At 53.6% G+C, this 69,607-nt stretch overlaps 1 protein-coding gene and 1 long non-coding RNA gene across 10 annotated transcripts; one reads left to right on the forward strand and one right to left on the reverse strand.

Moving 5' to 3' along the window:
* Window positions 1-1,173: 1,173 nt before the first annotated feature.
* On the reverse strand, window positions 1,174-12,824 carry LOC123612920 (uncharacterized). 5 transcript variants are annotated; one of them, XR_012503545.1, is made up of 3 exons: window positions 12,516-12,824; window positions 2,103-9,156; window positions 1,174-1,529 (listed from the first exon to the last, which is right to left on the reverse strand). It is a non-coding gene; the product is annotated as an uncharacterized LOC123612920 (long non-coding RNA). The 5 variants fall into 5 exon arrangements; XR_012503544.1 differs by having other exon boundaries at window positions 2,103-9,153; window positions 12,516-12,823; XR_012503547.1 differs by lacking the exon at window positions 12,516-12,824 and having other exon boundaries at window positions 2,103-3,336; window positions 7,683-9,819.
* A 183-nt stretch (window positions 12,825-13,007) lies between these two features.
* Window positions 13,008-56,839, forward strand: IRX1 (iroquois homeobox 1). Of its 5 annotated transcripts, none has more exons than XR_012503535.1 (5): window positions 13,008-13,455; window positions 16,306-17,326; window positions 17,699-17,771; window positions 48,948-52,294; window positions 52,887-56,838. XR_012503535.1 is itself a non-coding variant. In XM_074355950.1 (4 exons), the coding sequence occupies exons 1-4, from the start codon at window positions 13,183-13,185 to the stop codon at window positions 49,027-49,029; spliced, it is 1,449 nt and encodes a 482-aa protein (XP_074212051.1). In that variant the 5' UTR covers window positions 13,008-13,182; the 3' UTR covers window positions 49,030-56,839. The 5 variants fall into 5 exon arrangements, 3 of the variants coding, with proteins under 3 accessions (XP_074212051.1, XP_074212058.1, XP_074212054.1); XR_012503537.1 differs by lacking the exons at window positions 48,948-52,294; window positions 52,887-56,838 and adding exons at window positions 30,178-30,349; window positions 30,514-32,619 and having other exon boundaries at window positions 13,011-13,455; XM_074355950.1 differs by having other exon boundaries at window positions 48,948-56,839.
* The last annotated feature ends 12,768 nt before the right edge of the window (window positions 56,840-69,607 follow it).

Genomic DNA, 69,607 nt, shown 5'->3' on the forward strand with positions numbered 1-69,607 from the left:
GATGACGACCCAAGAGGCCATCTGTGAGCTGGGCTCGGGGTGGGATGAGACTAGATCGGAAAGACCCTTTGGAGGCAGAAGTGACGGGTCTTAGTCAGTGGAGGTATATGGCCACAGAAAGGCCGAGCTAAAAATAAGCATCCCTGTGGATGATAGTCGGGTATCGGAGGAAGAAACAGGTTTGGAGGCGGACAGACTGATGGCTGGGAGGGAGGGACTACCGGATGATTCTTCCGGGCAGAAAATTCAGTGTTGATCTTAATAAGGCTCTGGGAGACCCGCAGGTTTGTTCTTCAGGTGGGAGACACTAAGGCTCGGAGAGGTGGTTTCTCCTCGGATCGCTTGGCTTGATGAAAAAAGGAAACCAATAATTCAAGGGGCAGGGAAGAATTTGCAGGAAGTCAACACAATCACACTTTTGAAGCAAACATATGTCATGGCAGGGCTGCTGTGTTCCAGCCCCGCGCGGAAAGAGCCTTGAGAAGCAGGAGCTTCCATCCTTGTGCGACGAGGGGACCTCCACGTGTGGCCGGGCAGATTTACACACACACAGCGCCCCACAAAGGCACATCTCTTCTGATAAGACTAACCTTCCTCGGGGGAAGAGTGTTAACACGAGGGTTTTAATGGAGCTTCTTCTAGTTAACTTCGCACCCAACCTGGTTGTTACACCGCGATATAATTAAGTGAGGTGCGAGCTCCCCAGAAATTACCTATGGACTTGACGAGCCTGTGGACTACCCAGCTGTTAACAAGCTTGCAGCGGCAGCTTTTTCCCCTCCTTCCTCCCTCCAGATAAAGCCAAGTCAACCACTGGAAGCAGGACAGGGCTTATCCCCAGTGAGGACGCCACGGGTGCTGATAAGGTATTAATTGACACTGAGCTTCTCCATGGCTGATGGGAATCAATGATCTGTTTTGCACACACGTGCGCATTACGGCGTTAGCAAGGGAAGCGTGTGGACAGAAGCCCAGCGCTCCTGTCCTGTGATCCCGCGCAGCTCCACCCCCACGTGGCCGTAGGGAGCTTTGTGCCGCAACACACGGAAGGGTGGCTACCTGCTTGACGGCTGCTGACTTCCTCTTCCCTCATGATGCAGCTGTTAACTCGGTCTTTGGGTAACAGCCAACATTTTGATGCTGGGGGAGGCTTGCAAGGAAATGACTGTCGTCTGTGTTAGTCATGATAATAACGGTATTTGCCTTTATCTGACAGCGTTATTTTTCCCATACATCGGTGTCGTTCCAGATTTGTTTAATTTAACACTTTATACATCGTAAAGAATCAACTAAATACTTAAATACCGTGTCATAAAAGACACGACTGCACCTTCCTGACGTGGGGAGAACCCCGCGGAGTCTGACCAGGGTGAGGAGGTGGGTCAGCGAGCCGTGGTTCGCAAACAGTCAGCGGCTCCCCGGAAGACAAGCGAGTCAGGATCCTGAAAACCGGGCAAGTCAGCGATTCTTCAGCTTCACAAGAAGGCGCAGAACCCTGTGTTCAGGCCAAACGTACCTGGAAACTCAAGCTGCAAAACCGGGAGGCAGAGCTGTCCTGTCTGGAGGACAAGGGGGAAGCCCCCAGGCTGTCCCAGGCCCGCCTCCTCTTACCTGCCCCGGGTGTGCCTGAGCGGACTGCCCGGGACAGCCAGGGGGGTGGGGACCAGCCTCCTCACCCACCCACAGGAGCACCGAGGACAGAGCGGTCCGGGCACAGGGGCCGCGGACCCGGCTCGCCCTTCCCTCCCTGGGACACCCAGGCACCCGGGCTGAGATGTTCCCAGCCCTGCAGCTTGGACCCACACAGCCTCCTGATGCTCCTCTGACGCAGCTAGTGGTGTCCTGCACGCCCGCCCAACACCTGCTGTATCTCCTCGTGGCCCAGAATAGAGCCCAAACAGCCCCTGTGCTCCGGAAGCTCGCTCTGGTTTGGCCTCGGGCTCCCGCTGCCTCCTGGCCAGCGCCAGCTGCAGCCTGGCCGACCTGCTTGCGGCCTCCGAGCCCGCGGACGTGGGGACACCCTCTGCTCACACGCTGCCCATCCCACCCAAGTCCCCTCCAAGCCCTGCTGCAGGTGGCAGGTCGCTGCACCCTGTCCTCACCGACACAGCGAATCTCTTCCTCTTCTGATTCCTCGGGTCTGAGTCCCTGGGGCATCAGTTCAGGTCTGGTCTGGGGCAGAAACTACGGAGTGATGTGGCCAGTGAATGGTTCATAGGACCAGTTCTTGATTAGGCATTGTTGTGGGTTGAATCCTGTCCCTTCGCAATTCACAGGTTGAATTCCTAGCCCCCACTGCCTCAGAATGTGACCTTCTCTGGAAGTGGGGTCCTTGCTGATGTGATTAGCTCAAAAGAGGTCACACTGGAGTAGTAGGCCAGGCCCTAATCCGATGTGACTGGTGTCCTTGTGAAGAAGGGGACATGTGGACCCGTGCAAGCACAGGGACGACGTCATGTGAGATGAAGACAGAGATGGGGGTGAGGCGCCAGCAAGCCGAGGAACCCCGAAGATGACCGGGAACCCCCAGAAGGGGAGACAGAGGCCCAGAGGGGACCCTCCCTCACAACCCCAGCGGGAGCCCGCCCTGCCCACACCGCGATCTCGGACTTCTAACCTCCAGGCTGCGAGAGGACACATTTAAGCTGCCCCGACTGGACACTTTGCTGCAGTCGCCCTGGTAAACACAGTGTGTAGAGTTTTCCAAGTAGTTAATTGAAAAGTCGAAAGGAGAACAGAAGACGGCTCAGACGCAGGAGCGGGAAGCAGCTGCTGCCCCAGGGCCAGGAAACAGGAGAAAGAGGGCAGACCTTGTAGACAGCGTGCGGAGCTGGAGCCCCGACCTCTGAGGCCAGAACGCTGCTCGCTGGCTCTGGCTCCCTAGGGAACACGGTGGACAGGCTCTGTGGGCGCCGGAAACCCGCAGATGGACTCAGCTGTGCTCCCAGGAGGAAGGGCTGCTCCCGGGGTGGAGTGCTCCTGCCGGGAGGATGCTGAGCATCAGGGAAGTGATCCAGTCGGCTCCTCCCATCCTGCAGCCTCTAACGGAGAGAAACTGGCAACGCAGAAGCGGGGTTCGCAGGTCTCAGCATCGCAGCATCGCAGCATCTCAGGATAAAGGTAGAAGGGGCGTGAGAAGCTCAAAGCTAAAGAACTAGCACGTCCCTCCTTGCACGTACTTCTGCCTCATGGAGTGATGAGGTGTCTGTGTGTGCTTCACTGAACTGTCTAACTTACCTTAGACACCTCCATGTTTCAACCACTGTCTTGCTTTGCTTAGCATCCCCCACGGCACACGACACTGGTCATTTCTTAAAGCGGTTCCTCCACAAGTGTCTGTTATAGGAATAAATGAAAAAAGAGGTAACAGGGAAAAGGAGTCAGGAGCTTCTAATAGCTGCTTTCAGGGGTAGGGTGGATTGCAGGATCAGCTGGATCCAGGAGCACTGGGGGCAGGGGGCTCACACAGGGTTGGAGAGGAGAGGGTGGGAAGGGGGCTAAATCATGGGATGCACAAGTTGGCCCTTGTCACACTGTGGAGCTGGGTGCCAAGGTTCTAATCCTGGATTTATTACACACTTGCTAAGTGACCTTAGACAAACCACTTCACTCAACCCTAGAGATAATGTCACACAGTCTTCAGCTTGTAAAATGATCACGGGGCCCTTCCGCACCTTGCCACCGCGGCGATAACGCGCCTGCAGGCAGTGCGGTGCGGCCGCTGAGGAAAGGCAGAATCCGGCGCAAATTTCCCATTTCTCCTGCAATTCCCTGACCACGGACTTATGTGCACACACCGGCCCTCCCCCTCGGGACGTGGGTAGATTCCAGGCAGGGGCCGAGGTACTACTGTCTTTTCCTTTTTCGTGAAACCTGGGAAACAGAGTTTAACTGGCACCTTTGAAATTTTCCTGCGTTAAATGACATGGAGAGTGCGGGGCAGCGTCCGTGGTGTGGGGCCTCCGGGGCCAGAGCCATCAGCTGCCGGCCTGGGAGGAACCGGGACAGAGTGGGAGTCATCTGGGGCTCCGGATAAAACTCATTTTCTCTGACACGCTTGCTTCCAAACTAAGGCCCTTCTTGCCCAGGGAGTTTACTAACCGCGCAGACTTGCCGGTCCTCTTAGACCTGAACAAACAGGGCGGCCGAACCTAACCTTTGAGAGCGGCCAGCGCTGAAGAGGGTCCATGCTGAGAACACAGCGCCTGCTGGACAGCCCACCGTTTCGTTCTGGTTTTAATGAAGGTGCCCGTGTTTTCTACAAACTTAAAGAGGCGGAAATGCTAGAGCTTCTTCTAAGATCTTCTGCCCCAAACTAAAGGATGTACTGCAGGCCCTGAAATGACTGTAACTCCAGCTAACAGACCCTGGTGCTGTTTGGAGTGGGACGCGGTAGGTGGCCACGGAAGGTGTTCTGGGCTGAACTGTGCCCCCCAAAATGTGCATGTTGAAGGCCTAACCTCAGGCACCTGAGTGTGACTATTTGGAGACGGGCTTTTAAAGATGTGGTTCTGTTAAAACGAGCTCATTAAGGTCAGTGCTAATCCAATCTGACTGCTGCTTCTACAGGAGAGCAGTCTGGACACACAGAGGACCCCAGGAATACACCGGCTCAGAGAAAAGGCCAGGTGAGGACACGAGAAAGGAGGCCCTGTGCAGCCCAGGCAGGGAGAAACCAGCCCTGCCCACACCTGGTCTCCACCTTTCAGCCCCAGAACTGGGGGAAAATGCATTTCCCTTGTTGAAACCACTCAGTCGATGGTATTTTGTTACTGCAGCCAGAGCCGCCTCAGACAGACGGCAGAGCTCTGGAGGCCTCTTCTAAACTTGGTTCTGCCCTCCGCTGCAACTGAGAAGCAGCAGTCATTGACCAAGAGGGTGTTAATCCTTCTTTCCTCCAAAGAGTGATTGGAAAGGACGCTCCTCCCACCCCAGCGCCTCAGCCAGGCTCCCGTCCAGAGTGTGGACCTGGCCGAGGAGCGTCGGGTCAATGCACTGACGGTTCCCCGAGAAAATGTAATATTCCCCGTGCCGGAGATTAAGGGCACCTATCTCTGTCCATTCACATCCATCCGAGGTCGAATTAGGAGCTGTGATTAGCCTGTCAGTCACTGAGCTTTCTGCGGAGAGTGGACCGCAGGCCGGGTGGGTTTCTGTGGAGGAGGGGGGAGCCCCAGACCCTGAGCAGGTGGCGTGGAAGGAGTGTCTCAGCAGCCGCCATCAGCGGGACAGCAAAGGAAGGGCCCCCAGACACAGACAGAGGGCAGGCAAGGGAAGCCTCCAGGCCCGGGGCTCTGCTCAGCGCGGCCGCCTCCTTGGCCGTGGGTACGTCATGTTCTCTGGTCAAAGAACCCTCTGGAAGTGTGTCTGGGGAAGAAGGCAGCCCCTCCTCCTCTCCTTCCTTCTCTCTGAACATCATTCAACACACACTCAACACCCCAAAGGTGGCGTCAGTCTGGAGGCCTGAGGGACCCTGTGCCGTCTGTCTTGCACGAAGCTGGTGGAGCTTCGGTCCAACACCCGTGACCCTGGAGCAGCTCTGGGGACAGCTGTGGGTGACCTTAAAGTGAGAAGTGGCACCTGAGCAAAAGCAGACTCGGGACCCCTAGGTGTGGGCATGCTTCGCTTCTCCCGTAGACCATCCCATACCCCCAGCTTTGCTCTTCTGTGGGCATGGGCCTGGAAGATGCTGGTGGACTCTGTGCATCTTCAGAACATCTGATAAACTGTCAGCACCCGAGCCCCCAAAGTGTCCTCTGTGGGCGTTTTTGTTGAATGGATGTCCCTTAAATGAGCAGATTTTAACCTGTCACCAGTGACGTCCAGTCCACACGCTGTGCGTGAAAGATGGAGCCTTCTACCTCCGATGCTGTGTGGGCTGATTTTTGTCAACTGGTATTTTAAAAAGGTATTTCGAGTGGTAGGCTTTATCTTTAATAATATAAGCGATTGAGGGCTGAGAGGAAGGCAGAGGAGATAGGACACTGTTTGGTCTCCATTTCAAACATTTTGGGAAGCGCCCGACATAAATATGCCATTTAGTCTTCCCCTTCCTCCGTCCCTCACATATCGTTTCCTTTGAGGGTTTTACTAGCAAATCGTCTTTGGATTCGCTCAGATCTGAGAAAAGCATTATCGTTCCTGAGCTCTTATCTCGTGTCCTTTCTGGTTGTTATTGTCAGTTGCTGTTTGGAAGAGTATGTGCAGTAAATTCATAAATAAGTTTAAAAATGTGTACTCATGTCGATCTGCTCCTTAGGAAGGAAGGTGCTACTGTAATCATAATTTAATAAGAATAAGTTTATATTACAATTTAACCACTATCGGTTGTTAAAGCATCAATTTTAAAATGCACAGCTATGATAAAAATCAGGGGCCCTAAAAAAACAGAATAATTCTGGTCAAAGTGTTGTACTTTTCTTATAGGCCTATTCCTCCTTAGTTGAACACTATATTGATAATATTCAGTATTTATGTGATTATACTGTCCAAACCTGCAACTGGAGTAAATTATTTGATTAATGAACCATTAATGAAAATAACAGTGGAAATCAAAAAAGTGGATTTGATGTGTCCTTATTTCCTATTCTGTCTTTAGTGAGAGGGTGAAACATCCCCCCCGCCCAATCCCAGACATACGTTTCACTGCTGAAATTCCACGACGCAGGGATAGAAAATTCTGTCCATCATACAGGGCAGGGGAGGGAATGAAGCAGTCTGCGTCTGCAGCAACTTGACCACAGAAAACACAGCCATCGCGTTAGACTTCTAGCAGGTCACACTCCTCCCCGAGGACCCCAGCTATGAACTTGGCACAAATGGCACTGAGTATTGAGTCACCAGGAGACAAGTCATCTTCAGAACCCATCAGAAAAGATGGCAGGGCTTGGAATTATTTGCTCTTGCTTTTGTAAAACAAGAGGAACTGAAATCCTTCCCTCATTTAGGACTCAAGGGTTAAGATCGAAGTCTGGGCGATCATAACTTCCTTTCCTCTAAAGGCTGGTAACCTCAGAAAGCCTCCCTGCTGCTGGTGAGGGTGCCTCAGGGGCCCAGAGGAGCTGGGCTGGGGTTTCCCTGAAGGATGCACCACCTCACTGCAAATACTCATCATGCAGTGGGTCTTCTAATAGGCAGCTGTCATCTGGCACTAGGAAAAAAAATGCTACGGAAGGCAAAATGAAATAAGTTTAAAAACAGACTTATATGAGAAAACGTTAGAAGATATTAATTTCAAAAGGGGCATGTGCACCAAAGAGAACAAAACCTCTGCTGACAGGATGCTGCCTTCCCCACGTCTTCCCGCGATGCTCGCAGTCCGTGTGTGAGCACTGCAGTAACAGTCACATTCTCAAGGAGTTAAAATATAAAGCTTAATACATGACTGCTTTTAAACTGGAATGTCCTTATAACACAAGTTCTTATCAGAGGTCTGCACCGCACTTGGCAAACAAGACGTTCTACCTTTTAAGCAAATAATTCATTAGGTAATTAAATTCAAGTGAGATTATTCTAATTAAATACACACTGCTGTGGAATCATAATTTCTATGTGGTCTAGTTAAACATGAACAATCTCTTACTCCTAACCAAAAAAAAAAAAAAAAAGAAAGAAAAAGAAAAAAAAAGAGAAAAAGCTTTGAAAGAATCCCCTGGTGGCTGGAAGAATAGATTTACACGCACCGCACAGAGGTCATTTCAAGAAGAGAAACCAACACCCACGCGATCTGGGGCTGAGGAGGGGTTCTCCAGTCTGGGGATTCCGGAAGTTCGGGCTGCTTGCTCTGGGTTCTACTAAAAGGCTGGAACCCGGCAGGAAGGAAGTCGCAATGACCTTTCTTGGGAGCTTGGTGGTTGCGTGCGCGCGCGCACAGCCTGGACCCCCGGGCGCGAGCCTGGCGCGGCGTCTGCCCAGCGCCCACTAGGCCCTGCGCCCCGGGCGCTCGGGAGGGAGGCCAGTGCTGGCCCAAGGACCCCAGGACTCGAGTAAAATGAAAAGTCACTTTGTCCCCCACACCGTGCTCGGCCCGTTTCCCTCTAATGGCATTAGGAGCAGCGGCCACGGAGGGAGGCGCTGCGGGGGCGCAGGAGTCCCAGATGGCTTTGACCTGCGCCTCCGGGCTGCGCAGGGCTGGCGGTCGGCTGCGCGGCCGCCCGGCTTTCATCTGCTCGACACGCGCTCGCCCGCGTCCCAGAGCAGGCAGCGACACCTGTACTGCGAGAATTTACAGCGCCGTGCTCCGGGACGGCGCTGACTTGGGACGGGTGAAGTACAAACACAAACTAATTAAAAACTGCATAATGGCGCCCTACAGGAACACGGTGGAAAAACAAATAAATACAAGTTGCAGCTGGCGCGGCGATGGCACCTCTGCCCCCGAGCAACCGTCTGGTGACATCAAATTACAAACCTGAAAACCCTCGCACCGTTGCCGTTGATCATATTGGAGACAGAATGGAAATGATCTGGTTAATTAAGGGAAGGTTTATAAAATATTTACGTGTGTGCACAGGCATGTAATTCACTTCCTCCGACACTCGGGGACGGCGGCATCGCGGCACTCCAGACCAGGCCACTGTAGTCCATTTTTCTACCCTGGGGAACTCAGACCGGTTTTGGAGGCTCTGGGCGCCCGGGAGCGCACTTCGCGCCCCCGCCGCGCTCGGGTCCCAAGCGCCTAACCCATCCAGACACTCCTGCTTTGCCCCAAGTGCGAAGTGCGCATACTGCCCCAAGCATTTGACAGTCCTGCCTCTCGCTTCTGGGCGGCTTTCTCCCGGGGTTTTCCTGGAGTCCGTGGGTGTCTCCTCCGACAACCCCACTGGGTCCTTCCTGACAAGGCGCGCACGTCTCGCCGCGGGGTCTCCGCAATCCCGCGCGCTCAGAACGTTGCTTGGGTGATACTCTTGGAGGCAGCAGGGGTGTCCCTGGTCACCCGCATGAGGCCCGAGCTTGGAATGGCAGGAGCGCGCAGGCTGGGACCCAGGGATCTGGGCTGAGAGGGCCCGGTGATCACCGCCGCCGCCCGCCCGGCTCCTGGCCTGGCGCCCCTGTGCGTGCGGGTTACAGCTGGGCGCTCCCGCAAGGGTCTCCACCGCCTGGGACTGTTTGACACTCGTCTCGTTGTCGCCAAGCAGGGTGGCTTCCTAGATCCTGCTAGAGAAAGGTGCTAAGTCTTAATGAGTATTTAACAAGACTCATAAATCAGGGCGCGAGCCTGGGGGCGGGGAAGGAACTGGCTGGGGCGAGGGGTGGGGAGGGGTGGAGAGGGGGCCAGGGTCAGGCTGCCCCTCCTGGCCACAGAGCTTCCGCCCAGCGCTGTAGCCTTGCCATCTGCAAAGCAAATAATGCATTTTGAAAGGCAAACGAGGAGGCCAAAACCCAGCTCGCTGCATCCCGGAGTCAGGTGTGCGGAGCCAAACGCAGGTCCCCTTAAGGGCTCCAAGGATGGGCTGGTTCCCCAGGAGCTGCCTCCTCTTTTTCAGAGACCTAGGTCACCAAGGCTTCAAAATAAGCAGGAAATTATTTCAGAAGAAGTAAAATTGTAAATGAAGGTGATGTTCGGATTGTTTAATCTCATCCTGATATAAGTATGCAGGCGTGGGAGTAGGGAGGGCAGCTGGACACACCTTTACTGAGGAGCTGGGGAAAGACAAGGGACAAGATTCTTCTCAGATTGGCGGTAACAATTTCCTCCCCTTAGAAAATTAGTACCCCCACACCCATAATGAAAGTAGGCAAGCAAACTTCCATCAGCTTGGTTGGAAGGCCCATTGTTCACCTGCTCCCCCTCCCCAGCTCACTCCATGGCCTCAGGGCCTTCCCGCCCCCCCCACCCCCCCACCCCCTGGGCCCACAGGAGTCCCCGCCCTCCGGAGCGGAGTCCGCACATGGGCAACCTGCACACACACCAGTGCACCCAGAGGCCCTGTTCTAGCCAGGGCGTGCTGAGGGTCCGGGCTCTCCACCCAGGGGGTCCCTGGCAACTGCCCCTGTGGAAGCCCCATGTGGTCCTGCTTGAGATCAAGGCCAACTGTCACGGGCCCCTGAGAAGGGGTCGTTAGGGAACTCAGGGGCACTTAGACCAGGTGGAGCTCTGATTCAGCTGCGCAGCGACCCCTAGGTCTGGCTTTGCTCCTCTGAGTCCCTGCCTCTGGCTCAGTAAGGAGCCGGAGGCTACAAGGAGGGGTGTGCTCTGGCCAGCACAGCTTACTGACCAACGATCAGGCCTGCATGATCCATCCCCTTGTGAGGTGGAGACTGCGGCTCAGGGTCTGGGAAGCAGGTCTCTCCCCACTCTGGACCCAGAGAAGTGGGGCTGGGGGCCACTGGTTTTTGATGGTGGGGCACTTGAAATACACCCTTCCAGTGGTCTGAGGCCGGGGTAGGACCTTACTTGTCCTTTGTCTTGGCCCTCTGCCTCCCGGACCACCAGAGCAGTGGCCCCAGATGGCAGAAGGGCTAAGCTGGTGAGCTGGGGCTGCCTCTTTGGGGGAAGCTCCGGATCCCTTAAGCGGTAATTCAGGTCAGCCTTCAGGTTCCAGCACAGGGCCGCTCTCTTGGCCCAGGCCTTCCCCGGCCCTACTTAACCACTGGGTGCTAAAGGTGAGTAGAGGGCTAGTGGGCAGACCCCCCCCCCAAGCCTGGAGAAGTTCCTGATCCTTTTCGGCCCCTCCCCCTCTCCAACAGGCTAATTTGGAGGCAGTTTTCTTCCTTTTTGGGTCTTCATTGCTTCCTAGTCTTCCACATGCACGTTTTTAGGTAAAAGTCCAAGGAGAGAGAAGGGTAGAGGTGGGGGAGGGGTGGTTGCCAGGCTCCACTAGGATTCCAGCCCCTGGGCCTGGGCAGAGAACAGCCACAGTTGCCCTCAGGGACATTTCCAGGGTGGGTGGGGGGCAAGTTGACTGGCCTTCCTAGTGCCAGTTCCCCCATCACTGCCTTTACTCAGGTACAAAAACCAGTGGGCACTTCCGCTTGCCTCCCTGGTGTTTTCAGGAACCTACGATCATTTCATGACCAGAATGGAGCTGCTACAGACAGGACATGGTGGGCTGTGGCGGGAGAGATGGTGGGCTGCTGCTGGCAGGCTGTGGGAAGGTGATTCATCCATGTGCCTGAGTCTTGACCCTGAGCAGCTTCTCTGGGCTTACATTCCACCTGGCTCTCCAGGTCACACAAGAGGGCTTATCTCACTTGTATTTACCTGCCACCCTGAAATGTGACACTGGAGTTTGCTAAACAGGACAGTGGTGGGGCTGGCCCATTAGTTTGCTTTGGGTGTTGGGGAGAGGAGAGGGGGTTGGGGAGTGTGGGGTGGTGGGCTGGGGAGCCGGAGGAAGCTGCAGTTGGGGACTCCCCCAAGCAGCAGTCGCCCCCGCCCTGCCCCCACCAGAAGCTGTATAGGTGGGAAAGGCGCCCAGGCGAAATTGTAGGGGGTTTCTGGAGTGAGCAGAGGCAGGTGGGGAGGGGAGGGACAGCATGAACAGGGAGAAGAGCTGACTTTGAGCACAGAAAATAAAGCCTGATTACACAGCTGGTAATTAGTAATGACTATTATGGGCGTTCTCCTTGCTAATTATAGGCAGTGGCTCTGTGTCTGTCCTCAGGCCCCAAAACTGGGAAATGAGAGTCTTCCTGAACCCGCGGGAGTCCATGGCACAGCATGCTGGGTGCCTGTACTCCATTCTGTTGCCCCAAATGGGCCCAAACCGAGGCCAACACCCAAGTCCCTGGATGAGATGCCAACAGGGTCCGCGTTCCTGAACGGCCGCAGCAGGGGGTACTTTCCTGGCCCAGGCTGCCGCTTAGGAGATGGGGTGCAAAGTGGCCAAGGGAGCTCAGGCGGGTACGCTGGGCGCGTTCCCCACCGGGCCTCCAGGATCGAGCCAGCGAGTGCAGCTCAGAAGTGGCCTATCCAAGCTGTCCAGGGAGGCAAGGAGGACAGTGCACCCGGTCTAAGCCCTAGCCCCATCAGGTCCCAGGCGACCCGGAGCCATCCCTGAGCGCGTCTTGCCTGGCTGCGTCCCCTCTCTCTTCCGGAGGCGGAAGATAGAAACGGAGAGGGACGGAGAAGACGCCTGGTCCTGGTCCTGGGCCCGGTTGCGGCGCCGCCTCGGGCCGGCGCGCCCCGCACAAGTTTACTTCCTGCGTTTTCACACCTCCTGGACACACGAGGGGTGTCCAGGCCATGCTGGCTTCTCCCAGCTCCGGGGTCGGGGCAGACTGTTTCCCTCCCGCCGAAATGGTGTTTTCTCCGCAAAGAAAAGGTCCGCTCACTCACAAGAACCGACCATCAGCTTCCCCCAAGCCAGTGGCTTCCCTGCTGGGTTGCCCTTTTTCAAAGTTTTCACAACTGGAAAAGCCTGCAGCGCTCGGCCGCTTCCTGCTTCTCCAAGGGCAGCGAGGCCGGTCACTGCCAGGTGACCTGCTAATACCTAGTGGGGGCCAGGGGATGCCACGCCGGTTGAGTGGCACTTCTGCCAAAGATGTCCCGGGGAGGTAAAGGCAGCACCGACCTCGGAGGAGAGGCCGATCCCCGCCGGCTGTCACCGCTCTCCGCCGGGCCCCGTCTTCGCCACCCCAGCGGTGGAAGAGCAGGCGCCGAGGTGTTTTGGTGAGAGAGCAGACACACCTCGGCTGCGAAAAGGCACACTCCAGTGTCCGACAGCTGTAAACCGGCGTCGACAGGTTGTCAGACAGCTGCGGGGGCCGGTCGGGAAGGGGCCCGCGGCCGCCAGACCCGCACCCGCCGCCCGGCAGCTCGCGCGGCCACGGAGGGCGGAGGTGGCCCGGCCAGCGCGGGGCACCACGTGCTCGCCAGGAGGGGCGGGAGAGGCCGGCGAGGGCGGGCGGGAGGCAGGGAGGGGGCGGGAGGGGAGCCGGGGGCGGGGCCAGCGCTCAAGGGGATGCCAATCAAAGCATCAACTTCAAATTGTGTCTGAAAGCCCCGCCGCCGAGCGAAGGGCGGCCGCCGCAGTCGGCGCGCGATCGCGGATCCGGGCGCAGTCGGGAGCCGGGCGCCAGCGAGCACCGGGCCGAGGAGCAGCCACCGGCCCCCGCCTCCGGGCCGGCCCGAGCGCGCCCGGCCGGCCGCCGGCTCCCCGTGCGGCGGCTCCCCCACTCTCTGCCTCCGTCCCCCGCCCGTTTTAATACTTGCCCGCCGCCGCCGCCGAGTCCGCGGACATGTCCTTCCCGCAGCTGGGCTACCCGCAGTACCTGAGCGCCGCGGGGCCCGGCGCCTACGGCGGCGAGCGCCCGGGAGTGCTGGCGGCGGCCGCCGCCGCCGCCGCCGCCTCGTCGGGCCGGCCCGGGGCCGCGGAGCTGGGCGCGGGCGCGGGCGCGGCCGCCGTCACCTCGGTGCTGGGCATGTACGCGGCGGCCGGGCCGTACGCGGGCGCGCCCAACTACAGCGCCTTCCTGCCCTACGCCGCCGACCTCAGCCTCTTCTCGCAGATGGTGAGTGCGCCCGGCCGGCTTCGCTCCCTGTTCGCCGCGGGCAGCCCTTCCCCGCCCGCCCGGCGCCCCGGGCGAGGGCGGCCGGGGCGGCGGGGCGCGCGGGCGGGAGAGCGGGCGGGCGGAGCCGGCCCGGGCGAGGCGCCCGGGCGGCCCTGTTGGCGGGTCCGAGGCGGCGAGGGCCGCAGGAGCGCGGAGAGGCCGGCCGGTAACGGCCCCGCCATCTCGGCTCGGGGAGGCGGGGAGGCAGGAGGCCCGGGCCGCGCAGGGGGTCTCAGTGGGAGTCGGGAGGCCGCAGGAGCAGGCCCGGGGCGCGCGGCCCGCGCTGGAGGTCGGGGCCAAACTCGTCCAGCGCCCGCGGCTCGGTGGCGGCGGCGGGGCGGGCGGGCAGGGTTCCGGCTGGGCAGCTCGGCCTGGTTTATCCAGACGCTCCTTCTCGGCCCGCGGCTGGCGCGACCTTTTCAGCTTTGGGGCTGGGCCGGGGAGACTGGATTCTCTCCCTCTTTGGCAGAGCTCACGCAGCTGTATCCGAGTCTGCCAGAGGAAACTCTTCAAAGCTTAGTAGAGTCGGTCAAAATAAGCCTAACAATGGAGGTCTGACGGGCCGAGGGGTCTCTTACGGGCTGAGTGCAAATTTGAAATAAAAAAAAAATCGAAACAATTTTTGGCGTCTGAAACGGTGTTTGCTCTGACTTTCGTTAAGTTGCCGAAGTTTTGATTTCATTTGTACCGAAAGAAAAGCACTTTTCTCCCCGCGTTACGTAATGGAGGATTAAAGAGAAGTGTCCCTGCGCTTAAAATAAATGCTGTCCTCTTAGACTCCTGTCCCAGCGGGTGTCAGATGGGGGGGGGGGGCTGCAAATTTAATGCTCCGTGGGGCTGTTGGCCCGTCTGTCGGCCCAAAGGATCCATTTCCTTACGTCTGACTACAAAGTTCGGCTTAAACTTTGGGCTGCTGGGAATTATGCGCCTGGCGCGGGGGGCCGGGCAGGCAGCCCCCGCCCGCAGTGCTGCGGGCGGGATCACGCAATTTTCATGCTCCCAGGTCTCCCCAGTCCCCGAAGGAAGAGATAGGAAATAAATACCCGACAACCGTACACCAGCAAAGCGGCCGCTGTGTTTTCCTGTAACTTTTCTTGTAGTTTTGAAAAGAAAGCCTATTTCTCTGAAAGCGGCCCCAGAGGCCTTTCAGATCGGTTGCTATCGAAAAAGATCAGCTCCCATTTTGTTCCGGCGGCCGGGATGCAGGGGAAGCGATGAGAGATTTACAAGGTATCCTTTCAAAAAGAATTCCCAGCAGAGACGAGGCCGAAATGTCTTCCTTACAGTTACAACCAAAATAATTAGAAAAGTGCAAAGGACTTTTTTGCAAAGATTAGGCAAAAACGAAATCTAGCCAGAGAAACCCTGTCTCTGTGGCCTCGCCCACCAAATTAATTAGTCAAAGAAATCTGCTGTTTTTTGCAACTTTCTCAGAGTCCCGGGTCCTCCTCTGCTAACACAGCAACTCGACAATTTTTACATAGAAGATTCTAATTTTTTTAACAGTGATTTTGAATACAGATGTGTACCATTTGGGAAAGCGGCTGGCGTGTGTTTGTGGGGGAGGGAGGGAGCTGTGAGATGAGGATCTGCTCCCATTGTGGCGGAGTAGGGAAGGGAGATGCTTGATTTTTTTTTCAGAGAGGAAGCTATATTGAAATTCTACCCCCCACCCCCTCCCAAGGCTTGTGTGAATGTCCCCGCGTTTCCTTGTGGTCTCCTGCGGGTTCTGGGAAAGGAAGCCTAGACCTAAACCAAATCCTAGGCCTTGGTCTCTAAGCCATTAGGGTTGGGGATTTGGAAGTCAGAAGATAAAATTGTGAGTGAATGTCTGTCTGGGCAATTTATGGTAATAATGAGGCCTAATGAGGTTGTTAGAAAGATAAAATGTTATTTACCAAAAAACCTGATGGGATAATTTGACTTGCTGTGTTTTACTACCAATGATAAAAAGAATATTGATTGCAAATAAATCACGGCCTTTAAATGCCTGCAAACAGTTTGTGCTCCCTCGCTCCCTCGCTCCTGATCAAAGTCAAACTTGAGCGATAAAGTCACTGAGGAGAGAGGCCTCGGAAATGTTCTGCTCTGTGCAGCCTGTGCTCTGGGTCCCCGCGTTAATATTTTACCGGATAAAACCTCCTTTTGTATTTAAAAAGAACAAATGGTGTTTGTGTTGTTCTTGATGATGGTCAGGATTAAAATTGTAAATTACCTGTCACCCACTACAGACCTTTAAGTGTGGGCGAGCCATTATATGCAGATTAATTTGGGAGCTAAAAGGAAAGGGCTTTCATTTTACACTGCTGATGGATTCGGACTAGAAGAAAACCCGAGACGGTTTATTTTGTTTGACCCCCTCAGGGTCGAAGGGAGGGGGGCGTCAGCTCTAGATTCTCTGCGCTTAGAGAAGCTGTTTTATCAGCCTGGTTAAAAGGTTTTCCCCTCTGGCGAGTGTGAGATAAACTTGGGAATCTGGCTTCTGGAGGTGTTATGGGAGGTGGGGGAGGCGGCTCTGAGGGAGGCCTAGAGAGGTTCCAGGGGCTGAGGCTCCACTGTGGCCTTCTAGAGGTGGACGGAGTCTGGAACTTTTCTTGAGTGACAACGCTCTCCATGATGGGTGGAAGGGCAGCTGCTGGAGGAGGCTTGCGGTCTGTCCCCTCTCCCTCCCAGGCGGGAGATGTGTTAGGGCTAGATTCCCTGCAGGGGGGAGCGCCTTCCCAGTTGTAGGGACTCATCTATCTCTCTCCCTCCCTTCCTCTCTCTCTCTGCATCCCTACTCTCCTCCCTCGCTGGGCCTGGTGGCTGCAGGGTTCTCAGTATGAACTCAAGGACAACCCGGGAGTGCACCCCGCCACCTTCGCAGCCCACACGGCCCCAGCGTATTACCCCTACGGCCAGTTCCAGTACGGGGATCCCGGGCGGCCCAAGAACGCCACGCGGGAGAGCACCAGCACGCTCAAGGCCTGGCTCAACGAGCACCGCAAGAACCCCTACCCCACCAAGGGCGAGAAGATCATGCTGGCCATCATCACCAAGATGACCCTCACGCAGGTCTCCACCTGGTTCGCCAACGCGCGCCGGCGCCTCAAGAAGGAGAACAAGGTGACGTGGGGCGCGCGCAGCAAGGACCAGGAGGACGGCGCTCTCTTCGGAAGCGACACCGAGGGGGACCAAGAGAAGGCCGAGGACGACGAGGAGATAGACCTGGAGAGCATCGACATCGACAAGATCGACGAGCACGACGGCGACCAGAGCAACGAGGACGATGAGGACAAGGCCGAGGAGCCTCACGCGCCGTCCGCGCCCACCGCCCTGGCCCGGGAACCGGGCTCGCCGCTGGCGGCCGCCGATGCGCTCAAGAACCAAGACTCGCCCCTGGGCCTGTCCAAGGAGGTCCCGGAGCCCGGCAGCACGCGCCTGCTGAGCCCCGGCGCCACGGCGGGCAGCCTGCAGGGCGCTCCGCACAGCAAGCCCAAGATCTGGTCGCTAGCGGAGACGGCCACCAGCCCCGACGGCGCCCCCAAGGCCTCGCCGCCGCCGCCCCCGGGCCATCCAGGCGCGCACGGCCCCCCCACGGGAGCGCCGCTGCAGCACCCCGCCTTCCTGCCCAGCCACGGACTGTACACCTGCCACATCGGCAAGTTCTCCAACTGGACCAACGGCGCGTTCCTCGCGCAGGGCTCGCTGCTCAACGTGCGCTCCTTCCTGGGCGTCGGGGCGCCCCACGGCCCGCATCTGTCCGCGCCGCCACCGCAGCCGGCCATCACCGTCACCGCGGGGGTGCTCCACGGCGACAAGGCCACAGCCCGCAGCAGCCCCTCGCTCCCAGGTAACCAGACCGCGGGCGTCCGCTCCGCCCCGCCCCAGGCGAGAAATCCGAGGCCAGGCAAGGCATGGGGGTGGAGTGGAACCACTGGCCGGGGAGGGTGAGAAGCAATGACCGCGAGGCCGGGGCTGATCAGTTGTCCCTGCCTGAATTCAAGGAGCGAGGCCAAGGCCCTCTGCTCGGCTCTCCCGAGAAAGCCCATGCTCTACCCACTGGCCCAACACGGGAAGGAGGTGGGCAGTTTTCCCCTGGAGACACTTCTGAGGGGTGGGAGGGAATGGAGTGGAGCCGGGTAGGGTGGAGAGGTGGCCTGGGCACCGCCGCGGCATCTGTGTTCCCGGGTCCTAACGCTCAGCCTCTTCCCCTCCCTCGCAGAGAGAGACCTCGTCCCCAGGCCCGACTCGCCGGCCCAGCAGTTAAAGTCGCCCTTCCAGCCCGTACACGACAAGTGAGTGCAGTTGGCGTTTACCACTGGGCAGGGGCGAGGGTGGCGTTGGGGGCCAGAGGCTGAGCAGGGGCAGGCGGCAGTGGGGTCGGTCAGTCAACGTTAGAGGGGCGCCGTGCGCCAGACACGCCGGGGCTAGCCGATCCCACCCCCACCTCCGGTTTCTCCTGAGCCGGGAGCCGCGCGCGGGGCAGACGACCCCGCCCCCGGGCGCTCGGCTGGCAGAGCCGGCGACGCTGGGTCCCGGCTTCCATCTACTGACGGTGCTGTGTTCTTGTCTTGCTGTGTTTCCCCTGCAGCTCGCTGGCCCCGCAGGAGGGAACGCCGCGGATCCTAGCAGGCCTCCCGTCAGCCTGATTCAGGGTCTTCTTTTACTTTTGCGGGGGGAGGGGGGAGAAGTTCAGGAGGGAGGGGGGTGGGAGGAATTAAGACAAATACTTCAGACTGGCGTAAAGGGCAAATCTGGCGACGAAGTCAAGGACCCCCATCCATCGCTTTCTGCAGAAAGGGGCTCCTCCGGCCCGAGCCCGCGTCCAGGCAGTCTGGCCTCTGCCCGCGCACGGCTCGGGTGGCTGTCACTGTGCTCTGGGTGATTATCGGTTCCAAAATGCCCCCATGTGCTTGTGTCTTTTTTTTCTGTATATAGAGTGATTTCAGATTGTAAATAGCGCGTCAGCAAACTTGTCTAAATCATATATTTTTGTCTAATAAACTAAATGACATGATGGCCACTGCTCCTGCTGCTGTGTGGCTGGGCGGCGCTGGGGGCGTCCTCAGTCCTGGAATCCTGCGTCCTGCAACCTTGGGATCCTGGCAGGGCTGAAGTGCAGTGGCTGGGGAGAGAGGCTCAGGGTGGCTTCCATCCGGGAGGCCGGCGCTTCTCAGTCTTTTGGTGGTGGTTGAATTTGTTACTGTTGTCACCAGGGCAGTTTCTGGTTTGCAGTTCAGTTATTTCCAACTCTTACACATTTATTTGGGCACGCCTTTCTTGGGACATAAATGAGTTTGATTTTAGGCAGTTTATAAAACGATTTTTTAAAAGTGGGCAACAATGGGGTGAAAAATGAAAAGAATTTCTAATCGTGTCCCCAAAGGAGAACTTGGTATTTGAAATCAATTTATAACCACTTGTCTCAGCGGTGCATTGCGGCATCTGGGCGTTTTGTGGGTAGAATGAGGACATAATGGAGTATGAAATTTTGCTTTCAGTGTATTTTTTAGTTATTTGGGTAAATCAATCGTGGAGAAATTGGAAGGTTCATTTCAACCCTCCCTCAGGTGGCCAGGGTGCAGCGCGGGCTTCTCCCGGTGTGTGAGCCACAGGGCTGCATTGGAGGGGAGTGACAAATGGGGAGACCGGGCCTTGGTCTCCCAAAGAGGCCCCTTTAAACTCATGCGCCCTGCACTGGGGGCACCCAGTGAGCCGAGGAGCCAGCAACTCCCATATGGTCCGGAGCCTGGGAGCCAGGGGAGTGATGGTAGGAAGCAATGCGGACTAAGCCGGCCTCGGACGTGTGCGGGTGGGAGATGGTCCAGGAGCCCTGGGAACCGAATAGGTCAGGCTGTGGGCAGGACGCGCTGAAGCAGCCCGCACTTCCAGAGGGTGTAGGACACTTGGCTCGTGAAAGAAGAGAAAGCAAAGTTTACAAAACTGCCAGTGAGGATGGGGTCCGCCGGAGTGGAGGCCGAGTCCCCGGTGTCGGACAGGACCTCCCCCACCCCAGCCCGAGGCGCATATATTCGCTTTCGAAACCTTCGGGACCAGCTGTCCCGGGGCTGCTGGTGGCGGCGAGGGACGTGGCTGCGGAAGGGGAAAGCCGGGGGCGCTGTCTGCCCGGCCCCTCTGCAGCCGGGAAAGAGGCGCTTGTGCCGTGAACAGCGGGCGCCACCGGAGGCGGGGAACTCCCGGTCCCCGGAGCCCGCGTCCTTCTCCAGTGGCCCCCATCCCCCATCGGTCTAGGGAAAAAGGTTGCCGCAAAGAGGCGGGGAGGAAGCGCGAAGGGGCGGCCGCCGGTGAGCGCGGGCCGACGGCACGCGGGGATGCTCGACTGCGGAGTGGGAGCCGCGGGAGGGCCCGGGCTGCGGAGCCGAGCGGAGGGCGGGCGGCGGCTGCGGTGGAGCGGCTTCCCGTACTAACCGATGTGTTCGAGGCGCCCTCTATGGGCCGAAAGCTGAACGGGGCCCTGAAAGGGGCCCTGACCGAGGCGCCGATCTGGTTCTCGGGGCGTGGTGCAAAATCTGGGGGTCCTTGGATTTGGGGGTGCTGTGGGCGCGAGCCCCGAATTACGGCAGTGGGCCTTTCTCTGTATTCTAGAGTGCCCCGCACCTGTTTGCAGCTGGGCGGCGCTGTGCTGGGCCTGCGGGGTAGGCTGCTGCGTGGGGTGGAGGGGCGGGGAGTGGGGACTGGGCTCCACTGGGCTGCTTTCATGTTTTCATAGTCCCCTGTGGGGCTTGCGAATTCAAGGAGGAGGTCCTTAACCTGCCATTGACACTACAACTTCAGGGTCACTATGACTTCAGGGTCACCACGGGCCTTGGCTCCCCATTCCAGAGTTCTGGAAACGAGCCTTGGACCCCACCCTGACCTCTGGGGCCAGATGGACCTGTGTCCTTGGCCAGACTGGGCTCTTACAGATCTTGGACCGGCAGTGTCCTCCTCCCCTCGTGAGGAATGGTGTTCTTGGCTCACAGACACCCTGCTCTGGCACGGAAAACGTGCTGAGAAGCCCCCTCTGAGCTCCTGCTGGTAGCAGCAGGTGGGACTCAGGTGGGCTGTGTGGAGTCCCCTGCCCTGCCCAGTTCCACCCCTGTGTCCCTCACCCCCAAAAGCAAAGAGGATGGCCTGTGCAGGCTGCCCCTCTCACCTGTGTTTCCAGTCTCCTCTTCTGTCTGATGCATTTGGAACCCTGCCTGCTGCTGCCCAGGTGGCTGGACCACCCAGTGCTCACCGGGGGGTGGTCTGAGGCCTCAGAACCCTGTGGCCTAGAAGTTGTTGAGGGTCCGTGCCCCTTCCCGGGGCCCGAAGCCTCCCTGCAAAGAAATCAGATCGCCAGCCTCGGGATGATTCTCCTCCAGTGAAGAGCTGGACATGAATTTTTAATCAAGCATTGAAAAGCATTTTGTCCTTTGTGTGCTATTAGTTTACATCTGCCCCCACCACTGCAGCCACCTAAGTGTGTGCACGCTGAGGGGCACGCGGTGCCCCCGGGAGGTTCTGATGAGCGCAGTGCTTCTGCGCCTGAAATACCTGGCAGGAGACATAGGAACCCCGTTTCCTTTAAAGGCAAGGTGGAAGCTCCTCTGGAACTTTCTGTGTGTGCCGAAGTGCACTCCTGCCTCACCCCTGCCCAGCAGTTTCAGAGGGTAGCGGTGATTCTGTAAGGAGGAGACAAAATCTGAAAATTCCTAAGGATGAGGGACATACCCTGATTAATGTTGGCATTTTGGCCTCCGTTCTCCACAGGGGACAGGTTCCCCACAGCAAGGACACTCTATTCAGGACAGAGGATGTCTGTCTTTATGGGATCTCATTTTGGGGGAGAGGCTAAGGAACAAATCTGACCCGGAGACCGTCCTCTCCAGCCTGCAGAGGTGACGGGGAGAGGGTCTGATGTGCAGACTTTCTCGATGAGCATCCCCACGTTCCTGGTCGGAGGACTTGGGGAGCGGGTCCAGACCCCATCCCTATCCCTGACCTGCTGGAGTCTTGGAAATCTCACTGCTCCCACCTCCCTTCCCACCCGCCTCCGATCAGTTATATTCCCCAGCACATTTATCTCGCCTGCAATATGGAGAATTCATATTCATCTCCCGGTTTTAGTGGCCTGACACTGATTAATGTAATACGCGCCGTGACTCCGAGGGGCCGCCACCCGATGAATCATGCCCTATAAAGTTTCAGTCGTCCTTGTAGATGGGACTCTGCCAGAGAGCTCGAAGCTGGAGAGAGGGAGGGACGAGGGGAAAGGAGAAAGAGAGGTCAGGGTGGGCCAAGGCGCCCCGCTGCCCTAGCGCGGGCACTGTCCCCCGACTCAGGGGCCTAGCAGCTCTGGCCCTCTGCCTGCACTGCTTTTCTGAGATGAGGACTCTTTCTGGTCCTCCCACCCTGGTGTTTCCTTCCCTTCCGGGGGGTTCCAGCAGGCCCTAGGCTGCCGGGTGGCCGAGACAGGGTCGGGCTGGGGCTGGGGCTGCCGGGTGACGTCTCAGGGTTAGGGATACAGATTGGGGTCTGGGGAGACTGGAGCCCAGAATGTTCTCCCTAAGGTGGCGGGGCCCAGTGTGCTGGTGGGAGTAGGGTTTTGCCCCTGGGGCACCCAAACTGGGGGGCAGAAGGGCAGGAAGGATGTCAAGCCCAGGGAGGGTTGCTGGGTTGGGGTGGCTTGGTGTAGTTTTGGGGTCCACAGTGGGTAGGGGCTTGGAAAGCTGACCAGCCTGCAGTGGTCTCTGCCCATCTCCTGTACTGTGGGCCACATTGCAGGTCACAGCTCTGAGACGGAGTCAGCCAGGTCCTCAGGCCTCCCAAGGACCAGGGAGGAGAACTCTGAGTACCTGAGCCTGAGCCAGCATGTGCTTTGTGGCCCTGCAGCATGCCAGGCTCAGGGGAGCTTCCTGCCACACTTGTGGCCCCAAAGGCTCCAGGTGGGGAGGGTGAGCAGGGGATGGTTGGCCCTGGGAGGGGGAGGGGGATCCAGGGTTGGGTGGCCAGGAGACAGGGCTAGCAGGTGGAGGGGGTGCACTCTGGGGATGATGGCAGGGCCTGGCCACCTCCAGGGTGCCCTAAGCCATGTGGAAGGAGCAGGGCCCCAGGGATGCCCACCCAGAGGCAGAGGATGAATGGTCCCTCCAAGTAAAAAGGCCCGCAGCCACCGCCTGTTCCCATTCTGCTCTGCTGGGGACAGAGCTTCCAGGTCTGTTCCGGCTCCCACCGAGCCAGCGGCCCTAATTACAGCTCTGGAGCTGAAAGGCTTCAGAAGGTCACTCCCTGGGGACTGCGGACTACCTCTGTGCCCCAGCTACTGAAGCTGGACACATACCCCTGTGCCCTCAGGACAGATATCTGAAAATGGGCCCTCTTAGGGCAACGCACAGGGGGACAGAGGGGCCACCTGACCTGGTGGCAAAGACCTGGGTCTACAGTGCTCTTAGAGACCCACACAAATGTTTTAATTTCTTTTCAAATGGAAAAAGTTACTTTTAGGTGAAGAAAACGTGTTAATAGATATTATCAGTGTCCTTATACGATCTATCCTTCTGTCTATATCTTTATATCTATCCATCTTTATATCAAGCAGCCTTAACATTTGCTTTTTAACATTTGCTTTCATTGGAGGAGGAGGCCCAGGAACCTGTGAAAGTCACCAGGCATGCCAGATGGAGGGGCCCCTGGAGCGGCCTGAAATTCTGGAATGGCCTTCCGTGGGAGGTCGGAGGAGTGTGGTCCAGAACCCAGGGGAGGAGTGGGCAGAGCAGTGCCCCAGGGTGACGTCTCCTGCAGTGGGGACTCAGGGAGGTCCCTGGGGCGCTCAGGCCTTGTGGATACCCCCACCCCTGCCCCTGCCAGCAGCCCCTACCCCTCTTCGGGTGAGACACAGGTGGAGCCCTTTCTGTGGGCTGCTGTTTGGTTTCTGAAGACGCCGTGGGTGTCTCTGATCCCCAATCCATTTATCCAGCGTCCTGAGCACTGGCTGAACGTGGGGACACAATGGAGGGCTGCACCAGGGGGCCGGTTGAGGGGCGGCGCACACGCCTAAGCACCCCCCCCCTCCGCCCCAGCGCACCCCGATCGTCCCCACCTCCGGGGGACCCAAGCTCGGTGGCCGAGCGCAGTGGTGGGAATAGTGCTGAGACAGTTTAAATCTTCTAAACCGCAGGGCTTTTCCTCTTAATTCCTTCTACTTGAAGCTGCCCTTCGGAGTGGAGAGGATGCTGCCGGTTTCCTCCGCACGTCCCCGCCTGAGCGCAGGAGCTCGGGAAGCAGGAGAGGGGGCTCCGGCGGGCCGGGCGGAGCAGGTCGCGGGGGCGGCCGCCAACACCGGGATCGAAGCTAGCTGGCCACTTGCAGCCTCTCCTCCTGTCTTTCCCTGTTTGCTTGTTTGTCACTGCTGTCGCTTGGCTTGTTATTGAATTTTAAACATGTGTTTAATTGCCAGGCCCTCAGATAGCTGCAGCCACGTCTGAAAATATTAAATACATCTGCGAGACAGTGGGCGAGGGAAATCAGAAAGGTGCTGGCTGCACGGAATGTTAAAAGGGTCTCACAATGAGTGATTAACATTTTTATGAATAAAATTAATCACGCATTAACTCTGCAGCACAGGGCATCTGAAAGCCAGTTGCAGCCCAGGCCGCTCCTCACTCACACCCAAGAACTTCGGAGGCCTCCGTGGCCCACAGCAAACATCCAGCCATTAGGAATTTCAGACTATTTATAAGACGATGTGCCAATAACAGCTGAGTTTGAGGTGAGGAAGCTAAAGCCTCCAAACATACCACCACCATCAGCAAACGTACGGCAAAATTAAAAAGCAACCAGTATTTTGATTTTTACCTTTAGCAAACTCCCAGTTGAACCCCGCCGTTCCCGTGCTAGGATATGCTCATGGGATTGTGTGGGCCTGGGCCCAGCAGGGCAGCAGGGCGTGATCCGGGAGGCGGAGGCTGCATCCCAAGGCCCTGGGAGTGATGCTCTCCACTTCCCGGCCCTTGTCCTGGGCCTGCGGTTCCGGTGAAGCGGACTGGATCGGAGGGCGGACCCTGGCATTATTAAATCTCCAGTATCCCAGATAATAAAGTGTGATCCTCCCCTCCTGGCCTCCCCTCCCTCCTTTCTAATCTCTTGCCACCGCGGTCTTGGGATTATTCCAGCAGGCTGTACAAAGGGACGCGAAGGCATCTGAAGTGTCACTCTGCAGCTGTGGCAGAGGGGCCGTGTTGCCACTTTGCCGGTGCTCCCAGCCCATGTGCACAGCAGAAGGTGAAATCAAAGCCGCCCATCTCCCTCGGTCCTGCACATTATTTTCCACCGCGGTGGCGAATCTCTCCGAGCTCCATGAACCAATAAAACCGTGGACCCTGTTTGAGTTGATATATTAATATTTGCTGAGGATTTGCAAGGTCGATGCTAAATGTCAGCAGATTGCTGGGGCAGACCTGTGGGGGATAATTAAACAAATCTCACAGCAGTTCATCCTCCTAACATCTTTATTAATCTTTTTTTTCCTCCCTTACTCTCCTGGAAGAGTACTCTGAAAGATTGCTTTTGCCACTTTAGAGAAGATTCCGAATCAGTAATCATAAAAGACTCCGCTGGCGACGTTTGGATGTTCGCTTCGGAGGATCCTGGGACCCTTCCCTGGTGGGGTGTTCTAGGGGAGGGAGGCCCGGCTGGGTGGACTGTCACCGAGCGGCTGTGAACTTCACCAGCCCCTCCATCGTAAATCCCGGCCGGTTTGCCCGACACCATCCTCCTGTTTCTGTGATTCCACCCGTGTGCAGGCTCCGCCCAGTGGCCCACTTTGCTGGGCGAGGGGCCTGCCGCCTTTAACGTGATTACAGGGAACACTCACTACAAGTTGGACGGTTGTGTTTAATGAGCTTCATCATCAGTGTCAGGGTGCCTCACTGCACGTCACAGCCTGTAGCAGCCCTCGGCCACGCAGTCCTCTGCGATCTGATTTATTTTTTTATCAGGCAGCAGGAGCTGTCTGGAGTTTTTGTTTGTCTAATGGGGACCTGCATCAGGCCCCCAGTGTAAAAACACCACCAGGAAATTAATTGCTTCTGTGTGGATTCGCCGCAGATGGGTCCTGTTGATGAGAATGGTATATTTTCGACTTTGCTATCCTGCAGTGAGTTATAAAAAAAATAATAAAATGAAAGCCAGCAACGCAAACATATTAGCATCAATATAGATTCAGGATGGCGTAATTGAAAACATGGGCTTTCGGAGGACAATATGCAGCGAAAGTTCAAGTTTCTCGTAAGAGATTTTCCTTCCGGCCCTCTTCAGCAGGTTTTTATTTATTTGTTTATATATGTATGTGTGTATGTATTGCTTCTAAGTGGAACCACCTCTGGGCAGACACGTGGCTGGAGTTTCAGCTGGCTTCTGGCGGGGAGATTCACTTACAGTAACAGAAGCTGCTCCCCCGCCCAGGCCTGACACGGGCGCGGCTGAGGCCTGCGGTTCGTGCTCCCACAGCGGTGCCTGTTCACCGAGGCTCCAGCCGGAGGCCCCCGGGGGCCCTTTCATCAGGCCTCTTGGCCCCTGCGTTCTGATGAGGCTGCACGTTGCTCCTCCAACCTGGGGTATCTTAAGTTTGCTTTTAGGCTGGTTAGTCTCAGATTTCGCACCTGTCACCTGTATGCTCTGTTCTCGGCACTGGACAGTCCCTCGCTGGTGGTCCCCAGCACTAGGGTGCGGGGGCTGCTCCATGCCCCTTCGTCTTCCCACGAGGAGCCTCACGAGCTTCGTTCTCCTCTTCCTCCTTGTTGAGGCTGCCTGAGGTCAGCCGTCCGGGTTCTTGCTCTGCACTGTGTCAGGATGGGGTTGGTCAACTTGACCTCAGATAACTCAGCAGACTACAGCTTACTTATGGGAAAACAAACCCAGAAACTAATGCTGAGTGTAACGTCGTGGTAAAGATGGGGGGCACTCAGAACTGGGCAGGAAAAGACAGAAGGAATGCATTGCCCCGCCCGGAAGCAGCACGTGTTCATGCTGAGGCAGCGAGAATAATCAGCCACTAGCACTTGGCAAGTTGGCTTTGCCGAGTCCCGTCGAGGGGTAATTCTAGTGACCCCCCTTGGAATTCCGCAGCGTGAGACAACAGTGGTCTCGTGGCCAGTTCAGGGTGGGTGTGGGCTCCCGAAGGAGAGGCACGTGGACGCCTTGCTTGTTCTTCTTGAGAACATGGGGGTGAGGCTGGGGAGGGAGCACCACCTCTTGGCATCCAGATAAAGCCACGAGGCTGTGCGGTGATCTGATGGGTGAGCTCACGGAGCAGAGGCAGGCTGCCCAGGGTGGGGTGCATGTGAGAGACAGACAGACAGACAGACAGGCAGAGCCAGAGAGAGAGAAAGAGAGAGAAAGAGGCCTAGAACTGTGTGTCTCCCGCTGGGTAACCTACCCTCCTCCACCCTCTTTCCCCGAAACCCTCAGCCCTTACTCACTGAGAGAGGATACACAGCAGGACCCTTAGGGAAGCCTGTTAAAAATGCACGTTCTGGGGTTGGGGGAGGGTGTAGCTCAGTGGTAGGGCACCTGCTTAGCATGCATGAGGTCCTGGGTTCAATCCTCAGTACCTCGATTAAGAGATAAAAAGGCATGCAGCCCCCTCCCTAATTCCTGTTTCAGCAGGGGTCGGGAAGGGCCCAGTCATCTGCATTTTAAATCAGGTCATTCTGAAGCCGTTGGGGAACCCACACCAGGAGGGCCACCACCTGGATCCTGGACTGCCTCGAGTACTTCCTGTTAAAGGATCAGCTGACAAAGGGCTGGAGTGAGTGTCACCCTTCCTGGTTCCTGAGCCCTTGAGCGGGTGTGGAACTGGAAGGTTCTAAGCATTGCAGAACCAAACAGATGCACCTTTGGTGGTGAGAGTGGTCCACGCTCTGCGGAGGGTGGGGACCCAGGCGACGTGCGCGCGTGGGTGCTGGGGGACCGCGGCGCTCACTGCCCGCTCGCCCGGGGCTGTGCAGAGCTGCACTAGGACAGCAGCTCTTCCCTGACATCCAACTGCATCCATGGCCGCAGGACCGTTTATCAACTCCCAGCAGCAAGAAGGGAACTGATACCGTGCTGCCTGTACCCCTTCAATGGCGGGGACTTCAGTGCGCGGCAGGTCCCCTGTTCATCACGCAGTGGCTGCAGCAGCATTTCTGGGCTCTCGGGGCTCCGGACAGTTCATTCCAAGGGGCTCCCCTCGATTCGCGGGTCGCTGATTCTTTGTGCTAGTCATTAACCTTTACGTGGGCGCAGCATTTTTTCTTTTTCCTATCTTGAGAATCAGAAAGTCTATGACGGTTGTTCCATCCTGAATGGATGTAAGAGTGAGAGCTTCTCCGGTGAACAACCAGGCTGAGGATGTCTGACAGACAGCTGCCGGTCCAGGCCCTCTGGTTTACAGCAGAGAGAGAGCACCGCGGGCAGCGTTGGCCTCTGAGTCCAACAGGAGAGCTGGGTGCCGACCGCAGCCGACCTCCTCCACCCTCGGGGCGAGGGGAGCCGGGTGCCGGACCCCTTCCAGGGAAAGGTCCCTAAGCCCCTCCCACCCCCGCCGCCTCCTTTCCCTGCCCTCTGCACCCGCACTTCAAAGTAAAGACAGGAAAGAATTTCTGAGCCCAGCCTTTAGGGACTGAAGTTCATTTTCTCTTGGGAAATTATTCTTTCCATTTTTAAGAAGGAAGTTTTTGTTTTTGTTGTTTTAAATCAGAAGAAAGACCCCAAACCTTCTCAGACATCAAATATCTGTTAAAAAAACCTTTTGGTAAGCTAACCATACATGAATCAGAAATAGGTGGCTTTGGTTTTCCTTAAAAGGCTTACTCTGAACCCCAAATATCTTTAGAAAGTTTGAGGCATTCAAATGCTGTGCAGCAGGGCACACAGCCAGCATTTTAGGGGGATGGACCCCATGCCCACGTCGCTGACGTATTCACAGGTATCGGAGTCAGCTGTTCATTTTGAGTGGATTCTGATGTGCAGGCATCCCTGTGGGGCTTTAAACCTGTCCCGCAGCCTCTCCCTGCTTGACAGCAGAAGGGTCCGTCTGCGGGGAGGTACACAGCCCTCACCCCTCACACTGCCTGTTGCGTCAAGTCCTTAACTCGTAAGTCTCAGGGAGCATTAGACTCGTGAAAATGCCTCTCTCATGGCAGGAACGTGTTCACCTTGGAAGGAGAGGTGGGAAGCCACCAGGACACCTTGCTGTAATGGCTGACCTCTTAGGAGGTGACCGTCAGCCATGGTTCAGAGACAGGAACACGCTGCCCAGAAGTCCCCCTATCGGCTGGAATTCTGCAGGTGTGACTTTCATTCTGGTGAGCCTCGGCCCAGTGCTGCGGCCTGTGTGGTGGTCAAAGCAGTTCGTATCCTGGGTAGTAAAACCTGTCTGCCATCACCCAGCCCGGAGGAGAGGAGTCAGTGCCTTCCCATCGGTGCGTGTGGACCGCACCCGCACGTGTAGGCAGAGTGAGGGGAACACCGTGACTGTGAAATGAGAACTCACAGATACAGACATTGTTAGCTTGGGTCTAATTAGGATAATCATAATTCTTGGCATCTAAGGAGCGACTGCTGGGTGCCTGGCGCTGTTTGTAGCTTACATGTGGCAGCAGACTGAATCCCCAATAATGCATTGGGGTTGGAGTTATTCTTTGCTTAATTTTAGGGGCCAGGGACGGGGTAAGGTTTCTAAGCAATCTGTGCCGGCTGAACCGACTGGAATGGAAGAAGGTTCCGGGCTCCATCACGCCTCCCCCGCACCGACCAACTGTGTGTCTGTCTCTCTCAGGTTTTCGGGCTGTGGGAGCTCCTTTATTTTGGAAATCATCGAGTGATGTGCCCTGCCATCTGACAGAACTTCCTGGTCCCCCGATGGACCTCTGTCGCCCCCGGACGTTGCCCTCACCCGTGGGGATGAAGCTGGTCTGTTCTAAAGCCAGCCTTAAAATCTGGTGGTTATTTTTCTGTCATCAGTAGGCAATGCTATTTTTTCTTAATGTCTTTATGCAGAAATGGGACAAGCTGGCATGTCGTTTCTTACATTCTGTCTGTGGAAAGAAGACACTGACTTTCCACGGGCACAGCCGTTCGGGGTCTGTGGTGCTGAAGGCTTGCCTGCAGCCTCTCCACTGGTCCCCGGCTCTGCCTCCCGGGCTCATCTGTGCTCCCCGCACCCCCTCTCTTTGCCTGTCTCCCCAAACTCCCCAAGGCCCTTACACACCAGGCCGGGCATCCCTGAAAGTACGGCTGATTAGTTGCAAGGTGTGGTGGGAGCCCACGGGGTGCAGAAGGGCTGGGGGCACAAGCACCTCCAATCCTGGGGTGGGTGATACACGGCGCATCATCAACCTGTCTTGGGACCGTAGGTTCCGGTCTTGGACGTAAGGGATCTGGAGACCTTTCTAAACAGTACCCCAGTTTTAGAGGTTTACAGGTCAGTAAGTGAAATGTGTATGTTGTGTGCGTGTGCATGTGTGTCCGTGTGTGCATGTGTGGCGAGTGGCACGGGAAAGGTGCCGACTAGGAGAGAAGGGCCAGCCTTGTCCATGAGGTCAGTGTAGCTGCCAACACAATCAGTTAAGCCGAGAGACCCTGCCTTTTCCTGATTTCCTGGGGCAGAGCTGTGTTATCTGGAGAGCACTTCATATCCCAAACATTCCTTGTCTCATATTCATGGACCCACAGACTCTAAAAGGCACAAGAAGCCTCCATGTGCAGTTGGAAGAACGGATCCCACAAAGTCAAGTGAACTTTCCAGGATGCCCACGTCTACCTGTGGATGGAGGGAAGGAAAGAGGTTCCAGAGAGGGGACCACGATGGCCAGCATGAGCCCGCCGTGAGCCCTGTCTCAGGAGGGTGAGCTCCTGTGTTGGCACGTCCCAAAGATATTAGGATGGGACAAAGAAGGTGGTGACACAGAGGCAGAGACCTGGGAGACGGGTGGGGGGGACCTGGGTGCAGGCTGCCACCTTCTGTCTACAGGGCTGCCAGGCTTACCCCAGGTGTGCCTTCTGCCCCAGGTGGACTGCCTCCCTGTCCTCTCCTAGGCCAGCCTCTGTCCTCAGGACTCTGGCATGGCCCGGTCGTGGTCCTCACTGCAGTCGGGATTGGGCCTGGCCGGCCTCCCCATCCCACCTACTCGGTGGTGGTTGTTACAGCCGTCACCACGGCCTGGATCCAGGCAACATGATCTCAGTGGCCTTTGCATCCGAGCGGCTCTGCTGTCCCCAGATAGCGAGATTCTACGAGTTTCTTACTCAGTGAGACTTCACAAGGTCCTGCTGACATTCACCCAGATGGTAGCAAGGACTTTGCTTCTGGCTCAGCCTCAAGCTTCATGTCTCAGTATGTCCAGGTGCTTTGTCCTGCCCGGGAAGCCTGTGACCAGCCTCCAGGGACCTCCTTTTCCCTCTGGACTGAGACCTTCTCCAGGGAGGGGCTCCTGTGCAGAGCAACCGCTCCCCATAAGAAGTGGACCCTGATGGTGATGCTTCGATTCTCGTCACTAAAAATAGACTCACCCTATGACCCAGCAATCCCACTCCTGGGTGTGTATCTGGAGGGAACTCTAATTCAAAAAGACACATGCACCCCAATGTTCATAGCAGCACTGTTTACAGTAGCCAAGACATGGAAGCAACCTAACTGTCCGTTGACAGATGACCTGATAAAGAACCTGTGATATATTCGTACAGTGGAATACTACTCAGCCATAAAAGAATAAAATAATGCCATTTGCAACAACATGGATGGACCTAGAGATCATTATGTGAAGTGAAGTAAGCCAGAAAGAGAAATAAAAATACCATATAATATCACTTATATGTGAAATCTGAAAAGAAAAGACACAAATGAATTTATTTACAAAGCAGAAACAAACTCACAGACACAGAAAGCAAACTCATGGTTATGGGGCAGGGTGAGGGGAGGGAGTGGGAAGGGATAAATTGAGAGTTTGATATTTGCAGATACTAACTACCATATATAAAATAGACAAACAAAGTCCTGTAGAACACAGGGAACAATATTTAATATCTCGTAGTAACTTCTGGTGAAAGAATATGAAAAGGAATATATGTACGTGTATGTATGCCTGAAACATTGTGCTGTACACCAGAAGCGGACACAACATTGTAAACTGTACTTCAATAAAATTAAAAAAATTCCCGTCACCCCGAGTCCCGCGTTAATGCCAACCGGCCATAGTGGGGCTTTGCACACCCCTCTATTCACCAGGGACCCCGACTTTGTCCACTTCACTTCAATTAAGCACTTAATTTTGGTGGCTGGGTGGGCGGCCACCAAGGGGCCTGGAATGTTCCAGCAGCGAGTTCCAAGGTACTTACTGAAACCAGAGAGGCGGAGGCCGGCGTGGCTAAGAGGCTGAGCTAAGTGAGAGGTGCGTGGACTTAGCGAGTTAACGACCTCCTTCCTGAGGACATTTCCCGGTCCGCAGTGTTTGCCTTTCAAACAGTCCGGGTCCGAGCTCGCGCCGTGTGCCCCACCGGCCCCTTCCTCCCAGGGCTGTGCCTCTGGGTCCCTGCCGCCGGCACCCGGGGCCTCCCCGAGCCCCAACCAGGAGCACGGGACTCTGGGGACAGTGCTCGCCGCCCTGTCCCTGGAGGACTGAGACGCACGTCCCCGGCAGATGTGGCACATTCCGTGGGAACTTTCCAAGAGCCCGAGGTGGTCGGCCGTCTCCCTGCTGGTGGGGAAAATAGCTTCAGCGCAGTTTGGCACTTGCCTGCACCCCTCAGTCCCCCGCAGGAGCACTGACTGGCCGAGCGAGTACCATGCCTGCGGCCCAGGGGGGGTCTGGGGGGTGCTCACGGAGATGCCGCATTCCTGTGGGTTTCGGGATTGTTCCCGCTTTGTATCAGATGGAATTCTTTAAAAATGAGAACAACTGGGGACTCTGTTCTTCCAAGTTTGGTTTTGAACCCCCTGGTTAATGCCATCGGTGAAAACAATTAACTTCTGTATATTTCAGGATACAGGCAGCACCTTGTGGAAATCTTATTTAATTATGTGCTATATTAATGTTATATTGATTATGTTATTGCCTGTAAATCCAGTTGCTTAATAAAGCTGCAGTCATTTTGCAATAAAGTTGTGTTTGCAGTCAATTAATGGGTGTCTGGGGGCCGACAAGCTACGTGCAGGGGGCGTTGGTGCTCAGGAAAATCGTCCCAGGGCTGAAATCCAGGAGCCAACAGAGAACATCGGTTATTTTTGTATATGTAGGAATGTATGTATGTAAATGTATATAGTTGGATTAAGTGAAAAAGGAAAACCATATACCCCACCACACTTACTTTTAGCACACAGATCCGGGCAGTTATGACCGGCCGTCTATGGCCCAGCTCTGAACAGCACTCAGGCAGCATCTGTACACGGGACAGGATAGTGTTTGATTTTAAAAGTACAAGTAAATGATAAGCGCCAATACTGAGACCATGTGAAGGCAGCGGAACAAAGCATACTTTCTCTGTGCGTCGTGTTGACATCCTGGGCTAGCGGAGCACATGGACCCATTGGGAGGAAATGCCATTGCCCCTCTGAAGAGCACAGCTGCCACGGATGTCATCTGGCATGTGGTCCAGCTTTTTTATCTTCCTACCAAAATTTCATGTCATGATTTTTACATCTGATGCTAAATTCAGGAGGCTGCAAAATAAATACAACCATTTCTTTCTTTCTCATCTTTTGTGATGTGTCCAAGATGTGTGTCCTAATAACAGAATGCAAACTGAATATTGGAGTTCTATGAGTCTATTTTTTATTGTAGTATAGTCAGTTTACAGTGTTGTGTCAACTTCTGGTGCACAGCATCATGTTTCAGTCGTACATACACATACATATATTCCTTTCCATGTTCTTTTTCATTATAGGTCACTGCAAGATCTTGCATATAGTTCCCTGTGCTCTACAGTATAAACTTGTTGTTTATCTATTTTATATAAAGTAGTTAGTATCTGCAAATCTCAAACTCCCAATTTATCCCTCCCCACCCCCTTCCCCCCAACCTCAGTAACTGCAAGTTTGTTTTCTATGTCTGTGAGTCTGTTTCTGTTTTGTAGATAATTTCATTAGTGTCTTCTTTTTTCTTTTTTTAGATTCCACATATGAGTGATATCATACGGTATTTTTCTTTCTCTTTCTGGCTTATTTCACTTAGAATGATGACCTCCAGGTCTATCCATGTTGCTGCAAATGACATTCTCTTCTTGTTTTTTATGGCTGAGTAGTATTCCATTATATAAATATACCACAATGTCTTTATCTAGTCATCTGTTGATGGACATTTAGGTTGTTTCCATGTCTTGGTTATTGTAAAAAGTCCTGCTGTGAACATTGGGGTGCAGGTGTCTTTTCAAATTAAAGTTCCCTCTGGATATATGCCCAGGAGAGAGGTTGCTGGATCATATGGTAAGTCTATTTTTTGTTTTTTGAGGAGTCTTCATACTGTTTTCCATAATGGCTGCACCAAACTACACTCCCACCAACAGTGTAGGAGTGTTCCCTTTTCTCCACAGCCTCTTCAGCATTTATCGTTCATGGACGTTTGAATGATGGCCATTCTGACCGGTGAGGTGATACCTCATTGTAGTTTTGATTTGCATTTCTTTGATAGTTAGTGATATTGAGTATTTTTTCAAGTGCCTGTTGGCCATTTGTATGTCTTCATTGGAGAATTGCTTGTTTAGGTCTTCTGCCCATTTTTGGATTGGGCTTTTTGGTTTTTGTCATTAATTTTTATGAGCTGTTTATATAGTCTGGAAATTAAGCCCTAGTCACTCGCATAATTTGCAAATATTTTCTCTCATTCTGTAGGTTGTCATTTTGCTTTGCTTATGGTTTCCTTTGCTGTGAAAAAGCTTATAAGCTCAATTAGGGCCCATTTGTTTATTTTTGCTTTTATATCTATTGCCTGATAGACTGTCCTAGGGGAACATTGCTGAGATGTATGTCAGAAAATGTTTTGCCTGTGTTTTCTTCTAGGAGGTTTATAGTGTCTTGTCTTATGTTTAAAAGTCTTTAAGCCATTTTGAGTTTATTTTTGTGCATGTTGTGAGGGAGTGTTCTAACTTCACTGATTTACACTTAACTGTCCAGTTTTCCCAACGCCACTTGCTGAAGAGACTGTCTTTTCTCCATTGTATTTTCTTGTCTTCTTTGTGGAAGATTAATTGACCATAGGTCTGTGGGTCTATTTTTGGACTCTATTCTGTTCCCTTGATTCATATGTCTGTTTTTGTGCCAATACCCCACTGTTTTGATTACTGTAACTCTGTGGTGTTGTCTGAAGTCTTGGAGGTTCTTCCTATGAGTCTTTTAAAAATGTACTGTAGCAAATGGAAAATTATCCATTACTCAATTCAGACAGATAGTTGATCTTCCCCACAAATGAAAGTGACGTGTCAATCATATAATGATGCTTGAGTAATTTTATCAAAGGGCAGGCCAGTTTTATTGGGTCTACCATGGTGATGTGTCTTTGACCATAAGGATGATGTTTAAGAGTGTATAATCTTGTGATCAAAACATGTGATTTATAACATGTCACTGACAACCTTCTAACTGACTCAGGAGACCCAAAGACCCAAGGATCCCCCAAGGATCCCAGTTTCGGGTAGCTAAGGCTCCCTGACTCTAGCTTCAGCTCTTATCAGTGGCAAATAACTTGAAACCGTAAAGTAGAACCTAATATTTCCTCCAAATTTCAATGGGACTTTCTGAGAATGCATCTTTCTATGCTGTCTTCTGTGCCCCGTGAGCGAGTTTGCCCAGTGTTCCATGATTCTGCAGGCTTGGTCCACACCAGTCTCTCACTGCAGACAGAGCCATTCCCAGGGGCTCCACAGGAAAGTCCAGGCTGGATGGCTTCTCAGTCTCCACATTTCCTTGTTTCATCACTGTCTAGATTCCAGGTATCAGTTCACTGCCGCATTTTGAAATGTCCTTATTGGAGAATGAATACTCCATGTTAAATCGAGTTCACATCTCCTAGGCTTCTGTCCTTTTGACTCTGGGGACACTTGGTGATGGCTGGTGGGCATTTTGAAGGCTAACAAAGACAAGACGGATTAGACGGGCCCTGTCCCGCCGGCGCTGTCATCGACTGACTTCCGAGGGCAGTACAGACCATCAGTAGTCCGAGCTGGGCTTCAGCTGAGAGTAGTAAGACCGGAGCGGCATTTGGACTTTCTCCTTTGGATCATCTCCACCAATGTGTTTGGCTCGTAGGGAAACAAATGTCTCTAAATTCCACTTGCTCCCAAATTACTGTGTCCTGTTACTCTTAAAACTGCAATTAATCATTGTAAGGAGGCGGTGATCTGCGGTCCTGACAACTGGGGTGTGACTCAAACAGAAACGGTACCAAGTTGAAATGAATGTCTCCCGACGTGACGTTTCCTGGACGGGGGCCAAAGGGGACTGAGAGTGAAGGGGGGAGCAAAGGCCCCCTGCTGCGCACTTTGGTGTGTGGTCCCCAGGCCAGAGGCGCCTCCCAAGCCCGCCTGCAGTCCGAAAAAGCCAGAGGCTGGTCAGCGCCTGCCCCTCCCGCGGAAGCCCTCGGGAGGCTCTGCAGCGCACGCCCTCGACGGCAGGCGGGGAGACAAGCTGCTCCCACAGCTGCCGAGAGCCTGGGACTCATCCTGGCTTTGCAAAGTGCAAACCCCTGCGCTGCAGCCACAGGAAGGTACAAAACGTGTCTCCAGCTGCCTATAGCAAGCAACCAGTCGCAGAAGGATGCAGGGGCCAACAGAGGAAAGGCTAGGACGTTCAGAAAGCCAGCAAGCTCACCATTAAGGGGAGTGGTGTGAGGTGGGCGCGTTGGCCTGGACCAGCTGAGAGGCGTCTGGGGTCCTGAGCAAGCAGCCCAAGCCACGTGCGCCTCGGGGAGCACAGTGGGACCCCATTTGTTTGAAATCGGGCTCTAGGATGCCTGGCTTCCCCTGTCATGGAAACGTGAGCTTCCAGGGAGCCTGGAGACGACCCCACTCACAGGAGCCTCGGGCCCACTCTGGCGGGGCGTGCGCCCGGGGTCACGGAGGCAGGGGCCGCAGCAGCGCCTCCCGAGTGGAAGAGTGTGGTTTGCCGCCTCCCACCTGCGGGGGCGCCGGCTCAGGAGGAGCTCACGTGGGTTCACAGCCAGCGGGCTGATGGGCTGAGCGTGCTCTGGCTGCGGGGCTCTCAGGCTGGACAGGCAGACAGGCTGGCAGACAGACACACCCTGCCTGCTGGAGCTTTCTTCGTGGTGGCCCAGATGGCTTGCTCCTGGGGAAATATACCCCACTTTTGGTTTTTGCATTTCGGTGAAGAGAATACTGCGTTTGTGGGGCTGCTTTTAAAGCCAGATGACCAACTCACAGATGCCTGACGCAACAGACGGGCCACCATAACCACAGAACTGATAAGATGCCGTGAAGCGCTCAACCATCCTAACGGGACTCCCGTGTGTATCTGGACCACGGGCGTCCCCGGGACGCGTTCTGTCCAGTGAACCCCCGGTCTCATCGCTGCTGAGATCTGGAGGAGCCCTGGGCTCTGAAAAGCCAGCTCTGTGGTCTCCGGGAACTGCCCCATCTACACGCAGGGTGAGCCGCTGGCTTCTGGAGCATCCGCCCGGGGGACGCTGTCTCTGACGTCCCCTCTGGACCTCAGCTCTGCCTGTCAGCTGTGTTCTGGGTCCTGCAGAGATGGCTTTTCCCCCAAGGCAAGAACACTCGCTTTAACTTTCAACCCTAGAGCCACCTAGGGGCATTGAGCTGCTTATGTTTTTGAAAGACGAGAACGAATATGAGAAAAAAGCAAGAAGCCCGAGGAAGAGGAGTATACAGAGCCTGAGGAGAGAGGGGAGGAGTGGAAGGACATTGGTCTGAGTTTCAGGGAAGACCCGTGTCCCCACATCACGTGTAGGAGCAAAACGCGGAGTCAGCGTCAAGGTCAGAGGAAAAGAGTAAGCGGATTTCGATCCACCCGCCCAGTGGGAAACACACAAGCATTCAAACGCAAGTTCCAAAACTGTCTGAGGATATGAACATGTCTACATGGCAACGCTGAGTGACAAGAGGGGAATACTGACTCACCTGATACCAATCCTGGAAACACACAGATGTAGCCGCCTTTCTGGGCTGATCCACGTGTACACTGGAAAGAGCCTGGGGAGAAATTTGCAGAAATATTGTGTCTTTCCTAATAAATGGAGAGATACTGTTGACTTATGTTTTTTTTCAATACTTACATGAATTTCAGACTTTTTTTACTGAGAGAGAAAAATTTTGTAATGAAAAAACATGTAAGAATGCAAATATTTTTGGAATAAATTCCACTTCAAGTTATGAAGTTAGTTAAACTATGTCCCCGTGTGATGTGGCCTTGGGCTCCGAATGCACTTCACTATCAGACCTGAGTCTCGGGTGTGTGTTCCAGGCCGTGGACGCAGGTGCAGAGAGAACACGTGGAGATCATGTCCCCATGCACTCTCACACCCTGTGCGGGAGGCGGGGGCGAGGACAGGCAACAGCGCTCACGAGACTTTAGGAAGTTAAAAATAAAGAGCTGCAGAGCCCAGATGCTACTTGGAGGTGAAAAGCCGCCTCATATAGGCACACTTAGACCTGAAGACGTGTGTCCTGAGAGGCCAACATGCGTGGACCCCATTAAGGTCTAGTCTCATAGAGGATTAACCACACGAAGCACCTCCGTGTCTTTGTCCGCCTGGAGCAGAACCCCCCCAGTGGAAATGGCCAGGTCCCCCATCCCCAAACCTGAAACAGTCAACAGGCTTATGTCTCAGATGAAATCCTCCAATGACATTCTCCGGTTTCTCAAATTAAGATTATGAAAATGAATGTTTTGGCTGTAAAATGAATTTTTGGAAGAGCTTAAGCAAGAGACCGAGGTGCAGAATCAGCAGGCAGCCTGGGGAACGCCTCCCCACCCTGTATTTGCAGGGAGTCCCACCCATGCCTGTGGAACCACCACGGTGGCCCAGTGAGGATGCCAGATGCCCTGGGTTTGGCAGTAACTCCTCAGGGCGAGAAACAGCGCCGCTGACGACTGTAGGACGTCGGGTCTGATAAGTCAACTACAATTGCCTTTTTAAAAATGTACCTTTTTCACTCCTCCCTCATCGCCGTCATTCTGGAAGCCCTCCTCTGTGTGGTCCGTCAAAGTACTGGCACAGGTGATTATTTCACACTCAGCGCTGATGACAAACGAGCCAGGCAGTGTGACAGAAGGTGCGTCGGCATGCGGACCTGGAGCCCAGGTTGTGTTGTGGCTTTTGTCTCTACCGAGCGGGGCGGCCTGGGGTGACCACTCATCTCTCTGTGATGTCTTAGCTTAGGACAAGCCATGGTTGTCAGGACCACCACTCTCCCGGGGGCTCGGCCTACAAAGCATGGGGCACTCGCTTTCCCTCAGCCCCGGCCTGCCGGCAAGCCCGCTAACCCTCCTTCCAGCGTCTCCCTCTAATCTCACTTCTGGCCCTTTGCTCAGTCACCACCCTGTCCGCCTGCTGTCACCTGGATAACTGCAAAAGCCGTTTAACCTCTCCTGCTGCCCGGCTACGAAATGGTGAAGGCAGCCAGGGACGGCTTCTCAAAATCCAGGTCATAGCACCTCGTCCCACCAACGGGAGCTGCCAACGGCTGTCACGTGCCCCAAACTAAATAAACCCCTGTGTGTTTCGCCCTGGTCTACAAGACAGAGCATCGAGTGTGCGTCTCACACGCGGGAGAAAAGCCAGTCCCTGACAGCCATCAGCTGCTCAGGTCGTCGCCCAGTCTTGTGTATGTTGATAACTGACGTGTTTGAACGTTCGACTCCTGACGGAAGAGGTACCATTCTCACTCCCACTCCCCAGACGAGGATGAAGAAACAGATGAAGACAGGAAGTGACCAGCGCAGGTGACGCACTTTATGGATGGTGGGATTCAGTTCAAACCGTTGCAGGTCGGGGTCCTGGGGAGTGGATGCCGAGATGCAGATGAGGATGGAGGAAGCCCTCTAGGGAGAGACGTCTAGAGAGGGAGGGGCAGGCAGCCTCAGGGACTCGAAAGGTGCTCACAGGTGTGGGAGAGTGGGCTCAGCTTTTGCGCCTTCACTATAACCAGCAATAGGACCCCAAGAAGAGGGTGTGACCTGGGTGACGTCCTCTCCAGCCAGGCGATTCCCAGAGAGTCTGTCTGCAGGGCTCAGTAACTGGGGGGAGGTCCTCCAGTCCTCGCCAGGCATCTGAGAAGCATCACTGTGTCCAGCAGGGACCCCACGCTGGGGGCTGCCGACCCTCCTGTGACCCCAGTGCTGAGCACACAGGTTCCTCTGATGTCGGGGTTAGCAGGGAAACCTGCCCGGGGCTCCACTCGAGGGGCAGAGTGGCCGCACAGGTCTGTGTGTCTGTTTAATAGAGTCATAACCCTTTTCTCCAGAACCACCTGGCTGCCTCTCACGTCTTCTCACATTATTAACAGAAACAACTCGCCTCTTTTCCTGGGGAAATTTAAGGATTAATAAGGAGAGTTGAGAGGTGTGATTGGGTCGTTGGCATCAAGCAGCCTTCGCCTGGGGAAACGGGACCTTCCACTGATGAGATGGATTTGAGTTTCCTGTAGACATGCCCAAGGCCGTTTCTGTCCAGCTTTCATGGTGAGTTATGTTCTCTGGGTCCAGGGAAGGGAAGAAGATGGCTCAGGAGGTTAAAAGGAGCGGAGGGGAAAATTGATTTTTCCATCCAAAGTGTCACTGTGCATTGATGGCGGACTGCGGTAAGATTCTGAAAGCTCAAGTTCTGTGTCCGCTGTGGTCAGCTGGAAATTGTGCAGCTTCTTTTTCCAGTGAAAAGATCAGGATTAATTAGCTGGCTAAACATGCTTTTATAGAATGGGATTCTCTGTAGCTACAAATGGAAATTGTAGCAGCTCACCATGATGGCCTTCGCAGACGCCGAACGTAAATAAGACGGGACGCTGTGGCTGGAGAGCAGTTTGAGTGGAAAGTGGACAACGGTCGGCCCAGTGGGCTGACCGGGGCCCGCTGCCCTCGGGACGACAGTGTGTGTCCCCCGGGGGACGACAGAGCTTTCCTCACACTTCCTGGTCCTCAGGGCTGGCGCTCGGATGAAGAGGTGGGTGGTCAGGCTTGGGTGACTCCGGATTCCCGTGCCGAGACTCAGGGTGGGACTTGGGGCTGCGTCTCGAGGCTGTGTTTCCACGGCAAAAACGTTGTTTTGTTTGCTTTCGTTTGGGAATTTGGGGGGAAGCTGATGGAGATCTGAGGGACTCCAGCTCCCCTCCCTCTGCTCCCTGCTGCTGCCCTGGGGACGGTGTCTCCAGACCCCCGAGGCTTTATTTGCACGCGTGGGCTGACTGGCAAGGAGACCGAGCACCTCCCGGGAGCACTGCCATCTCCCTCCTGGGCCGCCTCCATGTCACAGCCGCGCACCTGGGTGAGTAGCCCGGATGTCGACCAGCCTCCTGCGTCTTTCCCCGGTTCTACTGAGATAGTGTCGGCATGACGCGCCTCCTCTGGGCTTTGAATGACCTGACCGCCAGGCCCTCCTGTCACCTCAGGTCTGCCCCTCTGGACCACGGCTGGGCTTGACAGCCACCTCCTCCATCACCCTCACTGGACGGCTCTGAGACAGTGTGGGACCACGGTTTGTCTGCAAGTAATGATGTCTTCCTCAGCATGCCAGACAACTCTTAAATTTATTTTCTCTGAAATGTGCCAAAAAGCAGCCCTGAGTTCTATTTCCAATAAAGTCTGTTTTCTGGAAGTAATTTCATCCTGAGTGGACGAACACACTCACACAGATTCCCACCCCCCGGCTCCCCCAGGCTTTGTAACTTGCTCCCTTTTCTGCGGGGAGACGGAGGCCCGGACCCGGGCGAGAGGCGGCACCTGCGGGCGCACACTTATCGTGAGGAGCTCACGGAAGGAGGCCGATTCATTCAGAGCCTTTTAGGGCCTGAAAGGCGTAAGGTTTCTGAAGAGCCCTGTAAGGTGTGTCAGGTGGAAGCAACCAAAAAACACGCTCAGTCCCAGCTGAAAACAGGCCCTGAGCTCGGCGGCTAACGAGACGCAACGCAGCCGGCCTGACGCCGACGTCGGAGGCGCGCGCCTCCTCTGGTTTGTTGTCTCATTTCTAAAAGTGGTCCAAGATGCCTGCAGTAAAGACATATCCCAAAAGGGTGACAAATAAGCTCAGGGACGTGGGAGGTAGAAGCCAACGCACCAGCACCGAGGTTTACTGCAGGCACCGGGGAGTGGGCCCAAATCGGGAGGAAAAAAGGAGACAGGACATAGGACCCGCTCATTCAGCTAACCTTTAAACTCTGCTCCGTCCTGGGCTCAGGGCCCGCGACGTGGGTGGGGACACAGAAGGACTCATTTGTCTGCGGTTCATCCTCCAGTCTCCCCGTTTCCCCGAAGCAAATCTGACTTGGCTTAACCACATGGACGACTTACGGTGGGGACTCTAGAATTGTATGCAGGAGATCAGGGATGGTGTAGTTTCCCTGAAATTTAGAACAGGTGAGCCTCACCGCCTTGGCCTCGGAAGACCCCCAGTGCTGCGTCCCTGAGCACGTGGCTGTGAGGGACGGGTGCTGGCGGTGCATCTCACTTTTCCGTGGAACGCACACACAGATGTTGGAGAACGCTCTGTCTCTGCTTAGGACTTACAGCACGATTTGTGTAATTAAAGGAGTTTTAAAAGACCTGGTGGAAAGTGTGGACTCTGGGTGGTAATGACCAGCCCATGCAGACTCGTGGGTGACAGCCACTTCGCTCTGGTGGGTGTGGATTGTGGGGTGGGCGGGGCATGAGTGCGGCGGGGCGTGTGGGAAGGCTCGGCGCTGCCCCCCAAGTTTGCGGTGAACTCAAGTTGCTCTAAAACAGAAAGTCTACTCGAATGCAAAAAGCAGCGACAGGGTTTCTCAACCCGAGATGCCCTGCACCGTGAGCTTGGGCCTGACGTCCAGCCCTCCCCAGACGGCCTGCCCTGCGTCTCCCCTACCCGGCCCTGCTCTCAGCCACCGGACCTCAGATCTTTCCCTCACGTGTCAAAATAAACGCAGCCCCTCAGTCACAGAGCACCCCCGCCCCCCGCTGCCCGCAGACTTCACAGGCGTCCACGCCTTTCGTCTCCACGAGAGAAAAGAAGGCTGTGATCTCCACGCAGCCACGCTCCCACTTACCTGATCTGTAATGTAATTAATAGATGGCTGTGCAGAGACCAAGGTGCTTTCAAAGAGAAGGAGGCAGCTTCGTGTGAAACTGGCTGCTTTGAATCCGTCCAGGCCTCTATCAAAGCCCGTGTGATAACTTCATGTAAATCCTGGTGCTCCGAATCCGTGTCTTTTAACCTGTACGTACCACTTTGTAACACACTGCATTTCAAAGACACCGAAGGCTGGTCTAATTTGTATTACGGAATTAGGTTATACGCGGCAAGCAGCACGTCTTCCTGGTTTCTTAAAATTAAGATAGAAACTCGTTACAAAGACATTCATAGAGGTCTCACAGAGCCATCTCGAAAGGGCTATGACGGGGGAAGCCACGTTCTCAAGTTGAAGTCTTCTGGTTTCCTGCAGGCAGAGCCCGCTGCTGAGACTTGAATTTAGAAACTGACGTGGCAGGACCCGGCGGCCCCACCGCGAGCGCCGACAGTCACAGCTCATCACCATCTGAGCCCCCGGCGTGTTTGCTCACGGGCTACCCTTTGTTTAATCTGAGCACATAAAACACTCACAGATTTTGTTTCATAAATATTACTGCTCCCCCCGTGGGTGCATCTCAGGAGCTGTCCTGATTATTCATTTGCTGCTGGCACTGCGTCTTGACACCCTTAAACGGGAGCCAGAGGGGCCCTTACCCTGACGCTTCTTCTAAGAGAGGAAGTCGAGACGAGGTTCGAGAGGGAGCTCCACAGCCCCGCACAGCCTTCTATCCCCGTGCGGTTGATGGCCGCGGCGGCCGAGTGGGAGGCCTGGACTCAGGTTTTCCTCTTCCTGACTTGCAGGTGGGTGGGGGCGAGGGGTCAGGAATACTCACTCGTGCTCCATGTGTGAGGGTCCCCAGCAGCTGTGACAAAGCACCACAGCCTTGGTGACTTTCCAACATCAGACATTTGTGCTCTCAGTTCTGGAGCCAAAATCCAAAATCAATGTGTCATAGGATTGTTCTCCCCTCAAAGCCTCCAGGAGAGGGTCCCTCCTGCCTCTTCCAGCTCCTGGTAGCCCCGGGCGGCCCCGGGCTTGTGGCTACATCCCTCCAGCCTCTGCCTCTGTGTTCATGGCCTCCCCTGAGTGTCTGAGACTTGAACCTCCCTCTGACTCGCTCTTACAAGGGCGCCTGTCATTGGATTTAGGAATAACCTAAGTCCAGGATGATCTGCATGGCACTAGGATTTATCCCCCACCCTAGTCTGCCAGCCACAGTTAATTAAGGTGAAAAATGGCAAAGAGTAACTCGAGTAAGGAAATGAGCAGAACACATGCAATTTGCCTAGAGCATTTGGGAATCTCCACCTGGCCTTCTGGTCCCCATTTTGGAGACAGTTCTCTGGGGGACATGGAGACGATGAGGAATTGGGCGCTCACAGTGTGAGTGGGGGAAGGGGTGGGGCGGATAGGAAGCCAGCCCTGGGACAAGGCAGTGGCAGGCCTCAGTGTGGCCGGCACTGAGATGGAGCGGTGCTAACCGTGTTTGCTGTGTGCTCACCTGTTCCAGAATCGCACCTGCAGAGCAAAGCCGGGCTCTGTGCTCCCCGCCAAGGACAGTTACCTGGGCCACGGGGGCCTCTAAAAGCGCCCAAGAGGCAGGAGTCCTGCTCCCGGGATGTTTTCTGAGAACCATCAGTTTCCCTGTATTTTTTTAACCTTTTTTTTTTTAATTTGTATTTTTTGATTTATTTATTTCTTTGAGACAATTTAATTTTTGGCGGGGGAGGTAATCAGGTTTGTTTATTTATTTATTTAGGAGGTATTGGGGATTGTACCCAGAACCTCCTGCATGCTAAACACACTGAGCTATGCCCGCCCCACTTCCCTGCATTTTTAAGCAGACACATGGGCGCCCCGGCGGGGAAGGAGAGAGTGTCCTCCTGCTGGCTTTGCTGGCGGCTGGACTTGCGCTTGGCTGGGGTCGCACCTGCCTGCGTGGCCCACTCTCTTCAGGAGACAGCGGGGCTGGCAAGGGGGCCGAGGACACTCCCGCTCCTGGGGGACCAAGGGTTTCCTTTTCTCCTAAGCCGAGGGCCACCCAGACCCCAGGACGTTGGCTCCCCAAGTCCCAGCCTCCCTCTCACACCCACGTTTTGCTGCTCTAACGAGAATCCCCTCGGACAGGCTGCACTGCTCCCATCCAGCGACACCCGCCACCTGCAGGGGATGCCACAGGCAGTCCGGCCGCTTTTGGAAATGCCGCAGCTGGTGGCCGACTCCCCGCTGCCCACCCTGGACCTGGGAGTGAGGGGTGCCCACTGGCTACACACCTAGAAATTCATTCTTTAACATCATAACATTCTGTCCTCAGAGATAGTCTCCATTTCATAGATTAATGGTCCAACATGAAAAGAATGGTCGTTTTCCAGGTTGGCATACTTTACATCATGTTAGAATCTAGATTTTTAAAAATCTCTCTATTCTCCTAGCAGGGGCCGTGCGCCTTCCAAAGTCCGTGCCCGTGTTCCTGAGGGCACCACCTCCTCTGAACACGGCCGGCTTGGCTGTGGCCCACGGGACTCCGGAGGGGCCTCCCCCGCCACGTCCCTTTTCCGCAAAGGCCCGAGGATGCGGGATGCCCCCAAGCCGGGAGGGTTGGGAGGGGGTGTCCTGGTGGGCGCTGTTTCCACCGAGAGAGGTGAAGTCTTTCCAAGCTCTTAGCTCATCAGCGGGTGTTCAGCGAGCCCTCAGCCCAGAACATGCAGTTGGTAACCTGCTGCATTCTGATAAAAGACCCTTTGTGTGAAAGATAAATGTAAGTGGAGATTATTCATTTTCAAGAAGCCTTTTTCACAGTCCGGTCTTAGCTGTTTGCAGGAGAGGTAGATGCCCTGTTTGACAGTGGAAACAGCGCAATGTCCACCTGCTGTGGTGAAGGCAGGGACCCTAGGCGGGCACTTTCCTTCCAGCCCCAAGGACACAGGCATGGCCCCCAGGGGTCCGATTGCTCCTCAGTCTCCCTGTTCAAAAAGACAAGGATCTGGGGGCCAGAGATGGGGCCTAACCTTTAGAAGGGGGTCGCTCCCTGCTCCCCTGTCCCGGCGTGAGGACCATCCACCTGCATCCATCACATCCATCATGCTGTGGCTGAAGGGGAGGGACCGTGCAGACGTGGGTGGGAGCCCCGCTGTCCCCTGTAACAGCCAGGCTTTGGGAGGGAGCTCAGCATCCCTGAGTGTCGGGCACGCCCGCCCACCTGAGCACCAGACGGGGGACCAGAGGACTGAGCAGCAGGGCCGCTTTCAGCACAGCCGCTGGGACACCGCAGGCGTCTGATGGATGTCGGCTCCCTGCTGCATTTCGCTGTCCTCGGGGTGGAGGAGGGGGTCCTAAGAGGCCCTCACAAGGACTCTTCCGTGTGCCAGCACATGGTCTGTGACTCAGCAAAATCCCGGCAGTCCTCTGGAGCCTTCCCCAAGGTTTGGACTTCTAAGGAGGGCGCCAGCCAATCGCTCAGCCTGGCTTCAGGAAGTTGTCCCTGCCTGTGATGGATCCTGTCTTCTCCCCTCGCACCTGTCTTTCTGGGGGAACAGGGCCTTCAGGACCATTTGTCACTGTGAGCCATGCCTGCAGGGAGCCTGGGAAGTGAGGACTCAGCCTGGTTGGCCCCACCGAGGGGAGGTGAGCCCCGCGGCCCGGCCCTGGGCCGGTGGCTGTCAGCAGACACTTAGCTCTAATCGGAGCTTCTGTTCCGTTAGCCTCATTACTCAGCAGACGGAGGCCGCACACGGCAGCTCCTGCTCTGTCCCGGGAGCAGGAGGGGAGGCTGCCCCGGTAGGCGTAGACTGGGGCTCCCTAAGAATTGCCCTGGGCGGCTCAGAACTCAGAAGCCCACGGAAGCTCCCGATGGAACTTGGTGAGGAAGCAGAAGTGGAAGTGAGGGGAGTGGGGGCTAAGTTGGGGCTGCGGGCCGGGGCACCCCCTGGATTGCGCCAGTCTCTCCTTCATGTACCCGGAGCTGGGCTGGCCGGCGGGCACCTGTGGGCACCTCCCTTCCTGCTCCGGGCTCCAGGTGTGCTCGAGCTTCCGGTCTTTGGGGCATTTTTACCTTTCAGGAGCTGACGCTGCCCTGACTTGAGGACAACCTGATCTTGTGCCACTTGGAGCAGTAACAGTCCCTCTGCCAGGAAGTCAGCGAGAACAGAAACAAACCTCCCCTATTCCGAAGGCCCGGCACAGACGCGGCTGCTTTGGTTGGGAGACAACCAAGCTCCAGTGCCAGGAAAGGCTGAGCGGTGCGCTCCCGCCCTGCCTGGGGGCAGCCTCACCGGCGGGGCTGGCCCTGCAGGCGGGGGTGCTGGACTGGGAGTGGGGAGAAGGGCAGGGACAGAGGCGATGCCTTCCACTTCTGTTGAATTAATTCTCACTTTGACAGCAATTTATAATGCATTTTTGGGACATTCAGGGACATTCAAACAGTTCCAACTAAACATGAAAGCCTTGCATTGCTGTTCTGGGGATGAAAACTGAAAAGCTTTGCTACTTTTGCACAAAGTCATTATATTTTTATGACTTCAGTTAACATTTGGGGCATAAAATCCAGTCAATAACGGGTAAAAGCAGAGTCATTTGCTCAAAAATGTTTTATGAGCATCGTTTTTGGAATGGTTGAGCTTTCCACCAGCCTCCTCCCCTCCGCTGACATGGCAGCCTGTGTCCTTCACAGCTCTGCCTGCTCATGGCCTCCCCCTTCCTGACTGCGTGGGGGCGCGGCTGAACCGGCCCAGCTCGCGCCATGTCAGGATGGCCCCCGCAGCCACCGTGTCTCGGAAGGACCGCAGTAGTATTCCAGGCTCAGCCTGCTCCGGTTAGTACTGACATCAAAGTGCAAATGTCACAGCCTCCCTGGAGACTCCGGGCCTGCAGACCCACCATGGTTTCATTCTTGAGTCAAGAATGGCAGGTTCCCTGCTCTTTGGTTCTTGTGGGTCCTCCCTTCCCCAGGAGGCCGTGAGAAACCCCACCCTCCTGCCCCCGTCTCAGTAATGACCGGGCATGCGGGGACATCCCCCAGAGGTGCTGGGGGACCTCCAGGACCAGGGGATGGCAGACGGTCAGGATGCCCCTAGATGTCAACTCCAGGGGCCAGCGCTCAGGGAGGGGTGTCCCAGGTGTCCCGTCCGGCCCATCGTGGACAAGAGGGAGCCGACTTCTTATAGCAACCCTGCTGGCCATGCAAGCCCATCTTAGAGGTGGGCAGCCTGAGGGAAAGAGCTAAGGGGCCTGCCCCAAGTCAAGCAGCCAGCAGGTGGCAGGGAAGTGTCCCCGCCAGGCTGATCCAGTGTTGAGCCGACTGCAGTCCCAGGGGCCGTCCGACCTATGTCAGCCCCACTTCAATCTCATCTGAGAAGGCAGCTGGGCTCCAAGGTCCCTCGGGAGAGGCTCCCAAGTAGGGTGCCCACTCCGCTCCCCCAAGGTGCGTCCGACTGCACCCCAGACCGGTCAGGATATCCAGGGTGGGTAGCACCCTGAACCGGGGGTGTGGGGACAGGCTTCAAAGCAATGTGTGTCGTGCCCACGCTGTGACTTTAAACTCACTCCTCAAGCAGGCTTGGCGTTCAAATTGTAACTGCGGTTCTTTTTAGAGAGAAAGTAAAGCCGACTGCCATCATTTTGCTTCCGGCGTGGCCGTTTCCACACCAGGACCTGAGACGGCAACACAGTCCTGCATTTCGATGTTTGGAACGTCCTCGGAAAGGCAGTGTCACGCCGTCCACAGCTAATACTGCCATCCCCCTACGTTTCCTTCCGAGTTGTTTATTATCACCCCTGACAGATAGTTGCTGCTTCTTTCCTGCCATTTCATTTCGGAAAAGTCCACCCTGAAATGGCTCCGTTAGGGAGGACCTGGACCACTGGGAGCACTCGGTGATAGGTGCTCCAAGGAAGGCCCCGGAGTGACAAGCAAGTCAGCCTCTCCACCTGAGACTCTCAGCCCCTACTTCTTCGTCAGCGTCGGGCTTCCTGAGCGCTCTCCGACCCTGATTTTTCACTACTTTCACCTTAATTTGAGGTTTTCTGTAATGTATAGTCTTAGGGTGTTTCTCACCTAGAGTCGGCTTTTTCTTTTTTTTTTTTTAACCTTCACCAACAAAATCTTGTAGTTTTGGTCATTGATGATGACTAAGATGAAGTTTTGGGCAGAAAAAGTGGAAGATGGGGTGTGAAAACCAGTCCTTATGGAAACCACAGAAAAGGACACAGGTCTTTTCGACCAGGTGTGATGGGGAGCCGTCGAAGGGGAAGGCCGTTCGCGCACTTTCCGGTGGACCCAGGTCTAGGCGGAGATGCCATCGATGAAAACCCCCTGCTTCCTGATAACGCAGCTCAGTTGCCCGTGTGTCACGTCGGGTAAGTCGATGGCCCGCCGTTCTGTGCACATACATCAACAGTGCCTAAAACGCAGCTCCCAAGCGGACTTTGCACTGTGACAAAATATCCTGGTCAGTTTAGTCCATGTCACTGACTGCCTTGTACAGCGGGACAAACACAACGAAGGACTAAGTTAGAAGGAGGGTGTGGTTTTACCTGGGGAGCCAGATGGGGTTTGACATCCTTCTTATAAACTCAGAATCAGAGACGGGTAAGTCACGCCTACGGTTCCGCAAGTTGCCATGTAGAAATGGTGACTCCTGTGTTGTCCTGCCCCCTAACCCAGGCGAGGGACTTGCTTAGGACACAGACGGTGACAATGGACAGTGATCAAATCGTAAGCCCTTCTGAGGTGGCAGACGTCCACTTACCCTTTTGTCATCTCCTCCAAGCTTCACAGAGGTTGACAGAAGAATAACCCCTTTTACAGACGGGATAACTGAGGCTCAGATCATTCACACATCTTACTCAAGGTCTAGGTCTTGCTAAGAACACGGCAGGCCTGGAAGGTGCACCCAGGTGTGCTGGAGTGAAAAGCGCATTTTTTCCATCACATTACACCTCTGACGAGACGTGCATAACCCGCTGTGGAATATTGCCTCTAATTATAAAAAATGCAGGGGGCTTTGTATGTTGTGGGCCTGCGTCTCACTCTTCATTAAATCCCAGTGGGAACTCAGTGATAAGAGTGATCAGCAACCCGGTCACCCAACCAGTCACGACAGTGTCACCAAATTCCAGAGTCGGGAGAAGGACACTAAAAGTGTTGAAAAGCTATTCAGCACGTGCCTTTGATGGCCTGCCTAACGGAGATGTCTGTGTTTGCACATTTTTCATGGTCTTCATCTGAATCCAGATAGTAAACGCTATGTCAAGATTTAGAGCCCGGGAAATAAGTCCATTACCGCTCTCAGGAGGTGCCACTTACATGCTTCTAAACCACGTCTGCTGAGATGGAACGGCCTTCCCGGGACATTTGGCCGCATGGCGGCGGCACAGTCGTTACGGAACGTGAAAGCGTGGGGCCGAAGCAAAGTCTGGAGCTGCCTGAGTTCTCTGGGCAGCGTGGCCGCCACACACAGGACCTGCCACAGCGCTGACCGTGCCCAGGGCTGCAGGACCATTCCCTTGGGTCCTGGGTACAGGCTGCTAATTCAGTTCACGACAGTAGCGTTTCTCTGAGACGAAGCCCCCGTGTCATGCCTGTTTGGTGAGTGTGGCGGGGTGACTCCCTGCCACCCCATGTCACCCCTTGCGGGGAACCCTGACAAAGAAATGAGAGCCTCCATCAAAGCCACACCACATGCTGGGAAGAGGAGCCGTCCCCAGGCCCTGCTCCCGCTCCTTTGTCCCTGTCCCCCGCGGTCCCTCCTCGCTGGGCGGCCCTCCGCCCTGCTCCGCACCTGCGGTTGCATCAGCATCGGGCTTCCCATGGGCGGTGGGGTCAGAAAGTGCTCCCGGCTCCAAGGTAAAGGAAATGAATTCTTTTTTTTTTTTTTAAAATAGTTATGATATCCATAAATCAGAGCTTTATTTATTTTTTGGTGAATTCAATGTAAGAATTCACTTTTTCAGAATCCCTTTTCCACTGAATTTTACTCTTTTGGCGATGAAAATGTGTCCAGGTCAAAAGTTAAAATCACATGCCAGGGAGTTCTTAAATCTCAGCCTCTTCCTTACGTCTCTCCGCCCACCCCACCTGTCTCCTGTGCGCCATCCGTTCCCACTGGTTTTAGGGTCTCTTTCTTGGCTTCTTTTGGCAAAAATAAGCAAATTTACAGAGACATTCATTTCTTTGGTATCCTCTTTTTTAAAAAAGTAACATTCTTCTTCCAATTTTTTTTAATTTTATTTTTTAATTGAAGTTTAGTTGATTTAAAATGTTCGTTTCAGGTGTACAGCAAAGCGATTCAGTTATACAGATACATACATGCATATGTATTTTTTCATACTCTCTTTCATCAGAGGCTGTTATAAGAAACTGAATATAGCTCCCTGTGCTCTACAGTGGGTCCTAGTTGTTTAGCTGCTTTATATACAGTAATGCCTTCTCCACTTTTTTTTTTTTTTGGCAACTTACTTAAAAGTGCCCTTGAAGTCACTTCACGTCATCGCACAGAGGGCTTCCTGGCTCTCTTTCCCACTTGTGCGGACCCTGCTGTGCGGGCGCAGCAGCATTTGCTCACCTTTTCTCTTGTGGGGAGGGACCTGTGCTGTTTCACCTCAACCAGGACACCAAGGAGTGCCCTGTGGTGGGACGCAGGCCTGGCGGCCTCTGGGGCGCGCAGGACACTTCCCGGAAGTGACGTCTGCCAGAAGCCTAACCCGAGTCCAGTCATGAGGGGACACAAAGGCAAGCCGGAGTGTGACACAGTCTTCCAGAAAGTCAAGACCAGGGAAGACGGAGCGACAACCAGGAGCGGAGCTGGGGAAGGAAGGAGATGAAGACAGACAGGGACAGGTCCTGGGAAGCATGGAAAATGGAGCGCTCTAAAGGACATTGTGGAGACGACTGAGGACGTGTGAATGTGACCTGCACTGAGTGATGCTGCCGACCTTGGCTGTGCTGGTGGCGGCGGCCCACTGCAGTCTAGGGGCATGTCTGATGAAGGAATTAAGGGTCGTGATGTCTACAGCTTAGTTTCCAGTGCTTCAGAGAAAAAGTGTGTGAGTGTGTGTGTGTGAGACAGGGACAGAGACAGAAAGACGGAGAAACGACAAGCAGACAGGAAAGGTGCAAACGGGACTCCACACAGCAGCTGATGAATCCAGGTGAAACGTATATGAATGTTCATTGTGTTATTTACTTATTTATCTTTAATTCTCGTAGGTTTGAAGTTTTTCAAAATGAACAAGTCAGAGGAACGTTTGCCTCTCACAACAAAAAGCCGCAGAGGGCGTCCGCTCCCGGCGGTCCGCCCCTGGCGGCACCGCGAGGCCGTCGGGGACACCCCTTCACTGCTTCACAATGGGGGCTCTTCCTCCCTTGTTAATTCAAGCAGATGCAAGTCAGTGAAATACGCTCTGAAGTCAAATGTGAGGCCCGGACGGTTTAGAATTCAGCCCAGTGCGCACAGGTCCCGGGGACCCCCGCCCCACGGGGCTCTGACACAGACCCTACTGTGTTTCCAGCAGAATCACGAGGTCTCCGTGGCTCATGGGGAGACAGTCCGCGTGTGTCTCAGACTCTCAGGTGTGCCCCCCATGAAACCCGCCCCTGGAGCCCAGGCTGGAGCAGCAGCGCCTCCTACTGTTGCTGGCACACGGGGAGCCTGGGGTCCCCTAAGCTTCCCAGTGGGTGTGACAGGCCCCCTGAGGACCCGCCTGCCTGTGCCCAGACCGGCCTTCCTAGAATTGAGGCAAATCTCCCAGGAACCTGGCTCTCTGGGGCCAAGGGCAGGACTGGGCTGGGATAACGGATGCTGGGCTGAGGTCGGGGTCCCTCAGCCCCCATTCTGAAGGCCTTGAGCTGCCATGACTTGGGATCAAAAGCAGGACCAGTGGTCAGGGCATCCACCCACCTGCATGAAGGGGCCGCCACCCTCAGAGCCTGAGCTGGAGGCAGAGAGAGCAGGGCTGAGCGAGGGGGCACCTAGGGGGGTCCCCGCAGGAGGTCGGAGCTCTAGGCTGGTTTTACCCTGTCCTCTCTTATCAGCACGGCTCCGAGGTTCTGTGTCAGCTCAGCTCTCCTCCCAGTGCGCTTTTCCTAAACTTCAGCCTCAGTATTTAGGGGGAAAAACGGTAAAACAGTGAATACTGAAACATCACATTTCCTTAATTCTAAGGTGCTGACGACTGTAGTGCGCACCAGTAACTTAGTAACGACTTTTCTGGAATTCACCTGACGTTTGACGCAACAGTACTTCCCGGGTGACTTCAGAATTGCTGTTAAAAAGCACACCAACCCCAGGAAATCTGGTGAGTTTGGGAAACACTGGGTTAAATTAGGTGAGCGCGTCTTTCCTGCAGAACGACCCGAAGCCTGTGCGTGCTCAGCGTCACTGCCGTTTCCGCGAGGACGGCCAGCAGTTTGTCAGACTCACGTCAGCAGGCGTGGGGCGCTCCTGGAGATCGGTCACTCCATCAGCAGTCCCGGCCGGGTCCCTGCCTGTCCCGTGTCTGCTGCTTGTGAGCTGCTGCACCCCAGGAGCGGGCGTCCGAGCCTCCAACAGCCGAATCCCAGCGCTCCTCTCTGCTGGGAAAGCTGTTGGGTTCCTCGCTTTCCTTAGGGAACCTCCGGTGCAAACCGGCCACGAGGGAGATTCAGCATTGCGCAGCCACTCAGGTGCCCCCCCGGTGCCGAGCCTGGGCAGGGGATTGTGCCTCATGTTCTCCTGCCTCCAGGCTCCTGTGCCCCTGTCTCCTCTCAGGGCCTCCTCTGCCGGTGGGCTTCCAGCGTCCAGGGCTCTCCCAGCCCTGCCCCTGAGTTCTTCCACGTCCTGTTTCTGGGACTTCCTGAAGAGTCGAAACGTCCTCAAAGGTGGAGCCACCACTGCAGGTGACGCCCACAGCGAAGCAGTGTCCTGGTGCCGCACTCTCACGCCGCGGGGATCCGCATCGCAGGTGCACACGCACAGGCTCGCGGAGGGGTTATTAGGGACACGGGAGCTACTGACTGATGCATTTATCCAGCAAATCTTCACCAAACATCTTCTCTGTGCCAGGATTCTTCTAGGCTTAGAGACTCGACATGGACCCAATAGAATGGGCATCTTATGTTCCAGTGGTAGGAAGCGATCAGGACGTTCACGTGAAACACAGAGGGTATTGGCAGGTGCAAAGGAGAAAACGGAAGTTGGGCAGGAGGGGTGGGGAGAGTGGGGGGGGAGGAGCCTCCTCATCCCTGCCATCACAGTGCAAACCGAGACCGTGCTGAGGACAGGGCTTCCTGCACGGCCTGGGGGCCGGAGGGGCCTCACAGAACAGCAGGCGACCAAGCCCTGCAGGTGGGACCCTCCGCACTCTGAGACCCCTTCTGCAGAACTTCCCTGGGGTGAGGGGGAGTCGGGCGGGATATGGGGATCTGGATCGGGATGAGCTGGGGCCCCCTAGCTGGGTGTGGTGAATGCAATGTGGTCGGTGAACAGGGCGTCGTGTAGTGACTCAGTTAGTGGGCAGGTGCTGGACCCCAGTGAGGCCCCTGCACCGTTAGGGGAGTGAGGATCTTAGAACGAGGGACCAGCTCGCTGCCCGGGTGCTGCAGGGGTCCCTCTGGAAGGCGGGTCTGAAGTGCGGGGTGCCAGACATCCTTGCTCGTCCTTGTGCACAGTTGTGAGTGGCAGGGATTCAGGTCCTCTCCACGCTCGTTCTGAACAGGAACTCTTGCCCTTCCAGAATGTTCTTTCTCATGAAGCGGTTTCCACTGTGAATGCAGGATGCTTTTTCTTCTTTCTCTCTCTTTCTTTTTAAAAGTGAAAATGAACCAAAGCAGAGTTTACCAGAATTCATTCATGGAGCACAGACGCGTTGCGTCGCCACGGGCAGCAAGCACACCTGTGTGTGACACACGTGGTTGCGGATTCCAAACACCAGAGACAAAAACCAGATTCAGATCAGCCGTGCGACATCATCTATCTCCTCTCTCTGTAGAAAGGTGATGTTAGTAAATCGCTGCCATAAGAAGCAGCAATAAAAATGCGGAGAAGCAGTGTCGGCCGCTGACTAATACAATCTGCTACCGTCTTGGGTTTTGTGGTCTATGTGGTCTGCAAATTTTTTCAATGTGTAATTTGTTTCATGTTCTTACTCTAAACAAACATCCACTTTTGTGCCTAATTTTTTGGGTAATTTTGTATTCTTCTCTTTAAAAAGCCTCCGTTTCTCTCCCCTCCCCCACCCTGTGTGAGCTCTGTCCCCAGAAACTGGCTCTGTCCCCGCGGGCAGGGGTCCAGGGATGAGCTCTCCAGAGACAGGGGAGATAGTGCGGAGTGCGGACTGCCAGGCAGGGGGCGTGCCGAGTGAATGGACGGTGCACGCAGCCTGGGGGAGCCCTGGTCACGATTCGGGCTTCCACTAGAGAGAAATGGGGGTCCCTGGGGGCGCTGGATCAGAGGGTTATCTTGGTCACACTCACACTTTCTGGTTGATTCCAGCTGCCGTAGGAGCCTAGGGTTTCCACAGGCTGCACCCACGGGTGTTCAGATTGGTGCAGAGTTACTGGAACATCTCCCCACCCCCAAGCCAGGGGGACCTAGACCATATTTGATAACAATATGGAAACGACTTTGAAACGCCTTTCTCCGGGAAAGTAGAAGCAGATTTGGCCAAAAGACAACCGGAAGGCAGCATCAATGCTCCCAAATTGGCGAGGAAGCGTTGCCCACCCCGCCTGCCAGGCTCCGGGACCCTCCTAGATGCTGACCCGGGGCGGGGATCACAGCACCCGCTCAGGACTGAAGGGGCAGCGCCTTCCGCCATGAATGCACGCGCATGGAACTGAATGCGTGCTGCCTGCCGTCCAGGCAGTCTTGGGACCCCGAACACTTTTGTTCTAAATTAAAGTTTTGACTTGGTTTTGAGGTAATTGTGAAATGACCTGTACTAGTGGGAAATAATACAGAGACAGCCCCCGTGCCTGGTTTCCCTCAACGATAAGCTTCTTGCAAAACCATAGCATAAAAATCACAGCAGACATCCACGTTGCTAGAACCCTGGTCCTGTCCAATTAAAATTTTGCTTACACTCTTGTGTCTTCGTTTACCTGTCTGGTGTTACCACTGTCCAAGTTCAGGTGTGGACCTCCCCGACCAGGATGTTCCCACTCCGTCACCCCCGGGACTCCACAGGATGCGCTGCCCTCTCCTGGCCACACCACTCCCTCCTGCCCCGCCCTCCTTCACCCCTGGAAGCCAGCAGTCTGTTCCCGATTTCCAGAATTCTCAAATAATGTTATCTAAATGGATGTGCACAGTTCGTAACCTTTGGGGTCTGGCTTTCCTCACTCGGCATGAATCCCCTGAGATTCTCGCAGGCTGGCGTGTGTGTTGACAGTTCACTCCTTTTTCATTCTGGGTAACGTCCCGGGGGTGAGTGGGAGAGGCACTTTCTAAAACACTGTTCTCGTTATCACAGTCCCTGAGAAGAGATTCAAAGGGCGGATCCCCAGCACGTCCTGAGTGACTTCAGGGTCCCTGGGGTAAATGTACACCATTGCAGGAGCTGTTACTGATGTGGCTGTACAGCTGGTGGGGCTCACGTAGAAAAGTGAAGGGAACCCCATGCAACCCAGCCAGCGCCCCAGCTCAGCGAGGGGGTCACTGGGAGGAGTGGGTACCACTCCAGCTGCTGGCCATTTGGGCCCCTGGGGCTGACTCGGGGCGGATGATACTAGGGAGGTGGCCTTGGGCTCCCCTGGGGACCAGGCAGCGGTCCTGCTGCTCCCACAGCTCAGGGAGGCCAGGATGCTGTGTTCCCTGCAGAGCGTAAGGCACATTGTGTGGAATGGGAGGCCCCAGAGGGACTGGGGGGCAGTGCCTCCCTGCAGGGCGTGTGAGCCTGGGGTAACTTCCTGCCGGTTTACCCCACTGCAGTGGGGACAGCACCCTCCGCTCTGAGAATAAATTGGTTAATTTTGCAGAGTGCTCTGAAAACGCCAAGAGCTGTAAAATGCTCACGAGGCGAGAAGCCCCCTGTGCTTGACAAGGAAGAGGTGCAGTGGGGCCGGTCGCATGTGGTTTGCATAGTAAATTTCATGATTGCTTTTGGAAATTATGCCTTCTTATTTATACGTCTTGTCAAATAAACAAATTGAATGGAATCACCAGAAGGCCCTAAATATTGTCTTTATTGCCTAGAACTGTCTTTAGAGAGATCTTGGTAGAGGACTGGGGAGCCTTCAGATGGGGCAGCCTGGGAGGAAAAGGGACGTGGGGTCTAATTCCTGTGATTGTCACGAGCATCTATTTATTTGCTCAGGGAGGTGAAGGGGGGACCATCTCATTTAGACTTATTAAAGGGTCCAAAAGTATAACACTCTTCAAAAGGGTCACTATAAATATGCCACATACAGTATTTCATAGAGTTTATGGGAAAGGAAATTGAAATTGACTAAAAATAGAATTGAATCTTGTCCAAACAATATTGGATACACCAAATGAGTGTTTTTGTTATTACATCTAACAGACTGATATTCTGAGCACATTTTTATAAAACTTTAGTTTGTTTTCATAAATTTGGGACATTCCTGCAACTCTTAGTTTTCTTAGAATTATCAGCCAGTGTGACAGTATCTTAAAAAATGAAAATAAAAGGTTCATTTGTGGCAGGGTTGCCCCCTCCTCTGGTCCGTTCCTCTCTGGTCACTGGCGCAGCTCCTGAGATCTCAGGGGACCTGGGCAGGTCAAGGGGTCAGAGGAAAAATCCTGGCTGGTCTGCCTGCATCCTGAGTCTGCGAACAGAAATAGTCCCAACTCTTGAAACCCCTTACCCCAGTTTACAGTGCAGACGTGTGCCCTGGGGGCCCCACTGCTGCCTTGAGACTAGGAGGGTGGTGACTTCCAGGAAGGAGAGAGAGGCTGAGAGACTCGCAGAGATGTGGTCCTGGCACCGTCACGGTCACGCTTCAGATTCCGTTACAGGAGGAGAGTTAAGCCTCCTTCTGTGGAAGGTGCTCTTTGTAGGGTTTTGTTACCTGCTGCCAAATGCATTATCTTTGGTTTCTTCACCCACTGGGACAATTAGGGGGGAAACAGAACAGTCAGGAATTGTTCTATAACAGCACAGCTGAACTTCAGAGTGGAGACGTTCTAGGGTGCCCAAACCCCACCTGGATGCTTGCACCCGGACAGGTGAGTGGAAGGGGGAGGGATGTGGCCTCACACGTGTGCTTCCAAGGTGATGCCGAAAATCTGAGCATCAGCCCCACCGTGGCTGAGAACGGCCCTTTGCAGGGCGGCTCGGCTCTGCTTTCTTAGTAGGTAAGAAAGGGACCTGGTTTTCTTTGTTTGTAGGGCCCTCCACCACGTAGCGCCCTCAGACAGGAGCACTGCGCAGGCTTTCTGTAGCAGGACACATCTCCTCCAAGGTCCTTGGTGTGCTGACGTAAATTAGCTTAATTTCTGTTACTTGAAGATGTGCACAAATCAAACAAGTGTACCCTGTACACTTGCCATGATATATACACAACTGAAAATTAGACGCAAGGAAAGATTACTGTCAGTCATATTTACGTTGATAACATCAAATGATGCTGTTTGGTTTAAATTAAGTTGCTGCTCTCCGTGTGAACACCGTTTAGACCTCCAGGGTTCTGTTTCCTTTGCGTTAAGCATACTCTGTGTTATGTGGTGACAAAACTCCTCATCGCTGTCTTCTCCTTGAAGCACTGAGACATAGCCCTTCGGTCACCGCGGTGTCAGATGGACCTGGCTTGGCACAAAAGAATGACTTGTTAATAAATTCCAATTCATTATTTCTTATTAGCAGGCTACAACCAAGGTCAATTCATCCATAAAGCAGAGCTCCTATAGGTCCTTACGCTTTTAATTGTCATTAAAGCTAAAATGCAAAATTAAAAACATCTTGCAACGGGACAGATGCGTGGGTTTCCGAGAGTGTGTCGAGTCCTCCTGGTCCGGAGGACGTGCTTCTCAGGAAATAATAAACTGTTGGGGGGAGGGTATAGCTCGGTGCTAGAGTGTGTGCTTAGCATGCATGAGGTCCTGGGTTCGATCCCCAGCTGCTCCATTAAAATAAATAAATAAACCTAAAAAACAAACAAACAAAAAAGAAACAATAAACTTTCTGGAGCCTTTGAGTCAGAGCATCTAACGACCAGCTTTTCTGAAGAGTATGCAGCTGTGAACTCGAGTTGGTTGAGATGTCCTTGTGGGGATGTACTTTTAGGACACTGATAGGGAAGTGGCTTAAGAATATTATATTATGTCATATCAGTGGTGCTAAGTTCCCTTGCTTGGTCAGCTCTCCCGGTGTGCTGAGTCAGGGATGATTCAGTGATGATTCATCACCAAGCATCTCCTCACAAACAAATTCAACTGCTTTTTTTTTTTAAATAAATGAGAACATTGAAACACAGGTCAAATTCAACTGTTTTTAATCTTCCGTTCAAAGAAATCTTACTGTCCTCAAAATATTCAATTGACTTTTTTTTTGGAATGTATCATGCAATGTTATGGTTTGAAATTTTAAAAAATAAGTGAAAGGGCACTTGGGGAAAAAAATAAAATCCCCCTTTGACTCTCGCAGGCTGGACATCATTCCTTGTCCAACAAGCGATGTTACGTGGTTTCGTGCGTCATCTGAGGAATTTGTTTTTTAACGTACAATCCTGTTCAAATGCTTTTGCACACGTGGTGATGCACTGCTGGTGCAGACCAAGCACGGTTCTGCACCTCTGTGTTCTCGCTTTTTTTAAGTTCCTATGTAACTGTGTGCCCTCATGTCGATATAGGGACCATATATTCATAAATGTAAACTGTACAGTTTAAATACTCTCGTCTCGAGTAATAATGTTGATGCTCGCCATCCCAGGATCATCTCGGTTATTCTCAGTAGATTCCTAAACATGACTTGATGTGGGTTTGGGACTTAAGAACAGGCCCCCCTGGAAACTGGGAAACCAGTGATTATCAGAGAAGTCTGAACACTTCTCCCACCCATGCTTGTCCAAATAGTCGCTTGTTTGGTGTGATTCTGGACCTTCATGCGAGGAGGACAAACGGAATCTGGACAAGGTTGCCCCGAGCCACAGCCCGCAGCTCCGCGGCAGCTCCCTGGGGACAGTGGAGGGGGAGACACAGTGCCCTCCCAGCCCCACCTGCAAATGCGTTTCTCCTGTCCGTTGCTCCCTGTCTTAAATATGCTGTTTGTCTCACTTTCTTTTTTCTTTTTTTTAATTGAAGTATGGTCGGTTATACTGCGTCAATTTCTGGTGTCTCACTTTCTGAATTGCTGGTTTAATTTGGTTCATTTGTCAGGTCTAACCCAGTGAAGGTTCCCAGTTTCCCCTACAGAGAAAGCCGGTCCCTGGGGTGGGCTGCTGGGGCTTGCCCTTCCTCTCCATCTCTCCTTTTACCATCTCAGTCCTGTCCTCCCCCCGGGGTCATTCTGCTCTGCTCTGCTCTGCCCCTTAGGGTTTCAGACACACCCAGCCTCTCCACCTGCTCTGTTGGTGCTGGCTGCCCCACCCCCACCTCTCTGCAGGGCTCATCCCCGCCCCCTCATCCTTCCTCAAACACCACCTTCTCCAGGAAGTCTGCCCAGACCACCCTCCTCCCACCAGCTTGTCCTGACAGTCTCGGCTTCTCTTGTATTTTTGCACTGCACACAGAGATGATTTGCTCATCTGTATGTTTATTTTTTGCGGCGTGACCTCTCCCACCCAGAATGCACCCCCCCTGGAGAGAGGGATCGGGGAGCCTTGCTAATCCTGTTCCCTGATGGACCCCAAGTACCTTAAGACAAACGTCTTTGCCAAATGACCGTGCACATGGGAGGGTGTCTGGGCAAGAGGACAGTGGCCAGGGCACCCCTGACAGAGGCCGGAGCTGGCGGGGCCCCCCTGCCTGCACAGCCCCCCTTCCCCAGGTGAGCGATGACGGGGTACCCCGGGCCATTTGCTCCCCTCTGCCAGGTCTCCTCTCAACCTCACTGTTGTAAATTATAAAACAAACTCTTAGCGGGAGAGACCATAAAACCAGGACTGTTGTCTTCAGACAGGAAGGAGGTTCTGGAGCGGAGGAGGGAAGCCGTGTGACTGAGAACAGGGCTTCCTTCCACTGTGTGCGGAACCTCACCTGCTTGAAGGTGGCGTCTGCACATGTCACTCCTGAGCTGTTAGAAGTTTCCTCTTTGTTAAATTATTTAGAGCTTCGGGGGACTGCCAATCAGGACGGGATGAAAGCTGGATATTCCTTTCTTGGTCCTGCTGATCTGCTGCTAACATATTTTCAATAATAAAATATCTTCTGGAAGCACAGTTTCAATAGAAAAAAAATTAGTATTTGATCAGATTAATTCCGTTGCGTGTGGCTCACCCCAGATCGAGCAAGAGTTAGTTAGACTTTCGTCCTGGTCACTGTGAAAGAAAATTCTCCCAGAGTGGACTCAAGGCTCACATGCGTCTTCTTTCTCTGCTGTTTCCTTGTTTGTCTCTTGCCCGTTTAAGGTGAAATGCACTTCCTAGTACATCAATGACTGTATAATTAATTTGAGGTTAGAATTATTAGAAAAATCATTAGGAAACTTTAAACAGCTTGTAACAATCTTGGGAAAGCATTTACGGGTAAATCTTGTCTTAGCGTCATCTTGTCTTTTGAACCTGTGACTTCAGGACGAGGAAATAAGCCCAACCGAACACCACTGACAGCGCCACAGGGAGCCGAGGGCACACGCCCCGTCGGCCGTGACGAGCTGCTTTTTCTGAGGCTGACGGTGCGGCCCTGTGTGTAGTGCTTTCCTAACCAGAATTTCTCAGTGTCCGGGATTCCTGTGGTGCTAGAATCTGGTGGCTTATTCTACATTCCCAGCTCGTTCTGAGCAGAGACTCTGCTGGTTGCTCAGCCACCTTCCACGAGAGCTCCGTCTGAGGAAGGATGCCAGGAGTTACCATGTGCTGAAGGCTAATGATGGCCTTGGCCTGGGCTAAGCTCTTTCCATAGAGCATCTCACTTCATTCTCACAACAGTAAAAGAACTTGGGTGTTATTACCAAGGGTTTAGAGACGGGAAACAAAGTCTCAAATAGACCAACGCAGACCCAGGACCCACCATTACTCAACAGACGAGACCTAAAATTAGAGATGTCTGATGCAAAAAGGCTTCATTCTAAATGCCACGCGCTTGGCCGAGAAGCCCAGAGGTGGCGGGGCTGATGGGGACGGGGCTTTGGTTAACTACACGCCCGCTACAGAGGACGCTGCAAGGGAAGCTGGGAGGAGATGATTATAATAACTTCCATTTTTGGATGAGAAGGCAGAGGCTCAGAGACGCTGAGGGATGTCCTCCGGCTCAGGCAGCCAGTGTGCCACCCAGTGGGACCCGAGCCCAGAGCTGCTCTGCGTCCCCTTCTGCGGGCGCTCCACGTCCTCCCCGAGACCCCGGCCCCACACTGAGGTTCTAACTCTTGAGTGTGATGAGGGCAGAGCTCACTGGTAGGGCGCATGTTTGGTGCGCACGAGGTCCTGGGTTCAGTCCCCAGTGCCTCTGTTAAATGGAAAGAATTAAAATTTAGGGGGAGGGTATATCTCAAGTGGTAGAGGGCAGGCTTAGTGTGTGTGAGGTCCTGGGTTCAGTCCCGAGCGCTTACTCTAAGAATAAATCAAACAAGCCTAAACCTTATTGCCCACCCCCACAAAAACAAACAAGCAAAAACAGCTAACTCATGAATGTGACGCCTTTGTCTCTAAACCACAAAATGCGCTCAGTACCTCCCATGTGCCGGGGAGGCAGGGAAGGAGTTACAGAGCTGATAAGCACATCCATCTCCTTGAGGGGGACCACGCCCTGGGGACCCCTTTCCTCACTGTGCTTTGATGTTAGGTTCCCAAGCGGCAGAACAGACTCACCACCACACATCAGATGCCCCACTCAGGGGCCCGGCAGGCGGCCGAGCGCTGGGCGGTCCCTTCGGAGGAGCCGCTGCCCGAGGGCTGCAGGCCCAGCCTCCGTCCACCCTCCACGCAGTGGCCCCCGAAGGTCCTCCAGCCAGGAGGTGTGAGAGCTGAGTGCCGGGCAGCGGAGACCAGATCACTGGTGGATCTGAGGCATCGTCCCTCTGAGCTCTCTCTCCTCTGAATTGGGAAGTCAATAAATATATTTATGTTTCAGGAGCCCCAGACCGTGGCTGTCAGGCTGTCAGGCTGTCAGAGGCAGGCAGCCGTTGTGTGGAACCTGTGCGTTTCTCTGAGCCTCGGATGCTTTCCTTGGGTTTTCAGTGTCTACCGGCTCCACCTGACTGGGAGAGAAGGGGACGCCGCGCTCCATGCGGAAGCAGCTCGGCGTCCCGGTGCGGTTTGGCAGGAGACCGCTAGCGTCTGTCTTTCTCTCTGCAGCACCTGCCTCCAGGGATGTTTCTTGTCTGGTGGGGAAGCAACTCCTTTCCGCTGTCCTGACCCCCTTCCCTCCCCTGCCCTTGATACATCCCTTCCTGACTTCCTCTCAGCCTCAGAGCCACAGCAGCGGCTGCAGTCGAGGCAGAGGAGATGGGAACCCACTGAGTCCTTCTCCCTGTGATGTCTGCAGCCTCTCAGAGCCTCTCCTCCTGACTCAGAGATGACACATCACTACCTAATCCTAGATCACTGTCTGCTTCACACTCGATTCCCCCACCAAGCCAGTGACCGACCGTCTCCCAGAGTCTGCCTGTGGGCCTGTCCGAGTGTCCAGCTGGGCTGCGGGGCCCCAGACAGCCTGGGAGCAGCGGCCCCTGACATCTTCTCCAAGTGCCCATCGCAGGGCCTCCCTCAGCCTTGGCCATTGCTCTTCCAAGTCCACTCACATTAGCACGGGCTGCCGTGGGGTGGCTGAAACAATAGGAATTTATTTCTCACACTTCTGGAGGCTGGACATCCAAGGTCAAGGTTCCAGCCAATCCGGGTTCTGGCGGGAGTGCTCCTCCTGGCCTGTCTTCTCTCTGTGTGCTCAACTACCTCTCCTCCGTGCATGTGCTTAGAGTGAGAGAGACAGACAGACAGACAGACAGACAGAGAGGGAGAGTCCTCTGGTGTCCTCTTGTAAAGACGTTGACCGTGCTGAGACCCTGCCCTTATGACCTCATTTAACCTTAATTACATCCTCAGAGGCCTCATCTCCAAGTACAGTCCTGCTGCTGGGGGTTCAGACTTCAGCATATGAATTCCACAGGGGCCACAATCCAGCCCGCAACCAGGCCCAGGACTGTGGGGGTAAGACCGAAGGGCTTGGGAGGGGTCCAGACAGATCTGGCCGGGAGCTGTCTTGGCAGAGTTGTGGACTCACTCCGAGTGGGGAGAAGATTGGAAGCAGTGATGCCTGTGTGACACTGACAGGGGTACAAGCGCAAACAGCCCCCGTGAGGAGGGCTTTTCCTCCAGCAGAGGAGTGACACCTGTCACCTGGGTGCTGATCACAGGAGCTGAATGGGTGGGCAGGACACTTCTGGGGGTCAGACAAAATCTATGAGCTATAGACCTAAAATCCTGACCCATGAACCACACACACCTCCTTCCTGTCCTTCCAAATGGGCCTGGAGTCTAGCAGGTCCAAAGGCATCCTTCTACAAATTTAACTTGAGAAGAAAATTCAACAGGTGTGTAAGGGTGCACGTGCAAGCAGGACTTTGAGTGAAGAGCTGAGTTCTTTACAGGGTTATGAGAGCTACATTCTGGCTAAAGCATCATTCATGGAGGTGAAGTTCACAGGGGCAGTCATTTTGCCATCCAGTCCATCAGTGCCCCCTACGCACCACTGCCCAGTGCTCGAACAGCCATTCACCCATTCCGGGCACTCAAAAATGTTTGTCCAATGAATGAATGAATGTATCATATAACACGTGCTTGCATTATTTCATAATATACTATGATAAACAAAATCAGAACCAAATCTCTTTCATTAAATTGAAGTTTAGTTGATTCACATTATTATATTAGTTTCAAGTGTACAACATAGTGATTCACTAGTTTTATAGATTGTACTCCATCTAAAGTCATTGCAAAGCAATGGCTACCTTTCCCGTTGCTGTTCCATTTATCCTTGATGATTACTGATTTCATCTCTTACTCTCATACCGCTAACTGGTCCCTCCCTTTCTCTGCTGATAACCACTAATGTGTTCTCTATATGAGTATGTTTTCATTTTGTTATATTTATTCTTTCTATTTTTTTTAGATTTCACTTATAAGTGATAACATGGAGTGTTTGCCTTCCCCTGTCTGACCTATTTCAATAAGCATAGTACCCTCCAGGTCCATTCATGTTGTTGCAAATGGCAACATTTCACTAGTTTTAAACATAAATATTGTGTATTTCATTATATACATATCCATATATCTATCACATCTTCTTTATCCATCCGTTGACGGACACTTAGATTCTCCCATATCTTGGCTTCTATGATGTTTCTACGAACATTGGAATGCGTCTATCTTTTCAAACTAGTGTTCTCATTTTCTTTGGATATATACACAAGAGTGGAACTGATGGATCATAGCGTAGTTCTATTTTTAGTCTTTTGAGAAACCTACATACTATTTTCCACAGTGGCTGCACCAATTCACATTCCCACCAAAAGTGTACAAAAATTCCCTTTTCTCCACATCCTCACCAGCATTGGTTATTTGCGTTCTTTTTGATGATAGCCATTTTGGCACGTGTGAAGTGATATCTCACTGTAGTTTTGATTTGCATTTCTCTGATGATTAGTGATGCTGAGCATCTCTTCATGTGCCTGTTGGCATCTATATGTCTTCTTTGGAAAAATGTCTATACAGGTCTTTTGCCAAATTTTTAATTGGGTTGTTCAGGATTTTTTTTTTTTTTTGATGTTAAGTTGTATGAGCTTTTCATAAATTTTAGATATTAACCCCTTATCAGTCATATCAGCTGCAAATATTTCTTTCTATTCAATAGCTTTTCTTCTTGTTTTGTTGATGGTTTCCTTGGTTGTGCAAAAGCTTTTAAGTTTAATTAGATTCCATTTGTTTATTTTTGCTTTTCTTTTCTTTGCCTTAGAAAACAGATACAAAAAAAAATGTTGCTATGAGTTTTGTCAAAGAGTGTTGTGCCTATGTTTTCTTCTAGGAGTTTTATAGTTTTCAGTCTTACATTTAGGTCTTTAATATATTTTGAATTTGTTTTTGCATATGGTGTTAGAGAATATTCTAATTTTAATCTTTTTACAGGTAGCTGTCCAGTTTTCCCAGCATCACTTACTACAGAGACTGTCTTCTCCATTGTATATTCTGGCCTCTATGTTGCAGAGTAATTGACCATAAGTGCATAGACTTTTCCTGAGCTCTTCATTCTGTTCCATTGATCTACATGTCTGTTTTCTTGCCAGTATCATACTTCTTTTCATGAGCAAAAGGAAAATTTTATTTAAAAAATTATTAATTAAAAAAATTGAAGTACATACTGTTTTGATTATTGTAGCTTTGTAGTGTAGTCTGAAGTCAGGGATCATGGTACTTCCAGAGCTGTTTTTTCTTCTCAAGGTTTTTGGCTATTTGTGGTCTTTTGTGCTTCCATACACATTTTAAAATTATTTAATCTAGTTCTGTGAAAAATGCCATTGGTATTTTGATAGGGACTGCACTGAATCTGTAGGTGGCCTTGGATAGTATGGTTATTTAAGCAATTTCCAATCCATGAAAATTGTATATCTTTCCATCTGTTTATATGATCTTGAATTTTTTTCATCAGTGTCTTATAGTTTTCCATGTACAGGTCTTTAAACTCCTTAAGTAGGTTTATTCCTAGGTATTTTATTATTTTTGATGCAATGGTAAATGGGATTGTTTCCTTGATTTCTCATTCTGATAGTTAATTGTTAGTGTATAGAAATGCAATAGATTTCTGTGTGTTAATTTTTTATCCTGCGACTTTACCAAACTCACTGATGAGCTCTAGGAGGTTCTTGATTGTGTCCTCAGGATTTTTTATGTATAGCATCATGTCATCAGCAAACAGTGACAGTTTTACTTCTTCTTTTCCAATTTGGTTATCTTTTCCCTTTCTTTTCGCTGTGACTAGAACTTATAAAATGTTGAATAAAAGTGATAAGAAGGGACATCTTTGTCTTATCCTGATGTTAGAGGAAATGCTTTCAGCTTTTCACCATTAATTATGATGTTAGCCATGGGCTTGTCATATATGGCCTTTATTATGTTGAGGTATGTTCTCTCTATACCCACTTTCTGGAGAGTTTTATCATAAATGGATGTTGAATTTTGTCAAAAGTTTTTCTGCATCTATTGAAATAATCATATAGTTTTTATTCTTCAACTTGTCTTTCCTTCTGTGTTTCTATTTTCCATTCATGGTCTTTCCATTCATTCAACCAGTCAATCTATCTGTTCAAATATCCATGAACCATGAAGTTCTTAGTTGGCTCATTCTTAAAAATGACTCCAGGAAACAAGACCCCTGCAATCAAATGACCAATTTTATTGATGGCACAAATATTTTCAATGGGACAAATATTCAAGATTCCCACTGAATTTACATTTCCTCATGGGATGGAATTGCATGGAAGATCGTTCACAGTAAGTTTTTTCACTCTATCAGTCCCTGACTACTTACCTCTGTTGGGTACATTTTCCTCTGTTTCTGTGATCTAGATCTACAAGTCATTAGGGGCACAAATGGAAATTAAACTCCCAAACTGCCGAACATTAAAAACAAATTTGTATTTTTTCATGGAGTTAGTTGATTGCTTTAAATCTGAAATTCTTTACTCTATGCTCTTCTTTGTGAAAAATGGTATTTTAGGAATATGAGGAGAACTAATTAATTCACAGATAAGGTTTTTATCTGACTCCTCTAGGGCGGTACTGTGGGGGTTCTTCTCTTTTATTTTTATTAGAGAGGCATTTGGACACAACTTTTTCAGCGTTAGCAGCAGAATGACCAGTGCATGTCAACTATGGGGTCCCAGCCCCATTTATCTGAGACATGGGGAAGTAAGGGGCTCTGACAGACACAGAGCATCCTCTTCTCAGTTTCAGATGGGATTCTGTCTGGAGCAGCTCCTGGATCGCCTCCAGAGCAGTCGCTGCTTTGTCTCCTGATCACTTAATCCATCAGAGGGAGGCCTAGTGACGCAAAACATCTCATACTTTCAAGTGCTTCCAGATAGGAGAGCAACCCCATCATTTCGGTTCTTTGTGGGTCTGGTCTCTTCAAGAAGATAATGTGAAATAAAAACCAGCTGAGTTTAGCATGCCAATCAAGCAATTTGTATTTAGAAAACTTAAAAATATATTTAAACCAGCGGGGAGGGTCTAGCTCAAGTGGTAGAGTGCATGCTTAGCATGCACGAGGTCCTGGGTTCAATCCCCAGTACCTCCACCAAAGGGCTAAATAAATAAATAAACCTAATTACCTCTCCCTGCAAATAAATAAATAATAAATACATATATATTTAAACCAATTCAGCTTTTACTAGCATATGAACAGTTTTGGAAATGAGGAAGGAGCCAGACTCTGGCTGTATGTCCTGTCCTTACCATCCAGCTGGTGGAGGGAAGTCCCAGGACCGTCAGTTTCCTCGTATGTAAAATGGGACAGTAGATGAGAGCCTGTTGTAGGTGTTGTGAGGATGGGCAGGAACACTTACAGAAAGTTTTATAAAGTTGCCAGGCTCAGGATGAATATCTGGAAAGTCCCCTTTGTGGTATTAGGGTACAAAAAATGTTTGGAAGGAGTCTAGCGGAGTGGAGAGTTTCATCCACTCGTGGACAGCTTAGTTACTGAGAAGTTCATGCTGTGAGGACCTGTCCAGGGAGCACTTGTGGGGCTCCGTGGAACTTCACAACCCCTCGCTTGGAGGACCGCTGTCCCCAGGACCCCAGGATCCCTGTGTTGCCAGCTAAAGGTATTTATTTGCACCCTGCTGCCCAAGGGTGGAAAGGACACTTCTAACACCAAGGCTGAGTGCTGTGAGCATCAGTGGCCAGGGGGAAGTCAGTACCTCCACCAGGTAAAAAGTTGGTTTGGAATGACCACATCTTTTCCCTGTGGTGCCCGGGCCCCCAGAGGGGCGCAGGGCCCTGCCCCAGGCCGGGAGAGCTTGGCTGCTCCCCGGGTGGTGGGCTGATGGCTTTTTAATTGGACCCCAAGTCTGTTGACATAAAGGAAGAGTCAACAGTCATCCAGTTTGGAGGGGGCGGAGGGCAAGGAATTATTTTGCATTTTAATGCTTCCAGGGAGCTCTTCTTAGCTTTCCCTTCTAATTTTATTTTCCTTTCCTGTTCGGGCGGCCTCGAGAAGCTTAGAAACGGTCTTAGAGTCTCTATAACAGTGAGTTTTTTCCCTGAGTTAATTTTGGCAGGACGAGAGTTGTTTTAGTCTCACTTTGGTTGATAAATGACACGTTTTAATTTTACGTTGTGGGGAATTGATTCAAGATGACTTGTAACGTTCGGAACAATGGTGCCTACTGTGATTCTTGTTTTGACTAGTCAGAGTCATTCTGTGAGATAGTGAGACCTTCGCATTTAGATTATGTTACAGGGAACTCATGTCTAATCATGGCGACCGGCGCGGGTCGCTCCCGGAGCCCTCGGACAGAATTTCGATTGCAGCGCGCCACTCACTGCCCGGGTGACGTGGGGCACATGCCCTCGGCTCTCCGGTGTCGGCTTCCTCCCCTGTAAGGTGGAGTCGGGGTCGCCAGGCAGGCCTCGGTGAGGAGCCAGTGGGCTGATGCGCGAATCGCTCACCCGGGAGCTGGGGCCTGGCCCGCGCCCGTGCCCGCGGCGGTGGGCGTTGCAGCCACGGGTGGTCTTTGGGTTAGGGCTTCTTTGTCTTCACGGGCCAGTCTCTGTCTCTGCCTCTGTCTCTTTCTAGGACTC

This window comes from Camelus bactrianus, chromosome 3 (assembly GCF_048773025.1).
Source record: "Camelus bactrianus isolate YW-2024 breed Bactrian camel chromosome 3, ASM4877302v1, whole genome shotgun sequence".
Lineage (NCBI taxonomy): Eukaryota > Metazoa > Chordata > Mammalia > Artiodactyla > Camelidae > Camelus > Camelus bactrianus.

Bases quoted from the DNA above. Each gene is read 5' to 3' on its own strand.
- IRX1 (XM_074355950.1), top strand. From the start codon at position 13,183: ATGTCCTTCCCGCAGCTGGGCTACCCGCAGTACCTGAGCGCCGCGGGG. The intron at 13,456-16,305 runs GTGAGTGCGCCC...TGGTGGCTGCAG, and splicing joins TCAGCCTCTTCTCGCAGATG to GGTTCTCAGTATGAACTCAA. The intron at 17,772-48,947 runs GTGAGTGCAGTT...CTTTTCGACCAG, and splicing joins TTCCAGCCCGTACACGACAA to GTGTGATGGGGAGCCGTCGA.